Below are 72089 nucleotides of genomic sequence, written 5' to 3' on the forward strand. Positions count from 1 at the left end.
CATACAAGCATGATTCCGCCTTTAATTGTTAATTGCATGCTATTGATGTTGCTTAAATGAACATGTTTTTTCACAAATTTTCCTTCAGTCAAGCCATGTGAACGCAGCCAGTTACCATGTGAAGAATTCAATCATCATTTCAAGACACCATGTGAAGCATTTAGACATTATTCGCGTAGTAAAAGTAAGGAATCAATAAGTCAACATGAATCACTCAACACGTTCTATAGTAAAAGCAACAATTATTCCAACAAGTTCACTATTCATCAACAGTAAAAACAAGTCATCTTCCATCCCGTGCTTCAACAGTATAGAACTCAATCATTCAAGTCTCCTTTTCTAAGTCTATAAGAGGAAGACTCCGAAGACAATATATAGTTTCCATTGATTAGTTTTGACGAATGCTTTTATACCATGCCACGCTTTTACTTATGATTATAAGTATTTATTGAGGCTGTTGAGATTTATGGGACTATTATGGCATGGTTATACATATTTTTATCTGTTCATCATTCATGCTTACACCAGTGATTATAGTACTCGTCCGAGCCAAGGTCAGCTTCACGTGTATGTTTATATTGCATCGTTACGCTCATTATGGATCATTGAAGGTGCTAGCCTGTACTAGTTTGCAATAGGCAACTAGGACTCATATGTGATGTGCTTAGTGCCAACTTTATATGTATGTAATACTTAAGCGTAGATTATTACACCTAGTCTGATCCATGTAGCTACGTTCTGCATCACGTTGTGTGTCTATATAATTGTGATGAGCATGCTATTTTATATAGTTGAGATGTTATGGTTTACTATACATTTAAAAATTGAAATTTTATGATAATTGATTTTCATACTATTACACATTATGACATGAGCCGAGCATATTATTTTATATTACTGAGGTATTGTGGTTTACCGTATACTTGGAGTTAATTGTTTTATACGGTATTTGATTTTTATACTTATATGTATTATGATTTTGGAAACTATGTGGGTTTTACAGCGAAGAGATATTGTGTTAAGAAAAACAAGGTTTTATTAAACCCTTATTTTGCCCACTCACACTTTCTATTTTGCATCCCTCTAAGAGTTCGTAGCTGGATTTATATGGTCAGCAAGGGTTCATTGGTGGTTCTGACATCCAAGCCAATAAGTGTAGGAAGTTTTAATTCTTGTAGTTGTGTAATATCCATCTTACCAGGATGAGAATATTCTTACTTTTACTCCACTATTGCTATTCTTTGATGATTACATAATTTGTAATATAGGTATATCTGCAATGTGCACTCCCAGATATTGGCCATCACACCTTGATTTTGGTGTCCACCTAGATATCTAAATTGAGTTGTGTCAATTTTTCCTTTAATAAAAATGAAGTGTGAACATTGATAAGTCAAGTTATAGGTAACATGGATTCACTTTTCAAAAGAAGAAGCATTCTACAAATGGATAAAAAAAAAAAAAAAAAAAACGTACTTTGCGGGGAGTGAACTAAAAGGAATTCAGAAATCATTTCCTTTCAAAATAAGCTAGTTACTTGGTAAAGATTTACATATAGGTACAAATACAATACAGTTGAAAATTTTGGGACATTTCATCCCTAAGCTGGATTTTTACAATAAAAATGCATATTTGTTTCTTAATTATCTCCCCCTTTCCTTATGACCTCTTTGTTTGTGATATTTACCGGATCACCCAAATCAAATGTTCTAAGGACTATGGCCAGACTCCTCTGGTTTCACCACAGCCCATAATGGAGGAAGGCAATTTTCCCACCTTATCTATGCCTGATTCAAACACCACACCCATTCCCATGTAGAAATGAGACTCTATGTGGCAATGAAACGCCCACGCCCCTGGATTGTCTGCCTTGAACCTCAATGCTGTCCATCCGTAAAGATGAACCGGCACCGTGTTCTTCATGATAGGATTCACCAAATTGTACTTTTTTGGGTCATTGAACATGTCAAACTTTCCCTCTCCGTGTCCGAGCACCCAAAAATCATGCCCGTGAAGATGCCATGGATGCGTCTCGCTGTTGTTTGGGTTCCTGGTGTTTGCATTTTGCAGTATTATGTCCACTGTTGTATTGAACTTGAGCCTGTAAATTCCATTGCTTGTGGTTCCATTTGTGTTATTTTGTACTTTGTAAATGTCGTAATTTACAAAGTCATACCCATCGGGTGGAGGTGTTTGATCAAATGCGTCGGTTAAATTCTCTTTGAGGGCAATCAGATAAGGCGTGTGAGGGTGATTAAAGGACACATTGTTCACCGACCACCGGACAATGCCGTTGACGGTGTTTTGTGTGTTGAGAAGCACAATCACTCTGTCTGAAGTTGCAGGAGGCGTGTGGATGAAGCCTTGGCGTGCCTTAATGGCAAGACTTTGATCCAGTCGAGCGCGAACGTTGTTCCAAGCAGGGCCTGCTGGTGGTACGGATGGAGGAGACCTCCGAGGATGGTTTGGATAGTAATTGAAAATGCCCAAACCTGGTGGCGTGGTGGCATTGCGGCTAACCACATTGGTTGTGATCCAATAGTTTCTTGAAGGGTCTTGGTCTGCTTTTACTAGCACAGAGTATGTCTCACCGGAATATAAGAAGAGGTTCTTTACGACGAATGGCTCAACGTTATGCCCGTCCGCTTCCACCACCGTCATGTTATGGCCCTGCATTATGGAGAAGAGAATTAAAGTTAATTTAGTACATGCTAGTAATTAAGGCCACAATTAATTCACGTACTTATATGTATCAAGGTTGATTAAACTACCTCTATTTCGAAACTGAGGGCTGATAGAGCAGTCAAGCTAGCAATTCTGAGTCGGTAAGTTTTGCCGGGGACCATTGTCATTGCATAAGGAGAGCATTCGGGGTTGGTTGCGTTACAAACACTGGGATCCAAGCTTGGAGTGGTCAGGGAAGAGCAGTTGAATCTTCCTTTACCTTGTATCAGAAGCGACTGAAATTTTATACAGATCGAAAAGGAAAAATCATTAGCGTTTGTTACCAAAATAAAAGTGAATGTATATGGTTGTAGAGGAATGCAGTAACGTAATTACCTGAGGTTCCCCAACAAAGGCAAACTTAGGGATGGGCGCGGACAGCCCAACGGCATGTTCGTAAGTGCTTTTGTGGTACCAGTCGTTGAGTATGATGCTTCGATCATAATCGTAAGCAAAGGGCTCGGATTCTCCATCTCGAAGTGCTACGCGGATTGAACCGTATATGCCAGCTTCTCTTTGCATTCCGTAATGGGCATGGTACAGGTATGTCCCAGGCTGCAAATTAATTGAAATTTATTAGTTATATATGTGAATCAGTCATTATTATATTCAAGTATAATATTTAATCCAATTCAAGAACAAGAAGCAACATTCTATGGATAATAGCTAATATAATTAACTTTTATTTACCCTATCAACCACAAACTGATATTTGAAGGTATCTCCAGGCAGTATTGGACACTGAGTCACCCCTTCGGCTCCATCATACCACGGTGTTCCAATCTGCAACATAAAACACAAATATACACAAACCAGTCACGTTGTTTTCTATTTCTTTCAAACGACACCTCGACGTCACGAGAGAAACTTAAGGAGAAGCAAAGGAATTAACACCTAGACACGAAAAATCAAACAAAACCGATGATTGTGTGTGTACTAGCTAGGTACGTACCTGTCGGATTCCGTGCCAATGTATGGCGGTATTTTCTGTCCCGAGACTGTTAGTAACCTCAACGATGATTGTGTCGCCCTGCTGGGCACGTATGGTCGGTCCAGGACTTAATCCATTGACGGTTATAACCAGTTTCTTGAAGCAGTCAGGGGACTTGTACTCGTACTTGAGCTCCCATTTGTAATGCCTAATTCTACCCTCCACAACTGGAACCTCAATAATCAAGCACAGAACACATACCAACAGAGCCACCGCCGATTTAAAAACGACACCGTGATTTCTCTGTAAATGCTCAGCCATTTCTGTCTTGGAACTGCAGACTAAACTTTTGAAGTTGATGAAATGTTGGTTTTGTTTGATTGCTTTCCGCTTCAGCTTCGTTATATAGTTTCTGAGCTTTTCTTGGTCAACTGTGCTAAATAAGACATAATCAAACTCGGTTGAACAAATTAAATTACTGGGCATCTTCCTCTCTCTCTCTCTCTCTCTCTCTCTCTCTCTCTCTCTGTCCTAAAATAATTCATATATCGAGTTCTATCTACTAACAGTTTGACTTGTTCTTCATATTGGAAACAGCGTGGAAGGTAGGCAATTTTGTAGTCCTTGATCATCTCCTTGACTTTAATTTTTCAACTGCTCTTTTCTTTTTGTTTTATGAGTGATTGCACTATTGTTACATTGAAATCACCGTGAGTCATTTGTGTAGAAACTACACTTATAAGTTCAATATATTAAACTCAAAAATAAGAATCAAACTCATTTCTAATCCAGTGTAAAAGACGTGATAGAGTCCCTTCCCCTCTATATGTATATAATGCTTCGTCTCAGTTTCTAAGAAAACTGCGTGTACAATGTATAGTAGTATATAATAGTTGTGCTAATCATTGAATGTTATAAGTTCAGTCTTCCTCTTCCTTCGAGAATGTTGAAAGAGTAAGCTAGGAAGACTAAATATCTAATTTAAATTTTAGACTAACGAACGTTCAACATTGTATCATAGTTACATAACCTCCAATTTCTAATGGGTCAAATCATTTAATATTCTCCACGTTGAACTTTTCCTTTTCGACAGAGTTTGTGTTGCATTTGTATACGATATTGTGTATAATTTTTGACTGGATGTATATGATAAGTAAAAACAAATGAAAGTGCGTACAATACAAGAATGAGGTGACAATTTCTATATTGACCATAATGATGCAAACCCGTTTAATCAGATTTGTCCTCAAGGAGGAAGTATCTTCTTTTTGACAAAATCCCGTCTCTTTACATGGGCAAATACAACAAAACAAAATAAAAGACAAAATAAAAAAAATTAGAATTCAAAAGAAAAAACAAAAGGTTGGAACGAATTGGGTAAAGAGATTTAAAGACGAAAAATAAATTGTAAGAGCATCTTCAAATGAGATATCAAATTGTTCACATAAGCTATAATAGTAAAAAAAAGACAGCCACTAACTATTTCCAACCGAAATGCCAAATTCTCTGTGGCATGACATGGAATGACAGCAAAAGAACTTGTCAAATTTGACAGCAGCTTCAAATTTCTTTTTTACTAATTATTAAACTTCTTTTATTAATATTTTAATGTCATTTATTAGGGGCTTCCTCTCAACTTTCAATAAAGCCTGTCATCATCCTAGACTCCCAGAGATATCTTCCTCCTTTGTTCTCTCGTTCTCACTAACCTCTACTTCTCCATATCTGCTGGGTCCCTATAAGTCTCTCTGTAGGACCATCAAACCTAGCTGGCTTCACCATTATTAAAACTTCACCAAGCAGCAAAACCCCCATATCTCAAACCCCTCAAACCCCACTCTCTCTACTCTTTTCTCCACTTCACTCTGTCTCTCTGCTCTCTCTCTATGCTCTTCTCAACTATTTCAAGGATTACCCAGATGGCTGATACGTTAGACGACCATGCGTTTTGGCTCCCCACCAAGATTCTCAACGACGAAGACCCACCTGCCATGGAGCTCAACTCAAACACCATGAAAGGTGGGGCCGGGGGGGGGTTCGGATTAGGTTCGACGCTGATGCTTTGAAGGCTCAGAAATTAATATGACTTTTATTATGAATTATTTATATGTAAAATTTAAAGTATAAGACAGAAATTAAGAAAAAAAAATAATGTAATAAAATAATAGTTTAATTTGACGTATCGGGTGGAGAGCAAAATATGAAAATATGTCAAAATGCCACATAAGCTGTCAAATTTAAATTTTAGGTTCAAAATTTGAAATCTCCTTTGGAGATGGTCTAACACCATCTTCAAATAAGATGTTAAATTATAAGAGTCAAATTACAATAGATAGTTGATGTGGCAATCTAAAGTCTTATGTCAAATTTTGTACTTTTCCAACCGAACTGTCAAATGTTATTTTATTATTTAAATAGAACTTTAAATGGTTGTAATTATTAAAAAAATGTTGAAACAAAAGTTTTATTGGTTGAAATGTTAGTAGAATAAGGAACCCACCATTAAAATGAATTAAAAATAAATTTGACATTGACGTCAAATTTGACTCTAAATCACTCAGAGCATCTCCAAAGGAGATGCCAAAATGTACACATCAGCTATAACAGTTAAAAAAGACCACACTAATATTCTCCAACCAAAGTGTCAAATCCTATGTGGTGATGACATGGATTGGCAGCACAAAAGGTTGCTGTCAAATTTGACAGCAGCTTCAAATGTTTTTTTTTTATTAATTATTAAATGTATTTTATTAATTTTTAATTAGTTTAACCATTTATAATAATTAATGTTGAGTTGACCGATGCAATTATCCTACTTTTTTCTTCTTTTCAATTAAGGAAGGTGAATAGATTACTGATTAAACTTTAAATGTCCTTTATTAAATTTTAATTAGTTTAATAATTTATTTTATAAAATAAGAAAATAATAATTTAATTTGACATATCGGTTAGAGAAGAAAACTTTAAAAGATGTCAAAGTGCCACATAAGTTGTCAAAATTTAAATTTTATGTTCAAAATTTGACATATCATTTGCCCCAACCGAGATGTCAAAGTTGACAGGAAAAAGAAGACTAAGCTGACATGGACAAAGAGATGTCAAATTTGAAGCTGCCTTTAAATATGATTTTTGCTATTTCCAAATGCATTCTACTTACCTTACCTTAAATGCTAGCATATTTAAGTATATTTTATTATTTTTAAACCAACAACAAGCCAACTTTTATTATTTTTGTTAAAAAAAAAACATAAATGAATCAATAAATTTTGGCATATCGGGTGGAAGGAAAAAATATTGACAATATGTCAAATTGCCAAGTTAGCCATCAAATTAAAATTTGATGTTTGAATTTGACGTTTCTTTTGGAGATGCTCGAAGCCTTCAAATCCAGTAAGCAAATAACACTTCGGTTGGAGAGAGTTTTAATGTCAAATATGCACAGTGGCATTCCGCCTAGGATTTTGACATCTCCTTTGGAGATGCTCTAAGGGAACCTAATTTCCCAGAACTTCAGTGATTGACATTGACGCCCCCATCAATATTAAGTGTTGGGCTTGAAGGGGAGGAGAATCGGGGAAATTTAGGGTGTTTGGGGAACGGAAGTGATGGGCAATAGAGTCAAGGGAGGGGGTGTGGTTGGGCTTGGAGTCGGTAGGTGCCGACGTGTAGTTGTCAAAGGAGACCTAGTTGAGTATGTCATTGATTTGTAATTTTTCAAATGGGTAATGTTAGGGAGACTAAATTTTGTGAACTAAATGACATGGAAGTTGATGATTTGATTATTATTTAAGTGTTGGTTAGCGTTCTTATTTTTTATTGGTGAAATTATATGAGGAATGCTAAGGAGACTAAATTTTGTAAACTAAATGATATGAAAGTTAATAATTGAGTTATTACTTAAGCGTTGATATACGTGTTCATTTCCATTAGTGACATATTATTTAGTGTGCAAATTTAGTCTCCCTAACATTACCTTGTCAAATTAGTTTCTCACCCGCCATTTTACTTTTTAATTAATTGACAAACTATTTGCACCATTATTTATACTATCTTCCTAATAGAGATGGGACCCACATGTGTTGGTAAATTCTACTCTTATTAGAGAGATAATACAAATAATAGGACAAACTAAATTCCTAAAGTGAAAGCTTTTAACACTAAGCGATGGAACATTAAGTGAAGCATGAGCAAGAGAGCTTCTTAGACATTGGCTACATTTTTTCTTAGGGTTCATAAAGTAATTGAAACCAATCAATGAAAAACTTGCATGAATCAATTCACAAACGATTTAATCTACACTAGGGGGAGGGGGGGGATTAGGCTCACAATGGGCTAGCAATAATATGGTTCAAATTTGTCTTTGGCGAAAATCGAATCCAAGACCTCTCACTTACAAGCGAATAGGAATGCTACTAAACCGTAGTATTAAGTGGCTCATACCTTCATTGGAGGATCCAAAACTTCAAAATTAACATCCATCCGTCAAGAAGAGCTTGTTTTCCTCTAAGAAAGCATCTTATGATTTTTGTCAGAATAGAACGTAGAAGAAAGACTACACGATAGTTAGGTTTGATTATTGGGTATGGGCTTATGGATAAATACTTTTCATTGTTAATCATCTTGTTGGGTGTGGGTTTATTGATAAACATTTTTTATTGTTGGTTTCATCTTGTACTTGATGGTAATTGTAGAACAAGATAATAAAGACATTGCAAATTAAAAATTTACATTGGGTGTAGAACGAGGTTACAGGGTTTCAAATAATATTTTCATAGTATTTTTAATGGATTTCACACACATACTCCATATGGACTCCTTCAATCCAGTGCCGACCCTGGCCTAGGGCAAGCTGGGCGATCGTCCAAGGTCTCAAAAATTGGGAGCACACAAATTATTAGGTGGTATATTAATATATATATATTTACATAAGCATATATTTTTACAGAATTTGGTTAAATCATCAAGAAATTTAACTAGAAGCAATAGTTTTTGTTGTTTATGTTGTAGGTGTAATTTACTGAACAATTATGGAGGCCAAAGAGAGGGGGGTGTGGAACAGTAGAGAGAAAGAAAGAGATGTGTAATTGTGAGGTGTGTGTTATATCACCCCATTGTGCCTTTATTTATAGTAGTAGGGAAGGTAAATTCCTTACTCCAATAGGATTACAACTCTTATTTATGTTAGGATTTACACAATCACATCCTTAATCTAATAGGATTGCAACACTCCCCCTTGAGTGTGTAAATACTCAACTAAATAGCTCATCACGTCTTCAGCGATGAAGTAAGTACAGTTGATGAAGTCGTCAACACAATAAGTGAATGGGGCAATCAACAACAAGTAAACCCAAAAGGCACAAGAGTATGTATTTCTTCATTGAGAAATAAATGAAGGTGTGTAAATGCACAAAGTGGCTATCAAGGAAGGCTTTTTATATTCGCACCCCACATTAAAATTTAGTATTAAATAACTTATTTACCCTACTATGCAATGATAATTTTGACCTTATTAGGTTAAAAAAAATTATATACACCCCAAATCACTCTTAACGTATTATTTATCTTCTTCAACTATCAAAACCCATTCACCCTCCATTGTTGAATAAAACACTAACCAATGAAACTATGAACATGTTGATTGAGAAAAATTATTTTTGACGAATGAAACAGGAAATCGATGTTTTAGAAGCTTCACACGAGGTAAGACTTCATATTTTTTATTGTTTTAGTGATTTTGACGACATTGATAATTATTTAATCTTGCTTTTGATGCATTATTCAAGCTTCTATGTTCATATTCATCTTTTAGGGATCATAGGGATTACATGACGAATTAAACACCTAAAATTACCACCAAATATTAAAAATTGACGATATGGGTTTTAATGGTGGAATTGAAAACAACCCACATATGCTTTAAATCCCAGGCATCATCTTTTGTCAAAATTTCAGTCGGCATTTTTTGTCCAAATTAAAAGCTTTATAAGATTTGAGAAATGTGGGGTGTATAGAAAATATGGGGTGCATGTAGAAAATGTAAGGTGTATATTAAGAATGTGGGGTGTGAGGGTATTATGGGGAAGTAAGTGGGGTGTATTAAGTATGTGGGGTTTATTCAACAATTTGTGGGATGTTAATATAATAAGCCATCAAGGAATTCAATTGTCATCTCTTCCATTTTTTTTTTTTTTGGACAAACAAAGTAAATTTCATTTAAAGAGAAAGCTAATACAAAATAAGAAAACTCCAAAAGAGAGTCCAAAATAGCCAAGCAAAAGCCCAACTCCATAACTAAAATCTACAATGAGAAGGGCCCAAAATGAGCAGCCCCTAGTAGCAACCAAACCGAAAGACCTAGATAGCTACCTCCACCAAAACAGCCGCACCACCACCGCAAATTCGTCACCACCACCCGGATGAAAGGCCAAAGAACCAAATGGATGAACGGAAAATGGGGGTAGGCAAGCTACCTGCACTGGGAGTGCTCTCATAATCCTACCAAATAATGCAAAATGCACTTTAGATTCACGGTGAGGAGCGATGTTTGGAGAGGAACAAGGCAAAGAAAACAAATCTGAGACAAACTCAGGGAGGACTGAGACCAAGCTTAGAGCAACCTGAGACACAGAATGGTCAGACAGAAAACAAATGAAAACTAAATGCAAATACAGATAATCTAAATCTCCAACCATGGTGGCTTGGAGAGGGAAAAGCTATGGTGGAGTTGTAGGAAAAGAGAGAGATGGGAAATCGGGAGGAAAGAGAAGAAGAAAAGGGGAGAAAGTAAGGGAATAAGGGTGGAAAAAGGAGAAGAGGAAGAAGGGCAAAAAACAGGGAGAGATGGGTGATAGTGATGAAATAGAGGGTGGACGAATGAGTAAAAGAGAGGAGGGCGAGGAGGGAAGGGCTAGGCTGCCGCCGACCTCAAGCCGGAGCAAGAGGCTGATGACAGAGAAGGTTTCAGAGGTTTAGGCGCTTTACTTTCAGCAATAAATCGACGTTAAGTATTTGTCGGTTATGGAAAAGGAAAGAAAAGTAAAAGAAGGGGAAAGACAAAGAACAAAAAGAAACGGCTGGTTTTGGTTTAATATATCAATAATGAGGTTAATCATTAATGATGATTCAAGAGGGAAAAAAGGAAGAAGCAATCAGATCATTAAGGAGAATAAGAAAAAGAAGTGATGCGGCAGCAGACAAGCAAGGAGTTTTAGAGGGTTTTTTTTTTTTTTTTTTTTTTTTTTTAACTTAGTTTTTTTATTACGGGTTCAATAATATTTTCGGTTATGTTTCGGAACTAATTTCTTTGCACTAGAACTACGATGAAGCATACTATGAATTCTTAATTTCTTAGTTTAATTATTTATGAATTTTCATTCACTTTGAGTATCATTTTGTTGTGCTTACGAGCTTGATTTTAATCTTGGTGATTGTCCACCACTTTAGGTTGAGTTGAGTGTATGTGATGCGAGTTAACGCAAATGTCATGTTGCTAATTCGATTTAGCAACTTGCAAATGGTACCATGAATTCCTTGATGTAGATGCCATCCACTAGGTTTCATGTTGTCTCTTAGTTAGCTCCCAAATCGTTAATGAATTCGTATGTATTTAGTAATCTAGATGCCATAGATTGTTGGCACATATGAGTATACGTAGTAATCTAAATGTTATAGATACTATATGAATTAGAGGAACTAGACCGTCAATTTGGATGATTACTCATTAATAATTAACTGTTGGAATTGAGTTGGATTGATTATGGTGAATCGGATGCTCTAGTGTCTTTCGCAATTGATTGATAATTTGATTTCTTTGTTGTTCTCGTCACTTATTTAATCTCATTTGATTTTTGTTTACATTCACAACTTCAAAGTTCTTTCTCAAATTGTCAATCTTACAATTTCAATTCAAGTGCAATTTAAATTTAAGTTAGATAATTAGAATTATTTCAATCTTAGTTCGAACGATCTTGTGCTTGCCTACTATACTACTTTACGATTTGTACACTTGCGAGCATTAAAATTTGAACTTAATTGGGTTGATTTCGGTTAATCTAATTTTGGCAACAGAATGATACACATCTTACAATCAAACAATTTGGCAACACCTTTTACAATCGCTCAACGAGTTTGGAGGATACCAAAACAATGTTCCACACACTTCCTACACCTCTCTTGACATCTTGCAAAGTGTTTTTTTTTTGTGGATGTGGCTCTGTTTTGACAAACGATGTCCACCTTGGGTAAATGTCGTCTTCTAGATAGTATGCTCCCTCATACTTAGTTCCATTGATCCAATATGCGACTTTCAATGCTTTTCCTTGCAGCACCTCGTTGAACATTGGAGATTGGGCAAGGACATTGAGGTCATTTTGAGCTCCTAGAACATTGAAAAAAGTATGCCAAATCCATGCGTCAAATGATTCCACCGCTTCCAAAAAGATACTTTTGGCTCTTTTTCTGTCACCATAACCTCCTTGCCACGCACTTGGGCAGTTTTTTCAAGTTCAATTTATATAGTCGATGCTTCCAATCATGCCAAGAATGCCTAGTATCTCACCTTTCTTCAGAAGCTTTCCCAAGTCTATTGGCGTGGGTTTCCAAAGGTACTCATGGGTGTATATAGCTTCGATTGTGGAGCAAACCCTTATCAAGGGCTCTAGAACAGTTGATTTTCCCATTCTTATAATCTCATCCACTTGGTCTACAAATGTTCCATATGAAAGCATACACAAAGGCAGCAGTAATTTTTTGCTCAAGAAGGAGACCTATAACATGAAAAACATCCTTTTTTTTTTTTTTTTTTTTTTTTGCACACAAAGTATAGATTATAGTTGCAGAAAGCAATCACAATTTTTTTTTGAACAAACTTCGTTGTATTTTAAAACGACGCCTAAAAACATCATCAGAGAATACACTACTGGGGATAAAATAATATTCCAAGAGATCCTTACCTCGTTTTTCCATCTTTCTATCCAAGTTTGCGGAACGCCTGGCTTTGGAGATCTCATCCACAACTTGCATGACACGACGGGAATGTGAGGCTCTCTCCCTTCTAAGTTCATCATCCTCTTCCTCTTCTATTATGAACACCTCATCTGCACTATCCTTGAGATGATTGAACAATTCTTCATCTTCCTCAAACAATTTTTTCTCTAACTCATTGATTTCTAACAATCTCCTTGAAGAAGGCATTGTAAGAACTCAAGATTTATAAACTATGGAGAATGATTATGAGCTAGTTTGAGTTTGGTGTATGACTTATGATGGATGTAGGGTTTATATGGACAAAAAAGAAAGGATGATGTTATAGACAATGCCATGTGGCACGACATGATTGGTTAAAAATCTTTTCAATATCTATTGTAAGGGGTTCTAAACAGATAGTGACAAATGGTACGACGGGATTGATTCAACATCTTATCGGAAATCTATCTATAAAATTCTTATAGAATCATGACATGTGGCACAACGAAATTGGTTAAAATTCTACTTAAAATCTATCCACAAAAATTGTACTTTCGGATAATGACATGTGGCGTGACAAAATTGGTTAAAAAATCCTATCCAAAATTAAAAATAAAATTATTTTTTTATTTAACAAAAAAAATTTAATAATATTTTAATACGAATTGACTATGCTATTCAATTTAGGGGTGAAGATACACTTGGGCAGTTACTATTCATTACAGTCAATTACTATTTATTTTGGTGGATTGAATTGACTATTGCCCAAGGGTTTTTAGGGGTGGACTTGCTCTAAGTGCTATTAGTGTTCACTTCTATAGCAAAGGAAAGAATCGAGTTGTTCACCTAACTCAAGTATTGCGAGTCTATGCTGAAGAAGGTCATATGTTGTGAGTGTATACGCATTTCAACCTAAAATCTTGTTCTAATCGATACATCAGATAATTATTTTGTTGTTGTTTTATTACTTTATATGATTTACCAAGTCAACGTAAACTATAGTTTACAATATTCATCTTGTGAATTTTTGTAAGAGAAGCAGTATCTATATCACCAAATTTTTCAACAATTCATATATATGGCATGAACAGAAGCCAATGAGCAACAACAGTCAACACTTGCTTTCCACTAAATTGTAACTCCACAGATATTAAACTTGAAGCCCATTAGTATGTTTATGGTTAATTTGTTTCTTTTAACTTTTTTCTTGCTGTTGATTGTGTACTACCTCTAATTTTGTTCACTAAACTTTTGCTTTCTATTTTCATGCAGGACAAAAGATCATTCTACAAATACCTGTTCGAAAATACTCAGATATTCGCTTCCCACTTCACAATTTTATTCGCAATTTCTCAACCCCCTTTCGGTTTTTAGATTCTTCGGTCATTCATGTAATGTGTTCGATTCCAACTCCAACTATATAAAGTATTTATGTGGATTATGGTGACAGTATTGAATAAAGTTTCTATTAAATTTCAGGTAGACGGATCATGAGCCCACTCTAATAATACCGATACTGTTCCCACTTAGCCACCTGCTCAATTCCTCAAGTATGGGGTTTTAATACAAAAGGTCTTGGCATTAGTTAGAGTGGGGTAATTCATTTCAAAGGGTTTGTTATCAATTGTTATGGCCAATGGGGACCCACCCATTTACGTGGTATCTCTTGGCCTACGTAGAGCCAAATCGGGGCTCACCTATTCGCACCGGGTCAAGGGGAACCCATCCGTTCATGTGGTAGTATGGGTCCATCTCCTGACTTTGATACCATGTTAGATTTCAGGTAAACAAGTCATGGGCCCACTCCAACAACATCAATATTGTCCCCACTTGACCATCTACTCAATCTGTCAGGTGTGGGGTTTTAAGACAAAAGACCTCGGTATTAGTTAGAATGAGGTAATTCTATTTAAAGGGCTTGTTCTCAAGCCTTTTGGCCGATGTGGGACAGAGGAATTCTAATAGTTTCGACCTACATAAAACATTTTTAAGAACGTGTAGCATCCCTAATGACCAAAATAAAACAGTTAAACATAAAAAAAAAAGAGAAAAAAAAACATAAAAATTGTATATGACCAAAATAAATTTGAATTTAAAAAAAGTAACAAATTTTAATTTCAAAAGCACATTGTGTGACTAATTACAATACTTACATATACATTTAATAAAATAAAATCACTATTTGGCAGTTATATATAATTCATATGAATATATATTAATTAGGAGTCAATTTCTATCTATTGAGATGATAAATAGATTAGGGTGGTGGTATATGTTGAAAAATACAGGGTCTAATTGCTATATTAAATCACATAGAAAATTAAGAAATAATTCATGCAATTGTATATCAAAACAATGCATGCACATGAGCAGTGTTTAAAATATCGGAATCGGTGGAAATATCGATGGATATAACGAATATAGATGTCGATATTCATTGCCTTCGAGGGAAATGAAGGAAATTTGCTCAAAAACATGGAAACTTAAAATTATTTTTTATGGAATGTCATATAAAGTTACAACACACGTATGAATCAAGAATTAATGATTAGATACTGTGTAAACAATAAGTATGTGATATGTGAGAAGAAAAACTTCTTTCTAATGACATGTAATAAAATAAGGCATTTCACTAGAATGAATAAATTATACATAACTTAATTGAAATTTTCATCATGAAAATAACACAAGTTTTATTGAAGTAAATTAATACCATAATGAAAGAAATTAAATAATAAAGAATGCATAGGCTCATGGATATTTCCTACAATTTTTCTGCAAATTGTCTACAAACATTGGATATTTCTTAAAAATATCGAGGAAATTGACTGATTTTTGGAAATATCGCAGATATGGGTAAAGTTGAATTTTTGGATATTTCCATAGAAATATCGAGCATATCCATGATTTCAAATACTACACATGAGTAACCAATGTTAAATGAACATGATATAATGGATTAGAAAAACCTAGAAAATACGGTCGAGACAAGTGTTGGACACTCTATCCTTAAGACAAGTTTACACCCCACTACGGTACTTATGGTTGATCAGCGCTTGTCTCCCAAGATACAACGACCACATCTTTGTAATCGTAGCACCCCAAATCACAAGGCTCCATGAACCACGATTGTGTTGAAAACTCTCTCATATGTACTCAATGAGATTATCTAATATTTAGTCCACTATATGTATACATATATGCATGATTAAAAGTTGTTTTATGTTTATAGGGACTTCCCTATTTATAGATTTTGGGATACTTCTTTGGAAAACATGTGTTTATTCACGAAGAGTCAAAAGTTGCAACTCTTCATTTGAATAGACACATCTTTTTACCAAAAGGCTTCACTTCTAATTTTCCTTCAATTAATAAATTTAATAATATAATAATATTATTATTAATTTTCTAATAGTATTACTATTCATACACTTATTTTTATTTCCAAAATACTTTATCAATTTTCAATTATCGACTCAAATGAATTAAACAATATCAATTGATAAAAATGGGTGACTCATGGCATCCCATCTACCAATTTGCACTGATACAATCGCAACTTGCAAATCCACACACGTAACACATTTTTACCTTAAAACCCAACCTAACTTGCATATTCAACACTCAAACACTCAATTCCGTCAGTCTTCCCACCAACCCCCGCTCCATCTGTCTCTTTCGCTATTCCTTTCCATATTTGAAAAAAAAAATATGCAATTTTCCAGTTCACCAAACCCAATCGGAGGAGGAATCCAATTCCAACAACAGCACCTCCTCCCCCAGCCCCAATGGCCGCCTTTTCCCTCCAAACCTCCTCCTCCTCCTCCTCCTCGTCCTCCGGCATTGCCCGTCTCAGTTTCGAAACCCGCATCCCCGGATCCAATTTGGGTGCAGACCCGAAATCCGTTTATTTTCCTTGTCAGCCTCGTGTGCTTCCTCTTAAGCATCGCTGCAACAGTAAGAGTAAATCAAGAGGAGGAGTGGTGATGGCAGTGGCAGTGAGTGGGAATGACCAGACCCAAGTGGAAGTTGACGTTTCTCTGAGCCCACGAGTCAACTCCGTCAAGCCTTCCAAGACTGTTGCCATTACTGACCAGGCCACGGCTCTCGTGCAAGCCGGAGTGCCCGTCATTCGATTGGCTGCCGGTGAACCTGATTTCGATACCCCTTCCGTCATAGCTGAGGTACCTTCTTCTTCCACCTTTTCATTCCATATCTTTCTTTGTGTCAATTCCCAGTTGCGAATTATGGGTTGTTTTCAATATATTTACTTATATTTTTGTTTTCAAAGGCCGGTATTAATGCGATTCGTGAAGGATTCACGAGGTACACACCAAATGCAGGAACTTTGGAACTGCGCCAAGCAATTTGTCATAAGCTCAAAGGTTCAGCTTTTTCGGTTTTTCTTTCTTGTTCTCGTTCTTGAATGTTGAGATATATGTTATATGTTATATGGTTTAAGAACCGGAGTTGTAAGTGACGATTTATATTTTCTTAGAGGAGAATGGGATCACTTACACACCGGATCAGATCGTAGTTAGCAATGGAGCCAAGCAGAGCGTTGTTCAAGCTGTGCTTGCAGTTTGTTCCCCAGGAGACGAGGTTACTTTCTCTATATCTATTACTCATGAAATCAACATTAGGCTAGGTATCTTAATATGAATTCATTATATCATTTTCCACGATGTCCTTGAATTTCGATTTGGAAGTATGTTAGTGCAGAGAAACCAAGTTGGCCCAATGATTAAGGAATGGTCTTTATCTTCATTTTTCTGTTTTGGTGTATATGCTAGTGGTTATAGTTGCATTCCATTGAATACTTGTGAAGGTGACACACATTTACGGATAACTCACAGGTTATAATTCCAGCTCCATTTTATGTGAGTTACCCTGAAATGGCAAGGATGGCCGATGCAACTCCTGTGATTCTTCCAACGAGCATCTCCAATGGTTTTCTCTTGGATCCAAAACTTCTCGAATCCAAACTCACGGAGAAGTCAAGACTGTTGATTCTTTGTTCTCCATCCAACCCCACAGGGTCTGTTTACCCCAAGAGTTTGCTTCAAGAGATGGCTAAGATTGTAGCAAAGCATCCTAGGCTTTTGGTACCCTCACTCTACCTGAACTGAAAGACCTGTACTTTATTGCCTGCACCTTAACATTTGAAACCTGAAGTTTCCACTACTGTTTCATTCAGGTTATATCTGATGAAATATATGAACACATAATTTACGCACCGGCAACTCACACAAGCTTTGCATCCTTGCCAGGCATGTGGGAGAGGACTCTGACAATCAATGGGTTTTCCAAGGTAACCATATTGTTAACGCTGTGTTGATTTTATGCTCCTTTTCTGCAAAGGTGGTGTTTCCATGTTAAATCTAGATTCTAGATAACTGGTGAAAAACAAAACCCTGAGTGGTAGGTTTGATGCTGAAGGTTGACATTCATAAGGTGGTACTTTTGTAGGCTTTTGCAATGACTGGTTGGCGACTTGGATATATTGCCGGGCCTAAACACTTTGTTACAGCATGTGGAAAGCTCCAGAGTCAGGTATTTTGTACCATACATCTTCCAAATATATCTTCACGTCATTTAACATGTGATGATGGCACGTTTCTTACTAGCTGTGTTATTCAAAATTTCTTCTTTTCTTGTTAGATTTTCACATTCGTTATCAGTCATGGGGTTGGATAAATCGTAAAACACTTTGAATACACACTGAAAGGGGGAAAAAAAATCTATGATCCTTTCCACACACAGAAAAATTGATAATATCTGAGCTATACATTCATAAAAAATATTGAGGGTAATGATAATTTTTCGAACTGATTTCATGTTTGATGTGGTTAACATTGTCAGTTAAAGTTCATTCCTTGATTGGAGTTTTAAATATGGATTTAGTGGTGGAAATCTTTTGTTGAATTTTGAAATTATGATACAAGTACAACCGGTGGAATGTGTTGTAATGAGCTTAATGGGCAGACCACTTGTTTAACATTTACCATTACATGAACTTAAACTGACAGCTGAACATGTTTTTAATATTGTTGATAGTCAACCACATCAAAGTAACTAAACACCACTATAGTTGAGAGACAGTTCTTAAGAAGCAGAGAACAACATGGATATGTGGGTCGCTGCTATGGTAATAATTCTTGTCATCGGGACTTTCTTTTCAACTTCCAGCCCAACAATTTGTTTTTCTCTGTTTCAGGGGTGGTATAGTCAATAAAAGTTCCTTTATCTGAAAAAACCACTGATCGTTGTGGACATTGTGGTGAAAAATGTCCAAAGTCTTTACAATTCGAATGTTGCCGCTCAGTTCTAGTTTCAGAACGAGAGCCACCACTAGCTCATGCACTCTTCGAAATAGGACTCACCAAATGGTTGGCAGAAGTGGATCCACCATAGGATTTTTTGAATTCACTTTCCTTTCCATGCATTTACAACTGATTTATTTATTTTCATATTCAAATATTCTTTAACGGAACTCTGTTAGGTGTTCCATTTTGTACTCTCAGCCATTTGACTCGTTCATTTCTTCCTAAGTTCCTACCGCAAATGAGTTTTTGGTTTCTCTTCCATTTAGATTACCACCTAAATAATAAATCCAAGCCCTCAGCAAATTGAGGTATACTTTAAATTGTTGTCTGTTTGGTAATCATCAATATCTAATATCAAATATGTTTTTGCCCCCAATAATCTAGGTTCTTGCGAAGCGGCTGAAGATGAGAAATCAGCGTTCCTTTTTCCTACCTTCATTGTTGCTTTCTCAACATAGTAGAGTTTGAAAGCTATTTTCCATCTCATTTTTCAATCAACTGATTTCCTTCTTGTTGCCTGCACGGGCTTAGTCAAAACCTAACTCTTGACAAGAGTTATGCATTTGTAACCATTCTGCTTGAAGAAATACGAGGACTTAGGAGAAAAGAAAGGATGTATAATCGTGAGTGAGTTTTAATTCGTCCTAACCCCTCCTTTGCCACCCCTAATTTTAACTAACGCATAGTTAATTTGTATATACAGTTTATTACTTGTGGGACAGGGTTCTTGTTTCCAAGTTCCAACCCAAGTTAAGGTGATGGACGAGTAATTGTTATCATTGTTGTAGGAAAGCGGTTGTTGAAAGAAATCAGGGATAATATGACTTCACCTAATTTGGAGGTTTATATTTGGACATCCCTAAGTACTTGAATAAGCTTTTAGATGTCAATATATACGTACATATGCATATATGTTTTTGTTTTTGCAGTTTGCTACACAGCTAATCCCATTGTAATATGGCATATAGTTCACCTCAGGTGCCAGTAGTATATCACAGAAAGCAGGAGTTGCCGCCTTAGGTCTCGGTTATGCTGGTGGAGAGGCAGGTGCTACTATGGTTAAAGCATTCAGGGAGCGACGGGATTTCTTGGTCAAAAGCTTTGGCGAACTTTCAGGCGTCAGGATTTCAGAACCCAGGGTACCAACTTAATGATCTGTTTATCTCCCCAATGTTTTTCTCTGTTTCTTTTTTCCCCCTTGTCTTGGAGTATACAAGTCCTTTGACGGATTAATTTTGTGCATCTGTTAATTTCTCTTTTTATTTTCCTTGCTATCCAAATTTCTTCATTGTCTCGCTTCTCACTTTCAGGGAGCTTTCTATCTCTTCATAGATTTCAGTGCTTACTATGGAATGGAGGCTAAAGGGTTTGGTAAAATTGAGAATTCAGAGTCCTTATGCCGTTACCTACTTGACAAGGGCCAGGTATGCATCACTTCTGCTTGTCCATTGCTATTTTGGAAAATCAATATTCTAATAGCTATGCTAGTTTGAAATGTCGATGATGTAATAAAATGCTGACATGGGTTGTTCATTTACAGGTTGCGCTAGTACCAGGAGATGCGTTTGGAGATGATACGTGCATACGAATCTCCTATGCAGCATCCCTTCCCACCCTACAGGCAGCTGTGGAGAGAATTAAGAAAGCACTTGTTGAACTAAAGCCCTCAGTCGGTGTTTAACGAAAACTAAAATGTTTCCGTTACTGCCACTGTTCTACATGTTGTAACTCTGTATTCTAGTATCTGTTTCGAAGTTATGCATAAGTTGGTCACGTCGGGGACGTCTAAAATAATTCTTCCGGCGTTGTATTTAATAGTAGTAATGTAAACACAGGCGTGTTTGTTTCGTTGAATCGGATTTCAAGAATTCGAAACTCATTTTTTGACTGGGTTTTTCTTACTGGAAAAACTAATGAAATCCGACATTTTCAGTGGAATATCTGGAAATATTGGAAATAAAATGGCCAGAGTTTGAGGACTTTATCAACTTGTATTCTATATGCTTAAGTTATGCGTTTTCCTTCTTTTTTTTCCTTCTCCACATGTTGGTCGTATGCAATAGTAAAAAAGGAAAAATAAAGTTTTTATTGTTGTGAACTTGAGGATATGTGTGCAATAGAATATAAAGTAAATAAAATACTATTTTTGAGGTTCGGCAAGTATGCATATGTCCTCAGGACAGCAGTAGGACTTTCTCTTATTATTTGAAATAATGGGAGTAAAATATAACGCTCACTATTTTCTCTCCTCTCTAGCTTGACTCATTGGTATTTTCTCGTGCATCTCTTCTTTCTTTTCTCTCTTTGTTTACTTTCTTCCATATGTTTTTCTCTTCTTTTGTGTTGTTTTCTTCAACGCAAATGCCTCTTTATATAGAGGTTTGCATTCTTCCTTGGTCATATCTAGTTGACTATGTTTATCAACTTAACAATCTTACCAGAACTTTTTTTTTTACAACATTGTAAAGCTACGATCATATTTGGTTGCCTATTACTAAGGACATAAAAACCTTCATTTACAACATTTGTTTATTCTTTTATCCTTGACGTTCACACAACTTGATGATCTATTCCTAGCATTAGGATGAAGGAACCATTCTTCCTTTAATGTCGACGTGGCATCAATTTACTATACAAATCTCATGGCGAAACTATTCCCTTTTTTTTATTTTTTACTTTTATCACAATCTAAAGATCATCACTAAAAAAGTTTAGTCAATTTGAACACCGTTTAGACATTAATCAATTTGAAGATCGTTTAGACATCTATATGTGTTAAACAAATTAACTTTCTATCTTGAGGATGTTACTTGTTATTATTAGTTAGTCTCCAAATTGCATGAATTTTTTTTAAAGGTGATCTTTATATGATAAAGACTTCGAATATGACATTTGTAAAATGAAATGATGTCATGCCGTTATGGAATGAGGAGTGGCTCCAAGCATTGTTCACTATTATAAACTATTTTTGTTTACTAGAGGTGGATTATAACTTGAGTGCAAGGAATAGATACAATGCTTTGATCAACTCACCTAATCACGTTTGCGTAAACTAGAACTTTTCTTATTCACATTCACAGGATGCATCTTGTGGAAAATATGGAAGAGAATGTTTTTTCTCATTATATTTCTCTACAAGATTACAAGGATATATATACATGAAACACTTAAGGGATACAAGTGTGTAGCTTGGACAAGGTAGGACGGCTTGGACAAGGTAGGAGACAAGGTAGGACGGCTAGGAGACAAGGTAGGACGGCTTGTTGTGTAGCTTAGACAAGGTAGGACGGCTTGGACAATGTAGGACGGCTTGGACAAGGTAGGAGACAAGGTAGGACGGCTAGGAGACAAGGTAGGAGACAAGGTAGGACGGCTTGTGACAAGCTAGGACGGCTTGGACTTCCAATACTCCCCCTCAAGCTGGATCAAGGAGGTTAATTGATCCAAGCTTGGAGAGCAGACTTTGAAACTGAGGAGAAGCAAGAGACTTCGTGAAAATATCAGCAAGTTGATCTTGGCTTCGAGTGAATGTGGTTTGAATTACCTTGGACTGGACTTGTTCCCGAACGTAGTGACAGTCAACTTCAATGTGTTTGGTGCGTTCATGGAACACCGGATTAGAGGCAATATGCATAGCTGCTTAATTGTCACAGAAAAGAGACATAGGTGTGTTGATTGAGAACCCTAAGTCCGAGAGAAGGCCCTTGAGCCAAATGAGTTCACATGCAGTGGAAGCCATGGCTCTATACTCAGCTTCGGCACTTGAGCGAGCAATTACATTTTGTTTTTTTGCTCTTCCATGTCACGAGGTTTCCTCCAACCAACGTGCAGTAGCCAGTAGTGGATTTTCTATCAATAGCATTCCCTGCCCAGTCAGCATCGGTGTAGGCAATGATTTGAGTATGACCATTGTTTTTCATGACGATTCCCCGACCAATGGAGCCTTTGAAGTATCTGAGAATTCTTTTAACAACATTTAAATGAGCTTCAGTGGGTGCATGCATGAATTGGCTTACAAGACTGACGGCGTAAGTTATATCCGGTCTGGTGATGGTGAGATATATAAGCATACCCACCAATCGTTGGTAGTAACTGATATCACTGAGAGGTTCTCCTGTCAAGTCCAACTTCAATTTGCTATCAAGAGGAGTACGAGTTGGTTTGCAATCCATCATCTTCACTTCTTGAAGTAAGTCAATCACATATTTCCTTTGACTCAAAAAAAGTCCCTTAGGGGAAGTGGCCAGTTCAATCCCAAGGAAGTATTTTAAAACTCCTAAGTCTTTAATGGCAAATTGTTAATGAAGAGAATGTTTAAGAGTGTGAATCTCATCAATGTTATCACCTGTGATGATGATATCATCAACATAGATTAGTACAACTAATTTGCCAACTGATCCTATTCGAACAAACAGGGAGGAATCAGCATGACTTCTCTTGAACCCAAAATTTTCAAGTACCGAGCTCAGTTTGGCATACCAGGCACGAGGAGATTGTTTCAAGCCATAGATTGACTTATGAAGCTTGCAAGTCATACCTGAATTCTGTGCTTGTGGATGACCCGGGGGTAGTTGCATGTAGACTTCCTCTTCGAGGTCTCCATGTAAAAAAGCATTTTTTACATCCATTTGGTACAATGGCCATTCATGGTTCACTGCAACAGATAACAAAACCCTTATTGTGCTCATCTTAGCCACGGGAGCAAATGTCTCCTTATAGTCTACTCCAAAAGTTTGAGTAAAACCGCGAGCCACCAATCTTGCCTTGTATCGTTCAATTGAGCCATCAGAATTAAACTTGATTTTATAGACCCACCGACTGCCTACCACCTTGTTGCCTTTGGGAAGTTGAACTACACTCCAGGTTTTATTTTCATTCAAGGCTTTGAGTTCTTCTTCCATGGCTAGCCTCCACACAACTTGACGATTGGCTTCTTGAAAGTTCCTTGGTTCACTTTCATAGGACAGTTTACTGAGGAAGGCTGCATGAGAGTGAGAGACTTTGGAGTAATTTACAAACTTGTGAATAGGGTACCTTGCATGGTAAGTTTCATAGACTTGCAGCCTTGATGGTGGATGTCGATCTCGAGTCGGATTCCTGCGGGGTTGAGCTGGGATCACAATAGGTTTAGCTCCACTCTCTTGTATAGATGTTGTGTTATGGTCATGGGGAACTACTTGTGCTTCTGAGGCTTCAGTGTCGTCTCCAATAAGCAGGTTGTCATTAAGGATTGCATGAGAGTCCCGGTTGTGAGGTAGTGAATGGACACAGTCACTTGATTCGACTGGATTTGGCAATGGGAAGAGATCTAGGAAGTGCTCCCCCTGACGATTTTGATCTGATGATTTGTTGAAATATGGTTGGTTTTCATCAAACCGTACATCTCTTGAGACAAACATCTTCCTGGAGCATGGATTGTAGCATTTGTACCCTTTTTGGGTAGAGGAGTATCCCATGAAAACACACTTGACAGCTTTGGGATCAAGCTTGTCTCGGTGATGGGATTGAATATGAACATAACAGGTACATCCAAAGATTCTCAGATGGGAAAGATTAATTTTTTTGTTTTGCATAACCTCAGATGGTGATTTTGTATCCAGAACACGACTAGGCAGTCTGTTGATAAGGTAGGTGGCTGCAAGAACTCTTTGAGACCAAAACCTCTTAGGCACATTCATTTGCAACATTAGCGCCCTGGTTTTTTCAAGTAGGTCCCTATTCTTCCTTTCGGCAATTCCATTTTGCTGAGGAGTACCTACACAACTTGTTTGATGTATAATTCCATGGGTACTCAAATAGTTAGTCATATTTTTGGATGTATATTCAGTGCCATTATCAGACCTTAGTATGTGGATTTGGGACGAAAAATGGTTCATGACAAGATTATGAAAGTCCTTGAAAGCATCCATAACTTCACTTTTGAATTTTAGGAGGTACAACCAAGTGGCTCTTGAGAAATCATCAACAAAGATAACGTAGTACCTATAACCATCAAAAGACTCTAGAGGGGCAGGTCCCCAAACATCGGAGTGCACCATCTCAAAAAACTTGCTAGTCCTAAACATGGAAGAATTGAATGGGAGTCTAGTAGATTTTGACAAATGACAAATTTCACATACAAGGGAGGATTTGCACAAACTAGGGAACAATGTAGACAACACATATTCTGAGGGATGGGCTAGGCGTTGATGCCACAACCGATGTTCTAGGTTTGAGCTGACTTGGAACCCCTTTGGAACATTGAGGTCCTCTGAGAAATAGTACAGCCCATTTAGGTAGTGACCTTCACCAATCAGCTTCTTGGTGGCTAGATCCTGAAAAACAACATTGTGGGGGGGGGGGGGGGGGGAATTGCACGACAGTTTAGAGAGTTTGTAATCCTTCCTACGGACAATAATTGAAAAGGAAAGGATGGAACATATAACGCTGTGGACTCAACAGTTTCTGAGATCAGTTTAACTTTCCCTCTACCTAGAACTGGCACACCTCTATCATTTGCTACAGAAGCTAGTGATGGTTTAGTGTAGCTTTCAAAATTGTATAGCTTTGAATATTGATTTGTCATGTGATATGTGGCACCTGAGTCTATAATCCAAAAATCATGAGAGTGACTAACATTTAGAGCAGTTGAAAGAGCACACATGATACCTGGAATGTCTCCTTGAGGTACATGACCAGATTCAGCTAAGAACCCTGCAAACTGTCCAAGAAGAGCAGTTTGACTTTCCTTAGTCGACGTTTCACCTGTGCTTCCTTTTCTGGTTTGAAGGTAGGTTGAGAACTCATTCAACAAGTCAGCCGGATTGGCTGTAAAGTTCATCGACCCACCAATGGATGTAGCAGCAGCAGCATGGTACTTGTTTGTATGTGGTCTAGCGTGTGAGCCCTTATGATCTCTTAAAGGCTTGTTCTCAAACCTTGGCTTCAACTTAGGGTGCAATATCCAGCATCGATCTATTAGATGTCCAACATTATTACAATGTAGACACTTCAGATCTAGCCTTTTTCCCTTGTATACTTTATCTCCAAATGACTTGTGATTTGTCACAAAAGCTCTAGCCTCAGACACACTAGGTTTTACGTCAACATTCATGACTTTTCTGCGTACTTCTTCTCGCTGGATAGTAGTGCAAACACTTGCAAATGATGGAAGTTCGGGATTTATTAGAATATGGCTTCTAAGATCTTCATATTCAGAACCCAAACTTGCAAGCAAATGAAAGATTTTGTCTTCCTCGGACCTTTTTAACAGTACGGCAGCATCGATAGTGTGTGGTCGATACATATCTAGTTCGTTCCACATGTTTTTCATGCAACCGAGATGATGAACAAAGGATTTATCACCTTGTTGAAGACTTGCGAGATTCCTCTTAAGCTGGAACACTCGAGCAGCATTGTTTTGATTTCCATACATGTCCTTGACTGCCTTCCAAAGAGCACCAGAGGATTCTGAAAAACTGAAAATTTCAGACAGCTTAGGATCCATGGAGTTGAGGAGCCACGACATGACCAGCTGGTCTTTGCACAGCCATGCTTCATACTCCGGCGATCCGACGTCAGGTGCTTCAATACTTCCATTGACGAATCCAAGTTTGGATCTTCCTCCAAGGGCAAGAGATATTGATCTGGACCATGGAAGATAGTTAAACTCATTTAACAACACAGAACACAAACGTTGGTTTGGGTTGACTTCAGCTTCTGGAAAACTAGGGCGAGGAGCTGTGAAGCTTTCAGCTTCTGAGCCAAAAAGATTATCTTCTGCCATTATCGAAACGAATGTGCAGAAGAAGAGAAGGGACAACAATGGAGTCAGGCCGGTTAAGGTTCCAGCTCTGATACCATGTGGAAAATATGGAAGAGAATGTGTTTTCTCATTATATTTCTCTACAAGATTACAAGGATATATATACATGAAACACTTAAGGGATACAAGTGTGTATCTTGGACAAGGTAGGACGGCTTGGACAAGGTAGGAGACAAGGTAGGACGGCTAGGAGACAAGGTAGGACGGCTTGTTGTGTAGCTTGGACAAGGTAGGACGGCTTGGACAAGGTAGGAGACAAGGTAGGACGGCTAGGAGACAAGGTAGGACGGCTTGTGACAAGCTAGGACGGCTTGGACTTCCAATACATCTTGTAGACATATTCCTGTCCTCCTAGTAGACTATGCTTCAAATACTCCAACATAATCAGCAAGGCCTTCAATTGTAATGGGTTAAGATTACTTGTCCAAAGGAAGGCTCCCCCAAAAGGTTACCGTTTCAAAAGCAATACAATAACCGGAGGAAAAGAAATTCCCCGGAAGTGCTTTTGTGCATGACATCTTCAGGAAGCTAAGGACTAAAGGACCCCCTCATCCAAAGCCAAAGCCAAAGCCTAAGCTCTTGACTTGCACCACAAGTAAAGCAATCTCAAATAGGAGGAATACTCTTTCTTCAACTCTGGCCTTTCTCATTTCTTTTCGTTATATATAACCTGCACATACGATGACAAAAACTACCAAAATCCAATTTGGAGGAGGAATCCAATTCCAACAACACCACCTCCTCCCCAAGCCCCAATGGCCGCCTTTTCCCTCCAAACCTCCTCCTCCTCCTCCTCCGGCATTGCCCGTCTCAGTTTCGAAACCCGCATCCCCGGATCCAATTTGGGTGCAGACCCGAAATCCGTTTATTTTCCTTGTCAGCCTCGTGTGCTTCCTCTTAAGCATCGCTGCAACAGTCAGAGTAAATCAAGAGGAGGAGTGGTGATGGCAGCGGCAGCGAGTGGGAATGACCAGAGCCAAGTGGAAGTTGACGTTTCTCTGAGCCCACGAGTCAACTCCGTCAAGCCTTCCAAGACTGTTGCCATTACTGACCAGGCCACGGCTCTCGTGCAAGCCGGAGTGCCCGTCATTCGATTGGCTGCCGGTGAACCTGATTTCGATACCCCTTCCGTCATAGCTGAGGTACCTTCTTCTTCCACCTTTTCATTCCATATCTTTCTTTGTGTCAATTCCCAGTTGCGAATTATGGGTTGTTTTCAATATATTTACTTATATTTTTGTTTTCAAAGGCCGGTATTAATGCGATTCGTGAAGGATTCACGAGGTACACACCAAATGCAGGAACTTTGGAGCTGCGCCAAGCAATTTGTCATAAGCTCAAAGGTTCGGCTTTTTCGGTTTTTCTTTCTTGTTCTCGTTCTTGAATGTTGAGATATATGTTATATGTTATATGGTTTGAGAACCGGAGTTGTAAGTAGTGACGATTTATATTTTCTTAGAGGAGAATGGGATAACTTACACACCGGATCAGATCCTAGTTAGCAATGGAGCCAAGCAGAGCATCGTTCAAGCTGTGCTTGCAGTTTGTTCCCCAGGAGACGAGGTTACTTTCTCTATATCTATTACTCATGAAATCAACATTAGGCTAGGTATCTTAATATGAATTCATTATCTCATTTTCCATGATGTCCTTGAATTTCGATTTGGAAGTATGTTAGTGCAGAGAAACCAAGTTGGCCCGATGATTAAGGAATGGTCTTTATCTTCATTTTTCTGTTTTGGTGTATATGCTAGTGGTTATAGTTGCATTCCATTGAATACTTGTGAAGGTGACACACATTTACGGATAACTCACAGGTTATAATTCCAGCTCCATTTTGGGTGAGTTACACTGAAATGGCAGGGCTGGCTGATGCAACTCCTGTGATTCTTCCAACGAGCATCTCCAATGATTTTCTCTTGGATCCAAAACTTCTCGAATCCAAACTCACGGAGAAGTCAAGACTGTTGATTCTTTGTTCTCCATCCAACCCCACAGGGTCTGTTTACCCCAAGAGTTTGCTTCAAGAGATTGCTAAGATTGTAGCAAAGCATCCCAGGCTTTTGGTACCCTCACTCTACCTGAACTGAAAGACCTGTACTTTATTGCCTGCACCTTAACATTTGAAACCTGAGGTTTCCACTACTGTTTCATTCAGGTTATTTCTGATGAAACATATGAACACATAATTTTCGCACCGGCAACTCACACAAGCTTTGCATCCTTGCCAGGCATGTGGGAGAGGACTCTGACAGTCAATGGCTTTTCCAAGGTAACCATATTGTTAACACTGCGTTGATTTTATGCTCCTTTTCTGCAAAGGTGGTGTTTCCATGTTAAATCTAGATTCTAGACTGGTGAAAAATAAAACCCTGAGTGGTAGGTCTGATGCTGAAGGTTGACATTCATAAGGTGGTACTTTTCTAGGCTTTTGCAATGACTGGTTGGCGACTTGGATATATTGCCGGGCCTAAACACTTTGTTACGGCATGTGGAACGCTCCAGAGTCAGGTATTTTGTACCATACATCTTCCAAATATATCTTCACGTCATTTAACATGTGATGATGGCACGTTTCTTACTAGCTGTGGTATTCAAAATTTCTTCTTTCCATGCATTTACAACTGATTTACAACTGATTTTTTGAATTCACTTTCCTTTCCATGCATTTACAACTGATTTATTTATTTTCATATTCAAATATTCTTTAACGGAACTCTGTTAGGTGTTCCATTTTGTACTCTCAGCCATTTGACTAGTTCATTTCTTCTTAAGTTCCTACTGCAAATGAGTTTTTGGTTTCTCTTCCATTTGACTAGTTAATTTGTATATACAGTTTATTACTTGTGGGACAGGGTTCTTGTTTCCAAGTTCCAACCCAAGTTAAGGTGATGGACGAGTAATTGTTATCATTGTTTTAGGAAAGCGGTTATTGAAAGAAATCAGGGATAATATGATTTCACCTACTTTGGAGGTTTATATTTGGACATCCCTAAGTACTTGAATAAGCTTTTAGATGTCAATATATATGTACATATGCATATGTGTTTTTGTTTTTGCAGTTTGCTACACAGCTAATCCCAGTGTAATATGGCATATAGTTCACCTCAGGTGCCAGTAGTATATCACAGAAAGCAGGAGTTGCCGCCTTAGGTCTCGGTTATGCTGGTGGAGAGGCAGTTGCTACTATGGTTAAAGCATTCAGGGAGCGACGGGATTTCATGGTCAAAAGCTTTGGCGAACTTTCAGGCGTCAGGATTTCAGAACCCAGGGTACCAACTTAATGATCTGTTTATTTCCCCAATGTTTTTCTCTGTTTCTTTTTTCCCCCTTGTCTTGGAGTATACAAGTCCTTTGACGGATTAATTTTGTGCATCTGTTAATTTCTCTTTTTATTTTCCTTGCTATCCAAATTTCTTCATTGTCTCGCTTCTCACTTTCAGGGAGCTTTCTATCTCTTCATAAATTTCAGTGCTTACTATGGAATGGAGGCTAAAGGATTTGGTAAAATTGAGAATTCAGAGTCCTTATGCCGTTACCTACTTGACAAGGGCCAGGTATGCATCACTTCTGCTTGTCGACTGCTATTTTGGAAAATCAATATTCTAATAGCTATGCTAGTTTGAAATGTCGATGATGTAATAAAATGCTGACATGGGTTGTTCATTTACAGGTTGCGCTAGTACCAGGAGATGCGTTTGGAGATGATACGTGCATACGAATCTCCTATGCAGCATCCCTTCCCACCCTACAGGCAGCTGTGGAGAGAATTAAGAAAGCACTTGTTGAACTAAAGCCCTCAGTCGGTGTTTAACGAAAACTAAAATGTTTCCGGTATTGCCACTGTTCTACATGTTGTAACTCTGTATTCTACTATCTGTTTCGAAGTTATGCATAAGTTGGTCACGTCGGGGACGTCTAAAATAATTCTTCCGGCGTTGTATTTAATAGTAATGTAAACACAGGCGTGTTTGTTTCGTTGAATGGGATTTCAAGAATTCGAAACTCATTTTTTGACTGGGTTTTTCTTACTGGAAAAACTAATGAAATCCGACATTTTCAGTGGAATATCTGGAAATATTGGAAATAAAATGGCCACAGTTTGAGAACTTTATCAACTTGTATTCTATATGCTTAAGTTATGCGTTTTCCTTCTCCACATGTTGGTCGTATGCAATGGTAAAAAAGGAAAAATAAAGTTTTTATTGTTGTCAACTTGAGGATATGTGTGCAATAGAATATAAAGTAAATAAAATACTATTTTTGAGGTTCGGCAAGTGTGCATATGTCCTCAGGACAGCAGTAGGATTTTCTTTATTATTTGAAATAATGGGAGTAAAATATAACGCTCACTATTTTCTCTCCTCTCTCGCTTGACTCATTGGTATTTTCTCGTGCATCTCTTCTTTCTTTTCTCTCTTTGTTTACTTTCTTCCATATGTTTTTCTCTTCTTTTGTGTTGTTTTCTTCAACGCAAATGCCTCTTTATATAGAGGTTTGCATTCTTCCTTGGTCATATATCTAGTTGACCATGTTTATCAACTTAACAATCTTACCAGAACTTTTTTTTTTTGACAACATTGTAAAGCTACGATCATATTTGGTTGCCTATTACTATGGACATACAAACCTTCATTTACAACATTTGTTTATTCTTTTATCCTAACGTTCACACAACTTGATGATCTATTCCTAGCATTTGGATGAAGGAACCATTCTTCCTTTAATGTCGACGTGGCATCAATTTACTATACAAATCTCATGGCGGAACTATTCCCTTTTTTTTATTTTTTATTTTTATCACAATCTAAAGATCATCACTAAAAAAGTTTAATCAATTTGAACACCGTTTAGACATTAATCAATTTGAAGATCGTTTAGACATCTATATGTGTTAAACAAATTAACTTTCTATCTTGAGGATGTTACTTGTTATTATTAGTTAGTCTCCAAATTGCATGAATTTTTTTTAAAGGTGATCTTTATATGATAAAGACTTCGAATATGACATTTGTAAAATGAAATGATGTCATGCCGTTATGGAATGAGGAGTGGCTCCAAGCATTGTTCACTATTATAAACTATTTTTGTTTACTAGAGGTGGATTATAACTTGAGTGCAAGGAATAGATACAATGCTTTGATCAACTCACCTAATCACGTTTGCGTAAACTAGAACTTTTCTTATTCACATTCACAACATGCATCTTGTAGACATATTCCTGTCCTCCTAGTAGACTATCACTACTACAATATAGGCTATCACCGGCGCAGTAAAAAGCGACAAGAAATCCAATTTTTGTAGGAACTATGGCAAAAATCTGACATAAAACAATGTAATGTCAGATTATAATAGCGATGCTAATGCTACCGTCACGAAAGGGCTTCAATGTCGGTTTGTTCGCTTAATCCGCCACTACACAACGTCGGTTAAAAGCGACACTAATGTTGACGTCGGTTTAAAGTGACGTATACTTCAACATTGCGTCAGTTTAAAGCGACGCATACTTCAACATTACGTCGGTTTAAAGCGACGTGTACTAGTAATTCAACTATAAAATATTCAACCTACTGTCGGTTTTAACCAACATCGTGATAAAATTAAACAAATAAAATATCCCTTAACCGACGTCAGATAACAATTAAATAAATAAAATATGCAAACTAGTATCGGTTTTAACCGACACCACCTTTGTTAAGAGTAATAAAAATATTTGGAAATCTGTCTCTGCATTCGTTTTCAATTAATTGTACCTAAAAAAAATTATATAACCAAAATAATAAATTTCAATTAATTTATTCAAGAATTCAACTGAGGTCTTTGGGTGTAGAATTTCTTGTTAAATGCATTCTATTTCATATAAACAAGTAAGTACAAAGCTATTAGAGAACCGGTTACAAGATGAAGATAAAAAAACTAACAATTACATATAATACTAATCAGAGCTCCATGCTTGCGTATAATACTAGCAGCTGCCATGATGCGTTCTCGTGCTTGCCTTTGTCGAAGACCACAGATTCTTTAGCTCCATGCTGCCATATATAATACTAGTAGCTCCATGCAACCATGCTTGCCATCAGATCAATGCTCAAATACTTTACTACTTCAACATTAGGGCTCTAATCTCTATAGATTAAATTCAGGTTTTATACCTTTCAAAAATTATGGATCTGAAATTTCCAGTGTCCTTGATCTTCAGATCCAAAATGAACATGCATGAATTTTTATATGGATTTTCGAACTGTTGATCTTACTGAACAAGAACATAAAAGAGGAGCTCAGTGGAGATTATAGCTTTAGTGAGTCATGCATTAGACTGCTTAGCATTCACATATTAATAGCTACATGGAAGATTATGAATACATCAAAAGTTCCACTTATTCTTCCTACCTTTTCACCACGAAATCATCCAATTAGAATAGATTTTGTTGTTTTACCTTTAAATGACGGATCTAGAACGGAGACAATTCTCTGGTGGTTTTTCCTTGAGATGCGATTTGGGGCTGTACCAGTGGTGCATCGTCTTTTTTTTTTTTTTTTTTTTTTGTACAGATCTCGGGTCCCTGCAAAAGAAACAACACAAGCATGAGGAGTTGAAGATTTTTTTCTTGTATGGTATATTTCAATCCGTGAACCTGAGTGCATGAATCGGCAAAGGAGGGTGAGAAGTTTACCTGAGTGTGTCGGCACCAAGATCGGTGTTGCTACCCTTCTGGTGATGCAATAAATCCATGGTTGCAAGGTCTTAGGGGTTGATGATGGAAGATTAAGGTTTGGTTTGCAGAAAAGGAGGTTAGGATATGAGAAAATGTGGAGAGAGAAGCTGTAGTTTTAGGGTGTGCTTGGAAGAAGGGAGAGATAAATGAGGGAGGTGAGCCTCTTGAAATAAGGAGACTGATATCCTCTTTTTCGTTTAAAAAATGGAGGGGAAATATCCCGCCCAAAAGAGAAGAAAATGGAGGGATGGGAAATGGAGAAGTCGAGGAAAAAGAGAGAGAATAGGAATGAGAGAGAGAAGGATGAAAGAAGCTTGAGTGTGGGTACAGAGAGACATTATGGAGACGGAAAAGAGGGTGAAGAAGAACCAGTTAAAAAAAAATAATGTGAGAGAAATGAGGCATGTGTGTCAGAGAAAGATAAAGAACCCATGTGAGGAACCGACCAAAGAGAAAGAAAATAAAAAATGATGTGACTCTGATGTGTGTGTAAAAGAGAGAGAGTCACGTGAAGTCTGACATTCTTTATTGGAAATCACAGCGTCGGTTTAAATTAATGTTGGTGTCGGTCTAAACCGACACTAACTTCTGACACACTTTTTAAAATTCACGTAGCGTCGGTTTAATGAAACTCGCGTCGAATTAAAAATGATAGCGTCGCTTAAAACCGACACCAACATTTTAAGATTTTAACAAATAAAATACTTAATAAAAAAACAGAAATATAATTTTATTATAAAATATCGTCACATTCTAATTGAAACATAGTCTAATTAATACTTAAAATACATAAAATTAATTAATATATTTTAACTCTGATTTTGATTATTTTTTATAGCTACACTTATTGATCCTATATGAATATAATAAATGAATTCAATCTTCATTTTAAAATATTTATACTAGTGGATACCACAAAATCTTATGTTATACTCAATGAAAGTATAAATAAACTCTAAGTGTTAGTGAATCTATCGTTTTGATGGGATACACATATTACGAAACTAATTTCAACGATCCAATTGTCAAACTTGTTTGTATATGCTTCGAGATCGCATACACCAAAAATCGCAAAAAACAAACATTCAGAGATCAAGTAACGGTACAAAACTTTTCGACAGTTATAAACGAAAAATCACGATTTAACGGTTATTTTAATTTCGATTTTGATGATTTTTTACAGTTACACTCCTTCATCCTATATGAATACAATGAACTAATTTGATCGTCAATTTAAAATATTTACAGAAGTGGATACCACAAAATCTTATGTTATACTTGATGAAAGTATAAATAAACTCTAAGTGTTAGTGAATCTATCGTTTTGATGGGATACGCATCCTTCGAAACTAATTTCTACGATCCAACCATCAAAATTGTTTATATATGCTTCGAGATCGTATACTCCAAAAATCACAAAAAACAAACATTCAGAGATCAAGTAACGGGACAAAACTTTTCGATGGTTATAAACAAAAAATCACGATTTAACGGTTATTTTAACTCCGATTTTGATTATTTTTTATAACTACACTCCTTGATCCTATATGAATACAATGGATGAATTCGATCTTCAATTTAAAATATTTACACTAGTAGATACCGCAAAATCTTATGTTATACTTAACAAAAGTATAAATAAACTCTAAGTGTTAGTGAATCTATCGTTTTGATGGGATACGCATATTACGAAACTAATTTCAACGATCCAACCGACAAACTTGTTTGTATATGCTTCAAGATCGCATACGCCAAAAATGGCAAAAAATAAACATTCAGATATCAAGTAACGGTACAAAACTTTTCGACGGTTATAAATGAAAAATCACGATTTAACAGTTATTTTAACTCCAATTTTGATGATTTTTTACAGCTACACTCCTTAACCCTATATGAATACAATGAATGAATTCGATCTTCAATTTAAAATATTTACACTAGTGGATACCACAAAATCTTATGTTATATTTAATGAAAGTATAAATAAATTGTAAGTGTTAGTGAATCAATCGTTTTGATGGGATACGAATTCTACGAAACTAATTTCAACGATCCAACCATCAAACTTGTTTATATATGCTTCCAGAGCACATACATCAAAAATGGCAAAAAACAAACATTCAGAGATCAAGTAACGGGATAAAACTTTTCGACGGTTATAAACGAAAAATCACTATTTAACGGTTATTTTAACTCCGATTTAGATGATTTTTTACAGCTACACTCCTTGACCCTATATGAACACAATGAATGAATTCGATCTTCAATTTAAAATATTTACACTAGTGGATACCACAAAATCTTATGTTATACTTAATGAAAGTATAAATAAATTCTAAGTGTTAGTGAATCTATCGTTTTGATAGGATACACATTCTACAAAACTAATTTCAATGATCCAACCATCAAACTTGTTTATATATGCTTCGAGATTGCATACGCCAAAAATCGAAAAAAAAACAAATATTCAGAGATCAAGTAACGGGACAAAACTTTTCGACAGTTATCAACGAAAAACCACAATTTAACAGTGATTTTAACTCCGATTTTGATGATTTTTTATAGCTGCATTCCTTGACCCTATATGAATACAATGAATGAACTCGATCTTCAATTTAAAATATTTACATTAGTGGATACCACAAAATCTTATGTTATACTTAATGAAAGTACGAATAAACACTTAAGTGTTAGTTAATCTATTGTTTTGATGGGAAACACATTCTACTAAACTAGTTTCAACAATCGAACCGTCAAATATGTTTGTATATACTTCGAGATCGTATACGCCAAAAATTGCAAAAAACAAACATTCAGAGATCACGATTTAACGGTTATTTAAAAAAAAACTAAAAAGAAAAATTGGAAGAACGAATAAGAAAAATGCAAGAGATGAAGATGAAAACACGGGGGAGAGTACATAAAAACCATCAATTTGTCGCTTACAACCCACACCAGGTTTCAAAATATTTAAAAAAAACTAAAAACTATGTTGCTCAGAACCGACACAGGCTTTAAAATATTTAAAAACAATACTTTATGTCCCTTAAGCGACACCCATACTTTGTGTCGCTTAAAAGCGACACTGTTTTGTTTAAAGTGACGCCAATATTTAAAAATTATTAAAACATATGTCGGTTATAAGCGACATTAAATGTTTACGTCGGTTTAAAAGCGACGTAGACATTTTATGACGCTTATAAGCGACAATAAATCCGACATCATGTTTAGTTAGTGTCGCAACTGTCTTGTCCGCCACTATATTATATTAAACCGACACCACCTACTGACACTATAAGGCCCTTTTGTAGTAGTGTATGCTTCAAATACTCCAACATAATCAGCAAGGCCTTCAATTGTAATGGGTTAAGATTACTTGTCCAGAGGAAGGCTCCCCCAAAAGGTTACCGTTTCAAAAGCAATACAATAACCGGAGGAAAAAGAAAATCCCCGGAAGTGCTTTTGTGCATGACATCTTCAGGAAGCTAAGGACTAAAGGACCCCCTCATCCAAAGCCAAAGCCAAAGCCTAAGCTCTTGACTTACACCACAAGTAAATCAATCTCAAATAGGAGGAATACTCTTTCTTCAACTCTGGCCTTTCTCATTTCTTTTCGTTATATATAACCTGCACATACGATGACAAAAACTACCAAAATCCGGAAACCCGAAAGACGGAAAAAACTAGCTACACCCTGATCAAAATGGATGCTTCTACGTCATCATCCAAACAAGGCACAACAGAGATTGTGTTCTTTGACATAGAAACAAATGTACCCAATAGAGCCGGACAAAGGTTCTGGGTTTTAGAGTTTGGTGCAATTGTAGTTTGCCCTCAGAAGCTTGTTGAGCTGGAAAGTTATAGCACGCTCATTAGACCGGGGGACTTGTCTGCTGTGGCATTGAGGTCTGGCCGGTCCGAGGGGATCACACAGGAAACTGTTGTAGATGCACCCTTGTTTGAGGAAGTTGCCGATAAGATATTCAGCATGTTAAATGGCAGGGTGTGGGCGGGCCACAACATTCGAAGATTCGATTGTGTTAGGATTAAGGAGGCCTTTGCAGAGATCGGTAGGCCTGCACCTCAGCCAGTTGGGATGATTGATTCTTTAGGTGTGTTAACTGGTAAGTTTGGAAGAAGAGCTGGAAATATGAAGGTAAACGTAAATGTTAATTACAAATTGGGACCGTGAAATTTACTTACTTTTAACTTTAATAACGTTTGGCTGCAAAGCCAATCTTACTTGATCTATGCATATATGTTTAGATGGCAACATTGGCATCATACTTCAATCTTGGGCAGCAAAAGCACAGGTTGGCATGCAATACATTTTAATTTGTCGGGTGCTAAATTTTATTAAGTCAATAATGTTATGTCAGAAATTCATGTTTAATTTTATGTTTATGTAATTGTTCAAACATATATAGGAGCCTTGAAGACGTAAGGATGAACCTGGAGGTCCTCAAGAACTGTGCAACCGTGCTCTTTTTGGTACTACCACAAGAAGATACATATATATATGTATCTTTTTTAATTTCATCTAATTTTCAGTTAATGGAATGAAAATTAGCCCTTAAACTTGATTAGTAGCCTTGTGATTGATGTTTCTGTATGTTTGTATGATTGTGTGGAAATAGGAAGCGAGCCTCCCCGGTGTATTAAATGGAAACTGGCCTGGCTCTTCAACGATCACAACGCGGAGTAGAAGTAGCGGGAAATTGCCATGCAGAGAAGAAACTAGCCGCAAGTCTCCAACAACTACTGCTTCTATTGGTTCTCATAGAGCTGTTCCATATGCCTCAAGGGGGGGCTTGGCAAAGGTTTTAATTACTATAATCTAATATCTTTAACTAAAATTCTTAATAAAAGTGAGATTAATTGAACATTAATTTTGAATTTTGAAAGCAGATGACTGAAAGGGTAAAGAATCTGTTGTGTAGAGCCCAAGGAAATCAGCCTCTTAACAACATCCTCAAGCATTCTCATTCCCTACTACGGTGAGACCGCGAAGGATGTCCATTTCAACAAGTTGCAGATGACCTCTTGGTAAACTGCCTGCCATCAAAATCACAGAAAGGGGAATTAAGAAGCTTTTGTTAAAGATGTTTGCCTTTCAGAACTTAGGGAGGAAAATAAATTAGCAAACAATAACAACAGCTTAACCTTCGATTAATTGATTCAACCTTTTTTTTATTTTTTATTTTTTATTTTTTAAATGAAGACCATAGTCACCCTATTCTGCCCTTTTAAGGCTGTTTTTCTTTTTGCCTCTTTCCGTCTTATTTCTTTGTACATAACTTGATTCGACTTAGTGGGTTTTAGTTTACATTAGTTAAAACAAACACGAATATTGAAGGAAGTTGATGTTGCACCATCAAAGTAATTGGTAATAAAAAAGAGCAACCCAAATTTTCGATATGATGAGATAATTCTTCACATCACATCATCGACTAGCTCACACGAATTATAAATGAGCAATGAGTTTTCATCATGTAACTCGGTTCTAGCACATACTATACATAAAACCAGTTTAATAAGTATCCTGTGAAGAAAACAATGAAGTTTATTTGTGTTTGATCCATTTTGACACAGATAGTTAACTAGTATTTTATATATAGAACCACAAATTGATACAAAGCGGACACAACCTGTTAACTACGTACCATATGTAGGAGCCTCCCAATTATATTATCCCTTGAGTTGGGCACTTCGTACGGTTGGTTTCAATGGTTGACGATATTTCAATGGTGGTTTGAGCCAACCAATCATAGTGGCAGGGACACAAATAATATATGGAAATTAACTTTACCCAGTCTTCACTGTTGGTCCTCTCAACATAACTACCCATCATTACATCCGCAGATTTAGCAAAATACATATGATTCGAAACACAGATCACTACATTACATGTACGAAACATTACTTAGAACAAAGTTTTTATTGCATTAATATGTCACACACATCCCTTACAATTGTATCACAAATCCACAACAATATAACCTAGCGCCAGTGGCAGATCAAGTTGCAACAATAAAGCCAAACATTTATTGTCTAGCTATTTGTGAACGAGGAGAGAGCGAGAAGATTGAAATCATCTTCTCATTATTCATACGTGTCCCATCTACATATCTATGTACATAAGTGGGATGGGAGCTAGCACACATGACAAGCGACAAACATGAGACCTAAATGAGAAAGACCGAGCGTTTATCCAAAAGCTGTAGGTATAGCTACTTGCATTAGCAAGTGATGGCCATTTTTTCACTGGATCTCGCGTCCACTGCTTCTCCGACCGTCAAGAAGACAATTCCTCCAATTGTTTCCCCAAAGTTGGACAGCTTTAATTTGTGAATGACTTGCCACCTAGGGTTTTGCAATGGCTAACTGAGATACAGAGCGACAGGTCACAAGTTTAAAAACGCAAAGGACACTGTAAACACAAATAATATAAACATGTAGGGCGTGTGCGCGCGCTTATACCAGAAGGGAGAAAAATCGATGTCTTACCTCAATTCCTTCGGAGATCAAATTCTCATGCAGCTCCTCTAGAGTAGCTATTCCCGATGTATCAATGTTAATCAAATCTGTCATATAGAAAGGGGGAAAATCAAAGGAGAGGAGGTTATAAATCTCTTGAACTGCATATGTGCACAATTATGTGCATGTTTATATATGTATATATGTGTGTGTGTACACACACATATACATATATGCATATACACTGTATATGTACAGTCAATGGCACATATATGCTAAATGGAATAGCTGTCCTTATACTGAAATTTGTAATGACTAATAATAGTGCATTAAAGAAAATAATGTCATAGGCCTACAAACAAATTTTAAATAATTGTGTTTTCAAAATTGAAATTTGTACTTTCCTAATAGAAATCCATTTGTCCGAATGAGGATCCTTTCCGGATCCTTTTTGTGAGGATCCTAGAGATCATCCAATCACATCCGTTTATCATATATTGTGCAGCCAGTTTTCGTCAGATACTATTTATATTCAATTTTAAATAAAAAAATTTACAATAATTTTTTACCACACGATGTACAACGAACGAACGTAATTGGAGGATCCCCGGGATCCTCACAAAGAGAATCCGGAAAGGATCCTCTTGGCATTCGTCCATAATTCTTATGTCAGCCAAATACTTTGTATTTATGCTCTTTTACCATTGAACACAACTATATATGGGACCGAGCACTTATGTACATGTCTATGAGCAAATAGTAAAAACATTTGTGTCCATACTAAACTAAATGATGTGTCACCAATACGAAATAAACATGTTAATCAACACGTAAATAACAATCTAATCATCAACTTTTTCATGTCATTTAGTTTACAAAATTTAGTTTACAAATTTAGTCTTTTGGGATATGTATAAGGGTTAATCATTTTGGGTTTAGAATTGGAAAGTACTATTTACACACTTAATTTTTTATCTTCCACACACCGTTGTTAATTTTTTGCCATTGATATTTTATAATTCATTCAATCTGACGGCCGAAAATTAAGAGCGAATGAGTGTGTGAATAGCACTACTCTTAGAATTTAGTGAGATTAGAGTATTTTTCTATAAGAATAAATATAATTAAATGGACATAGAGAATGACTATAGTTTTAGTATCTAAGACTCTAAAGAAATTGTCTCTAATTTTTTTCGTTTAGCCACTTACTAGAATGTCAAGAATTACGAGTTGAATGGGCTCTTTGGTATGTCCCTTGGTGTCCTCCCCTTTCTTTGCAGTTATCCACCTTACAATCCTTGCATTTACAATACAATACAAACACGTGTTAATCTTCGTATATATGTTTTTAAGATTTATTAAATCTTATTCACAAAAAAAAAATAAAAAAAAGAAGAAAAAAAAAAAAGAGAGAAGATTCATACTATATATATATATATATTTCTACAATTAAATAAATACCTTTCTCTAACCAAATTGGCATTTGCAAAACAAAACATGGTAGACTTGACACGTATTATTATGACTCCAGGAATTTTAATAGCCATGGGATATTGTGCAATGTTGCAAAACGTTTCAGTTCCAGGAAGTTTTCCAAGAGTTTCTCTGCCCGATCGAATTGAGATGATAATAATCTTTGTGAATGATATGGTCACCTGATCAAAACATACAATTAACTGTTAGAGACATCTTTTGTGCATAAACATCGTTAAAGAGATGCCTACCAAACATATATAGATGCATATATATTTTGTCAGTGGTAAAAAGTATCAGAATCAGATAGTAAAAGTATGCTTAGCATTACTTCTATGAGACTAAATAACTTAAAATGATTCTCATAATGTTTAACATAAAAAATGTTTTAAAATATTAAAAGTTATAAACAATTTTTCGAAGAAATTAAGGTCATCATAAAACCAATTGGCAATATAAAGAGTAGCTTGATAGTTATAAGTACATACAATGTCCTTTCTTTCCTCGATGTAGGATTTATAATCTTAACACTTTAGTGCTATTCCAAGAAACATGTCATTTTTTTGATAAAATTTTCAATGTTCTCCCAAGTAATGAAAATGTTTATAAAAAAATGCTTTTGGAGATTGTTGTATTTGAATAAAAGAGATTATCAATTGAAATATTCTTTTGGTCACCTGGACCTATGAATGTTTCCTATTAGGAATTGAATATATTAAGAATAAGAATAATTAATGTACTTTTAAATGTTTTAATCTCAACTCTTGATATCAAATTTAGCAAAAAGTGACTATATATGTTTCTTGATTAGTAGGTGACAACAGAGCTGGATGCATTAAGGGGCGGAGGGGGGGGGGTGTGTCAGGTGACCCCCAGAACTTCAGTGAATGTCCAAGGATAACTTGAGTGCTGACCCTCCGAACTTCGGTGAATGTTCATGGATAATTTGGGTGGTGCTCCTTTAAAGATTGGAGTTGGCTTCATATATGCCCTCCAACTGTAAGAGTGGCTCTTCTTTTTTTTTTTTTTTTATTTATTTATTTATTTTTATTTATAATAAATATTACTTTGTCAAAACGACATAGTTTTGGACCCTTAGTTTAATAAAAAACATAAACACCAAGAGCCAAAAAAATAAACACATGGATGATGGATAAGTTACTCGAGGGAGATCACGGCGTAGAGCTTAAATAATCACAAACATCCATCATTATCATGTGGAGCTCTTTGTTGCTATTGTTGATAAGCAAGTTGTGGAATTAAATAGTTGCTTGATGAGGTAAATATAGAGTTGCTTCTTTGTTTAGCAAGTTTGAGCCCGATGATTCATTCTCAGCTTTTGATGAAGAAAAGCTAATTTGTTTTGCTCATTTTATCCGAATGAATTTACTACTTGTCAACTCTTGGCACTTGAAGATCAACTTGGGCATTATATTCTTGATATGTGTTCAGGTAGTGAATTTTCTCAATTGAAAGGAATTGGTAGCCTTGCAAAAAAAAAAAAAAAAAAAAAAAAAAAAAAAAAAACCGTGGAGACGGGGAGGATCAGAGTATATAATCATGTGTACTTGCTAATTACATTGCCTTTGGTTCTACTAGTTGCTACTGTTTCAATGGAGAGAGCTTTCTTCTGCTATGAATATTATGAAGATTCCAATGCGTAAACAAATGAGAGATCAATGGTTGAGTGATAGCATGGTGGTTTATATCGAGAGTAATGTTTTTTCTTCGATTGACAATGAAGCTATAATGCAACGTTTACAAAATATGAAATCACGTCAGGGACTATTGTAACTTGTATTGTTATTTGTTATATAAGTTATAAATGATGAAACTATGGTTTAATTTTAAGGTTATTATATGTCTAAAAAAATTTTGTAAACTTTTACATGTGACCCCTGAAATATTTTTCCTTGATCCGCCACTGGGTGACAAAAAAAAAAAAAGATGAAATGCTATTGACATGTGAAACACGGTTCATGGAAGAGGTGCCTAGAAATATTTACCAAAAAAAGAGATGCCTTCAATTCAATTAATTTAATCATATGCTTCCATCTCCTAGGAACATGATAAATTATTCTATGAATGGTAATATGAAATGATATCGTACCAAACTGGCTACGTGTGATAAAAGAATTTATAGTTTGCGTTCCACCTCAAAATTATTTGCTCCTACTCATCTACTTTTTAGTTATTTTTGGGCATTGTTATTTTTTATTTTTTATTTTTACTTATTTTACAAGAGTAATGTTGCACAAAATGATACATTTGACACTATTATTTGGTGTGAGATTCACTTACGTAGATATCTATCTTATGTGTCCTTTTTTTTTTTTTGGTCGAAAATGAAGCTTCATTAATGAAAGGAAGATACAATTTGTGCTAGAAATGTCTAAACCTAAATAGAGCACAAAGCCCTACACAACAAAGTAAACATAAGATAGAGGACAAGACCAAACAAGGAGAGCTACAAATTCAACTACAAAGAGAGGCCCACACTGATTTAGGCCAGTAGGCTAGGGCTAGGTTGGTTTGAAACGGTTCGGTTTTTTGCCAAAACTAAAACCGAACCAAAATTTAGGTTCAGTTCGGTTCGGTTCAATTTTTTTTTGTTTTGGTTTTTTTTTCAATTCAGTTTTGATTTATTTTCGGTTTTTTCCATGAATTTTTTTTAATCTACAAGAAATCTGCAACGATTGAGCAGTGAAGATGCAGGAACTTCTGCATCAAGTGAATACGAACTGGGACGATTGACCATGGATCTAACATTATTGGATGTCGGTGCGTCTTTCTTGTTGTGGATTCGAGAGCTCTTGCAAAGAAAACGCATGCATGTGTTAAATCTTTTGATTTTTCCATGAAAATAAACCCAATAGAACTAAATAGCAGCCAGGAGAGATTTTTACCTTGGGGGTTTATCTTTAGTCCCAAACCTCTTGTCAGCCATGGCAACACTTATGCATCTGTTGCCAAATTGGAAGATTATAATATGCAAAACCCCAACAAAATAATTAAAAGAAAAACCCATTTTAATTCAGAAAATCACAATATAAATCATATTCGCTTTGATTCGAAAATTACCTGTGAGAGATCAGAAAACCCAGATTAGAATCTCCCAATTCTGAGGGGTTCCGATTCGAAAGGGGGGGGGGAGGGAAAATCATGGTTTGGAAGAAGGAATCCGCAAGGAAGACAGGAGAAGACTGGAGAGAGTGATTTGGAGGAAGAGAGGAAGGGGAAAGAGAGAGAGATTGAGGAAGCAAAGGCAAAGACACAAGGAGGAAGCAGTGGAGGGGAGAGAGAGAGTTTGAGAAAAGGTGAAAAACTGAAATGGGAGTGTGAGTGATGGCTAGGGTTTGTAACTTAAAATTTTTTATAAAGCGTTAAATATTAGAAACCTATAAATAAATTACTGGTACAATTATAACAACACAAAGCTTACAGTCAAGTTGCCTTGAAGCAACTACCCAACTTGGAGGTTAGGGGTTCAAACCCTGATGCTAACATGTTTTTGATTATTTATATATGATTTTTTTTATTCGGTTCGGTCCGGTTCGATTTTCGGACCTCAAAAACCGAAATCAAAACTGAACTGGCCAGATTCGATTCGGTTTGGTTTTGGCAGTTTTTGTTCGGTTTTTTTCGGCTTTGGTTTCGTGCGGTTTTCGATTTTTTTTAGTTTTCGGTTTTTTGAAACCATAGACTACAAAAGACACAATAAACAATGAAACCTTCAAATCCTAAAGCCAAAAACCAGTCACCACCTCCACAATCGCCGTTACCTCCGCGAAGAAAGACATCGCACCAAACAGAAAAATGCACCCGAACCAAGATCCAGATCTGAGAGCATTGCACGAATCAATCCACCAAGAGCCAAAGCCACCATAGCCACACCTGCAAGAAAAGTCACCAAACGTAATAGGGGGAGGGGGAGGGTGAAGGGTGTGTGTGTAAAACACCCTTGTTCCGTCGTGAATCGTTCCACACTTCACCCAATTTTTCTGGTAAGCCAGATCAACAGTGGGCTGTGCGGGTTGGGTCTTGATTCAAGATAAAGCCCAATACTCGTAGATCTAAATCATGGTTCAGAGTTGGGAAAGATGAAGGGCAGCAGGAGGGAGGTAGGAGAACAAGGTGTGATGGGGAGGGATGGGGGAGTTGACGGTGAGTGACCGATGATTGAGGTGAGGGAACAAAACAATACTTTGTGAGATGAAGAGAAAGTCATCAAGCACTATACAAGCCAGGAAAGTCTACCCTATCAACCTTCCAAAGTAGTGGTGCTTTTTTCTTTCTTTTTTTCTGGAAAGTTGGTAAACATATGGCTAAGGGTTGTGATTAATTAAAATGTGTTCTATTTGCTGACCCAAAAAATAATAATTAAAAATAATTGGGTCCTGTCCTGTCATACTTTTATACATGGATTATATATGCAAACATATGCATCGATCTACTGTTGCACACATAAAGTAATTAAGAGAGCTATATGTTACCGCAACTAGAAGGCCAATCTCCACGGACGCAAATACGACCCCAAAGAAGGCTCCAATGCAAGCCAAGAAGTCTAGCCTATCAACCTTCCAAATTTTGTAGACTTCACTCAGGTTAATAAGTCCGGGCAGTGCAGAGAGAATAATTGAAGCAAGGATTGCTGTTAGTGTGTAATACAAGAGCTTTGTCAAAAACTGCAGTGATATGATCACAGTAATGGCCATGACCACGTTTGACACTGGAGTTTCACAACTGGCACTGAAGTTTACGGCAGTACTCGAGAATGAACCTGTTCATGATCATGATATAAACGAAAAGGAACTGAATTATTATTGATGAAGTATCATTCTTATTGATGAAGTTATTTGTACCATCACAAGTGACCATGTGGTACTGTCTGACAGTGCAATTAAAAATCGTTTTAAGATGAGAAAAAATGCTTTCCGCAGTTTTGCGAAAAAATTGTTTTACTAAGAATAAAAGTGCTTTTAGCAAAAACAGTGATAATTAAGAAAATGTGTGTCCTAGAGAAGCACGGTCAAATGAGCTGTAAATAGAAGCAATTTGTGTTAGAAGGATGGTACAACTGTTAGTTCGGTGAGAATATTGCACATAGTCAGTACTCTTCTATCCATGCTTACCGGCTGCAACATAGCAAGAAGTACAGGATCCCACTATGTTCATGAATCCCATTGATATCATTTCTTTGTTACCATCTTTGTGGTACCCTTTCATGGATGAGAAGGATCTTCTAACTGCAATTGCTTCCTGTATTTTGACAAAATATAAAAATTAGTAAACCATTCATTAATTTGTTGTTCAGTAATATGTATGATACAAACCGTGAGTGCAACAAGGGCGACTATGAGCCCAACTTTAGCCACATCCCCAACATGGGGGCTGTTCAGCTGTAACAGATTCATCGAGCTAGGGTTCAAGCCATCTTTGATGTGTTTAACAATTTTAATTCCATGTTTATCTCCTCGTGTTAGATAAACAATCAGAGTCGATAGTATAACGGATAGGAGAGGAGCAACGGTTGGCAACCAGAAAAGTGTCTTCTTCCTTTTATTACCCTGCAAGTGTACGTTCATTGAAATTTGGTGCGTAAAATGAATAAATAGTTACCCCATTAATTAATTAGAGCAACAGCTTGCAAAACAATAATAGCTAACACGTTCGAAGTGTTATTCACCAGAAATCTAGAGATTAGGATGAAACACAGGAATGAGCAGCCAATGATAAAATCATGAGGACTCCACTTCAATTGAAGTTAAAAGAAAATGAATGATTGGATAACTTTTATATGATTATTATTTTAATATAAGGAATCATTTCTTTTCCTTGGAGAAAAGTAAAAGATACAGGGTGATGGAAAGATGCCCAAACAGCTTCCATAACCGATATAATATCAGTATTGGTTGGAAAGTGAGTGATCCCAAGTAATCCTTTTAGTTGTTGAAGACCGATTCTGATGGCTGCTCTGCCCACGAACCCTACTATTGGAGCGTGAGAAAGAAAATCCACAAGAAACCCCAATCCAGTACAGTCGAATACCCTGAAGAGTCCGAATGCAGCTTGAAAAATACCAGTGAAGAAAGTTGCAGTGAGGACGAGCTTGGTGTAAGCAATAGGATCACCCCCGGGGTCTTGTAACTTCTGGATCATTGAGGGAAAAAGAAGTGAAACAACAGCCACGGGTCCAATTGCTATCTCTCTTGAAGTCCCCATTACAGCATAAATAAGAGGTGGCACAACACTTGTATCTACAATTAATTAATGTATATATCGAACCAGAAAATTAATTACAGACTAGAATATAATTAATTCCATTGCCATCTATATAAATCCATGCGACTAAATGCTACGGAAACATTATATTCCCAAATATTGGGAAAAAAGAAAATAAGAAAACACTAGAACACCAGTATATAAGTTAACTAGTTGACTTACAAAGGCCGAACTGAGGGTTAAGCTTTGCTAAAGTTGCATATCCAATACTCTGCATTAAACTCATATTAAGCTCGTAACATGGCAAAATAAATATTAAGTTTATAGTAATTATGCTGTACGAATTATAATAGTAATTAGGGTTGTTTCTGAAGAGAAAGTTACTGAAGAGCTGTCAACAGTTAGTTAGGAAAGTTACCCTTTTTGTTAGTTTGTTGTATTTTAACTTTCCTATAAATAATCTTTGTAACTTAATCATTAAATGATGAAATGAAATAATTTCTCAATATGGTATCACGAGGAATTCTGTCTTCTGACTCCTGATCTTCTGGGAAAATTTTCTTGCATTTTCTTACCTACCAAACAGATCACTTCCATTCTTCTTCGTGTTCATCCATGGCGGCCAATTCCTCTCACTCTTCTTCTCCAGTAATTGAACCTTGTCATCACTCTCCAGTGCACACTACTTGCCCACCGCCTGCCAATCCTTCCTCTTCTCAGATGAACACAAACCTTAATTCTTCCATTCAATCATCGATCAATTCGATCACAATCAACAATATTGGTAGCATGATTCAAACCAAGCTAAAGCGCCACAACTACCTTGTGTGGAGGTCTCTTTTTGAACCAATCTTTCGCCATTACAAACTCACCGGCATCGTTGATGGATCTAAACCTCCACCTCCTCGTTTTCTTATTGATATTTCTGGAAATCTCATTCTGATTCCGAATTCGGAGTTTGATCTCCAATACGAAAAGGATCAAAACATCATCATATGGATCAATTCCACACTTTTTGAAGATCTAATTCCATTTACAATTGGTGTTCAATCTGCGCGTGATCTCTAGCTTAAACTTGAGAAACAATTTGGCAGTGTCTCTCGTTCTCACATCCATCAGCTGCGCACGAATCTTCAATCTGCAACCAAAGGTTCATCCTCAATTTCTGAGTACTTGCAGGGCATCAAGGAGGTTACTGATGCTCTTGCTGCGGCTAGTGCTCTAGTTGAAGATCATATCTACTTCTCATCATTCTCAATGGCCTTCCTGATGAATATGACTCTTTTGTGGACTTGGTTCAGTTTCGATTGGCTGATACTTGTGTTGATGATCTTCATGGCTTCTTGCTTAGCAAAGAAATGGCACTTGCTCGCAAGAAACAATCTCAAGGATCTTCCCCTGCTGACTCCTATCAAGCTCTCAATTCTGCTCAAGCACCTTCAAATCTCCCTCCCTTGCTTCCTACACCTCAAGCATACACTACTCAACACAACAATCCTTCTCATTCCACCAGAGGCAATTTTCAACACCATAACAATTCTTCCAATTGTGGTGGAAATCGATATCGATCCAATCGCTACAACAATAATTCTTACGATCAAAGAGGCAATCGTGTTGGTTTTCATCAATTCAACAATAATTTCAAAGTCAATCTTGCCAATCTCTACTTCTCTTCATACACCCACTGCCACGTTTCATTTAAACAATGTGTTGCATGTTCCACAATTAAAGCATGATCTACTTTCTACAAATATGTTTCTTCGAGACAATTGGTGTTCATTGACTCTAAATTCTTTTGACTTCATTGTCAAGGATCTTACTACGGGGAGGATGCTTTTTAGAGCTCGTGTTCGACGAGATCTCTATCCTTTCTATGCATATTCTCAATCTTCAACATCATATCATGCTAATACTGCAATAAAAGCCTCTCCTACTACCTGGCATCAACGTTTGGGGCATCCAATGTTCAAGACTTTGCAATCTGTGCTATCAAATTCTACCTTGCCTACCTTTAATTCCATTAAATAGTTTTTTTCTATTTGAATTGTGTTCTAGGCAAATGTGCCAAGTTACCATTTCAGAATTCAATCTGTAATACATCTAGACCTTTAGAGTTGGTTTATGTTGATGTTTGGGGACCAGCTCCATTGCTTTCTGTAAGTGGCTATCAGTTTTATGTCATCTTTGTTGATGATTTTACAAAGTATACTTGGTTGTATCCACCTAAGTATAAATCAGATGTATTTCAGACTTTTACTGAATTTCAAAAACTTGTTGAAGACTTGTCTGGTTATAAAATTGGAACCCTGAGATCTGATTCAGGGGGGTGAGTTTCATAGTTTTGCTTTCAAGAATCATCTGTTTGTGTAGAAAGAAAACACAAACATATTGTCGAAACTACCAGGACATTTCTCATTACTTCTAAGGTTCCTCATCATTTCTGGGTAGAACCTTTCCTTACTACAGTCTATTTGATTAATAGACTCCCTCCAGTGTCCAAGTCTTCACCTTGGGAACAACGCTTAAAAAAATGTCCAGATTATTCACATCTTAGAATTTTTTATTACAACTGTTTCCCTTGGCTTAAACCTTACACTCAGTCAAAACTAGACCCTAAGAGCAAGCCTTGTGTCTTCATTGGTTACAGCCTTTCTCATAAGGGTTATAGATGCTTGGATCCAACTACAAATCGCATCTATATTTCCAGACATGTTCACTTTGATGAAGCCACATTTCCCTTTCACAATCCTAACCTTCTACAGGTTCACTCCCAACATTCTACAGGCTCCTCATCACCTTATTCCTCCCCATTTTCCTTCACCTTTCCCAATCTTTACTCTTCGTCTCAGTATTTTCCCATTTCCCAATCTACACATATCTCTCCAATTCCTACAGTTGTCCCAAGTTCAACTTCAAATACAAACCCTGCACCAATTCCTCCTACCCTACCAAAATCTCAATCACCCCTTACACACTTTGCACCGACTTCTTTTGCCCTACCAGATCCTGCACCTACCACTGCCTCTATTCACCCTATGCAAATTTGATCAAAATCAGAGATCTTCAAACCTAAAGCATTTACAGCCACTAAACATCTACTCCTACCTCACCTTGACACTGAGTTTATCCTATCTACATATATTCAGGCATCCAAGTCTTCCCATTGGAGAACTGCAATGCAGGATGAATTTAATGCCCTGCAAACCACTGGAACCTGGAAACTTGTGCCTCCTGACTCTACCTACATTATTGTTGGTTGTAAGTGGGTTTTTAGAATCAAAAGAAAACCTGATGGTTCTATGGACAGATACAAAGCTAAACTTGTTGCTAAAAGGTATAATCCACAAGAGGGTATTAATTACAGTGACACCTTTAGCCTAGTGGCTAAACCAGTGACCATTTGAATATTTTTCACTCTTGCAGTTCAATCAAACTGGTTCCTGCATAAATTGGATGTCAGCAATGCATTCTTGCATGGTTTTTTGAAAAAAAATGTCTACATGACTCAACCTCCTAGCTTCATTGATCAAGACCATCCCAATCATGTTTGTCATTTACAAAAGTCCCTCTATGGTCTAAAGCAAGCACCACAAGCCTGGTTTGAGAACCTTCAATGTGCATTATTGACTATGGGGTTTCAAGCTTCTCAATCTGATCACAGTTTATTTGTCATCAAACAGCCTATCTTGGTTTTGGTATTAGTCTATGTAGATGACATTATAGTCACATGACCCTCCTTTACTACATGTGCTAATGTGATTACTCAACGTAGTGCTCAGTTTCCAGTTAAGGATTTAGGGGATTTGCACTATTTTCTTGGCTTTGAAGTTATCAGATCTTCAAAAGGCATTTTTCTTCATCAATCCAAATATATTTTGGTTCTTCTCAAAAGAACAAAAATGGATGGCGCAAAACCTTGTCTTACACCTCTTGGTTTTGCTAAATTGGATCTCACAGGATCTCTATTACACAATCCTGAAGAATATAGATCCATAGTAGGAGCACTTCAGTATCTTACTTGGACCCGTCCTGATCTATCCTTTGTAGTCAACCTAATGTGTCAGTTTATGCACTCTCCTCGAGAACCACACTTTCAGGCAATTAAACGCATCATTCGATATCTAAAAGCAACTCTTGGCTATGGCTTATGGTTTCCCAAATCAACTTCACCTCTTCCAATTAGAGCATATTATGATGCTGATTGGGCCAGATGTCCTTGGGATCAACGTTCTATTGGTGGTTTTTGTATTTTTCTCAGTTCATCTATCATTAGTTGGAGTGCCAAGAAATAGAATATTGTTGCTCGTTCCTCCACAGAGGCCGAGTATAGATTCGTTGCTTATACTGCTGCAGAATTGACATGGATATGCAAACTATTCACAGATATTAGGTTTCAGTTGCATTCTGCACCTCAGATTTGGTATGACAATATTTCAACTATTGCATTGGCTTCCAACCCAATGTTTCATGCTCTTACCAAGCATGTCGAGATCGATTATCACTACATCAGAGAACTCGTTCTTGCCAAACTTCTCTTAGTTCAGTTTGTGTGCAACAAGGATCAAATTGTTGACATTCACACCAAAGCTCTTCCCAGGTAGCGATTTCTTCATCTTCGTACCAAGCTTTCACTTCAACCTTCTTCGTTTAGCTTAAGGGGGTGTGAAGAGAAAGTTACTAAAGAGCTGTCAACAGTTAGTTAGGAAAGTTACCCTTTTTTAATTTACCTTATTCTGTTAGTTTGTTGTATTTTAACTTTCCTACAAATACTCTTTGTAACTTAATCATTAAATGATGAAATGAAATCATTTCTCAATAGTTTCATGCATGCATGTTCGATAACTTATTTCGTTACCCAAGGAACGCAGAGACTTGTTATAATTAGACCTGCCATTAAACCATTCTTGAATTTTGAAATGTTGTAGCTTCTACCCTATACAAGAATAGGAAATATCTCCTGCAGCACAAAGACTACATTTTTGAGTGTTGGTTGATTCTTGAGAGATAAGTACTTTTTTCGACAAAACGAAACAGTTTCCTTTACAGAATCCATGAGCTGATGCCATAGACCTGGGGGTTCAGGACTATTCAGCACCCACTGAGACCTCTTAACTGGGCCACTGTTTTTCTCAAGGTCAAGGTCGACGTCAAGCCTTTCCTCAACAATATATGAGGCAATGCTTGAATTTTTGAAGTGTTTGGGGGAACCTGGAACTGGATGGGTATCTTTGGGACTCATTTTCAGATAAGGCTACTTATCAGAATATGGAAGATTTAGGCACCGAGGTATACAAAGTTTTATGCTTAAGTGCATGTCCAATCTTGATTGAAGGATCTTATAAACCCATCAAAAAAGGTGAATTTAATGGTTGAGAGAACTTTTTTAAGCAAAAATCTATTACAGGTCCACATAAATTAGATTTAGTGTGGAGACTAGAGAAAAGACTTAGTGGAATGCATACTTTTTCAAAACAACATATTAGGTATCTTTAACGTGGCCATGGTGGCATTTCAGAGACCAAACCTGAGATAAATTATGTGAAGTTGTTTGCCTATACTCATTTTGTTTATATATACTGATCAGTCAATTTAGAACTTTCTTGTGGCATTTTAGAGACCAAACGTGAGATAAATTATATGAAGTTGTTTGCATATAATTGAAAGTGAAGCACCTTATTATTTGTCAGGTGACTAAAGCGTAATTGTTAAAATTGATTTAAAACCATATATAGCCATCCCATGCTTGTTTGAATATAAGATTTGATGAAATCTTAATATGGCATCTTTTGGACTTGGATTAGTCCTAACTCCTGAGGTAATAATTAATAATATAGGTTTGGATGTGGACTAGCACTCCTTATGAATAAAAATTATGAAGCAGTTGGTATCGCAGCTGGCATTAAAACTCTTCGAAAGAAATGTATATATGCGTATATGCATTCTATAATAATTAAAGATGTCCGTAACTTTCTTAGTACCGTACCCTACCCCAGACCATCAGCTTTCATGCATGGCAAGACCTCATTTGTCCCTTTCATTTCTCCATTTCACCCCCCTTCTTTCTAAGTTACATCTATTCTATTGTTGGTGTAACGATTTAATGATCAAATCCCAGTTCAATTTTTGAGCTCTCAAATAAGGATTACTTAACAAGGTCTTGGAGTTGAGAAAATCCTTGGAGATGTAGTATACCGGAGACTGCCAGGTAGTATAAGTATTCCTAATATGCTGTTTAGATAGTAATGGTGGTGAAGGGAGGTAATCCTTCAAATTTTGAAAAGCTTCTCACACTTGTCGTTCTACTTGACTTGTTACCCCCTTCTTTTTTAAAGCCTTGAAAGAGCTTACATTTGTCTGTTGAATGTGATAGCAAAATGGTTGAGGGCCGCAACTTTGCTGGTGAGGCTTTATATTTCCTTGGTCACTGACGAAGACTTTGAAGGAAGATTTGTGAAAAACATGTTCATTTAAGCAACATCAATAGCATGCAATTAACAATTAAAGGCGGAATCATGCTTGTATGCACTTAAAAACAAAACATTTACCCATGAAATTCAAAGCCTAGTAGATAGGTGAACCAAGACTCAACTCAAAACAAAGTGAGTTGAGAAATCAATACCTTTGTAGATTCCTCTTTGCATAAGCAAAGGCTAATCACCCAAAGAGAGGGCCTTCATTCCTTGCATCTTAGATCCATGGATTTGGATGGATGAAAAGGTTTCTCCAAGTTCCCAAAATTGAGAACCTCTAATGATTCATCACCAAGGCATAATGAAGAAGAAATGAGTGACCTTGGAGGAGTTTGATTGCTAGATGATCCCTCCAAGGTGGCCGAAATTTTAGAGAGAAAGGAGAGCTTGTGTTCTCATCCTTTCCCCAAAAATAACCCTTAGTAAATTTTAGGCTATAAAGTCCTTTATATAGTCCCTTCAAATAAGTGACCTAATGGACCAAAAGCCCTATTCTTTTACACATGGCCGGCCTATAGGTTTATTGGGCTTTCAAGCCCTTTGTTTATTCAAGTTGTCATACAACTTGAGTTAATGGGCTTGACATTCAAATCCCATTGGGCCTTACGGCCCAAAACTAACCCGAGGTCTTTAACGAACTTATTCGTTTGATTAATTAACATATTAATTAATCCTAGCCTTAGATAAATAATTAAACCATTTAATTATTCTTACTCATCTCCGTTGTTTCTTCAAACTCTACCTTACTCGGTGAACGATCCATTAGGTTCCTTTTAGCGAGGCAGTGGGCGATTAAAACTCTTTCTAATCGATTGTGAATTGAAACTTACTTTCAATTCTCCTGTTAGTGATAATACACTTTTAGGGCTTCCACAAACCATGGTTGACGCCTAGCAGCATGTCATGGTTACCCAAGCTAATCAGAAGAGGTGGAGAACCTATTCAGTTTTAGGATTACAAATGCAATACGGTCTTTCTCTAATACAATACTCTTGACCACATTGTTTGGTTTGATAGTTTATTCATGTCTACTATCCAATGTGAGTCTTGTGCTTATATGATTACCTTGAATGTGATTTGGAACACATTCCTAAATCTCATTCATACTTTGGCCAAAGATTCTCAATCATATCATAGAGTATTCTCCCTCAAACAGTTTGAAGGTTAGAGATCCCTTGTTGCGCATTCACTTGCCTCCATGGCTAAGTGGCTTAACCCCAACGATGCCATGGACACCCTCCTGATGGAGTGACTTTGACATAATCAAAGATTAAGGACCTAACCACAAGACAACTGTGATGCCTCAGGTCAAAAGACTAATTTGCATTATCCCAACCATGAGTTCTCATGTGACATGAATATGAGAACTCTTCGTTAATCGTGTTCAGTGAACTCATTCTCTATTGAGCACCTACGTACTTGTCTTGATGTCACACACACCAATGACTCGAGACTAGTCACTCTCCCTGAGAGAAGACACAGCACGTACTGATCTTAACGGACTGTCAATGCCCAATTGACAATCCTATGATCAGGAACGTTTAGGATGTGTCAACGAAAGAATGGTCTCATGAATCTAACTTCTTTAGATCGCATTCTTCCAATCACATATTCCTTGGACTTATCGTTTAAGCATATAACATTTATATGAGACGGCTCAAACAATAATCTTTGCCCTTTACATTTAAACTACATTAGTTTGAAATGTCCGTAAAGTATCATCATATGATTGGTTTTAGGGCACATTTCCAACAATCTCCCACTTGCACTAGAGCCAATCAGCTTGTTCATCAGTGATGATACCTCTTCTGTAATTCATTTCATAAATGGCTGAGTAGTAGGCCTAAACAATGGATATCTATATGTTATCCATAGAAGCAACCTTGAGAATAACGACGTCACCATTATACATGATTCTCAATCATGTGGTTCAGTCTCTCATTTGAGTTCGGACCTTGATGAGACCTTGATTCCCTGGCTTGAGCTATCGCCCCATTAGTGTCATACACTTTCTGGTTGGAACCGAATGGAGAGTTCATAAATGAACTTTCCCATCCAAACAACAATGTTGTAAGCTTCTATATGGCAATATATTTTGCATACATGATGGAACACATTAAAGTCATTACTTTTAACGTTTCCACCCAAATATCTCTTTAGTCATAATAAAGAGATATCTCATTATCACTTCATTCATAATGAAGAGATATTCTATGATGGATTAGATTCATAATCTAATACATTTACGCTTCCATTACGTTACTCTAATTCTTCCTCATTCTTGAGGAATCCATCCTTAGTATTTCTTAAATACCTAAAGATTCACTTGACAGTTGCCATGGTTCTGATCCTGGGCTTGCACTGATATCATCTTGTACCATTCTAGGTACAACTTATATCAATGTTTTCATACAATATGAAATACATAAATCACCTTTCTGCGTATGCATAAAGGATTCTATTTACGCATTATTTCTTTGGGAGTCAAAGGGTACATTCCCTTTGAGAAGAACAACTTCCTAGTCTCACTAGAATTGTCATTCTAATTGAAGTTTATCATCATATGAGAAACTTCCTAGCATCTCATTGTCTATTTTAGGGATTGATATAATCCAATTATGTCTTGAAATCTATCATTATAGATTTCCATCCCATGTATATAGACTATGTCTCCCATATACATTCTATCATTAGAGAATGTTTAAAGTCATAACTTTAACGATGAAGAATTCCTTTCATTTTCAAAATTAATATATATCATGTATATATATTCAAATTTAGGAATATGATCAACTCCCACTAATCTTTTGTAAACCTAGTAAACAAAAGATTCATTTACATCTTTATGAGAAATCGAACAATTGATCTTTTCTCATAAGACGCTTATAGCTCCCACTAGCTTGCTAAGATCCATGATGGATGGATCTCTACAACTAACCTGTCTTGTGATTTATTGTTTTAGACATATATTATCAAGACTATCTTAATAATGGTTTCGGAAACCCATATTATGTCCAAACCATTCAACTTAGACGGTTTATAAATCCTTCTGGACTACCTTGGAGCTTGTGGTATAGGAACTAGGTTGTCTTAGAAGTATATATCATATATATATGGGTAATTGATAATGTCCAACGAACTAAATCTTATTCATGTTCATTCTTCTCCTAATGGAGAAATTCATTATCTTACGATGCTACTTTCCTTGATATTTTTCAAGGAAATTAATCTAAAGTGTTACTTTTTCCTTGGATCAAATCTAAGGAGGTAAATACTTTAGACGTCTTACTCATCTACTTACATTTCTTGAATTCTTTGAAACCTTTTGCAAAGTATTCGGACTTGTGTTTATTCAAAATAAACTATAGTCCAACCGAGAGTGATCTTCGGTGAATGTCATACAACATGAGTAGTATTATGTTGTGGACAAGTGCCACTAACATCTAAGTGAATTAACCTCAACAACTTTGTGATTCTTTCTTCTTTCCAAAAGAATAAAGATTCGAACATTTCACCTCTATACAATTTTAACAAGAAGGTATTGGATCCGGATCTAACGATCCAAAGAATCCATCTATGACCAACTCGTAACTTATGTTTTAGAGGTATCACAACTCAGTTGGGATTAGTCACTACCTTGCAACCTTTTGGGTTTTAAGCATCGTTATATTCTTAAACAGTTAACACTACCACATCATCTCTACTACAGAGACAATTAATTAGATTACCATAATCTAATCATTCATTAATAAAGAACAATGCTTTGTCAAACAAAACATTCATCCATCTCTACAACTGTGACGGAATTATGTTCCTTTAAAATTGGGACGTAAAGACAATCTTTGGTTTTTCCAATTTCTTTGGTAGTTCATATGAGGAAGTAAGTACAATCCGCTTTCGCAGAGATCTATATTCGATTCACGTTTGGAATGTGAAGTACTTTCTCTTCTCTCATTAATCTTCTACTTCTTATTAGCACATTTTTACAACAATTGTAAAACATAGTTACTAATACGGAATCAAGTATTCAAGTAGAAGAACCAACTGTTTTGAATTATTCAAGAACATTTTACTACACCTTCGAAAGGTGTGTTCTTTGACACTTGCAAGACATTTCTTGCAAATACCCCTTCCAATGTCCATCCTTTCATAAAGAAAGTTTGTTCCCTTGGAGTTATTTTGCCTTCTTCATTTGACTTCCCTTTTGACTACAATAGTCATGGTCCCTAAACTCCCACTATCTCTCTTGAAACTTATTTCAAATGTGTTATACACATCAAACGATTTGGAGAGCGTGCGGTTATTGTTCACTATATAGTTTACAATAAACTTAGTGAACCATTAGGATAGGGACACAAAGGTGAAGTCCTTGCCTAGTTTCCGTCTCGTTAAGTGGTTTAACACTTCAACACTCAATGATTCAAAATCATCATAAGTCCATGTTGATGGACTATTTTTGTCAACCAACCATTATGTTCTAAACATAATTACAAACTTTCAAGAGTTGTTCAAGGCAACTCTCATTTCTTCATACAACAATTTGTAAGTGAAGAATCATGGCACATAAAGCGTCCATGCCCTTGTGCTTACTTCAAAAGTTCCTTGTTTATGTAACAAAGAAACAAGCACTAAAGTTTGTGTTGATTAAGGGTTGTTCAAAGCAACTCTTATTTCTTCATACAACAATTTGTATTTGAAGAATTATGACATTAAAAGTGTTGTCCTTCTCATGTTAGACTTATCTAACATATTCTTCCAATGATACATTATCAATAGGAAGATTGTGAGGATGAGACTACTTAGTTACATCTACAAGCCATTAAAGACAATCTATGGGATTGTAGAACTAAGTCCGGAAATTAAAGCATTTGGCTTTTCTTTGTCAAGTTTTGGATAGCGTTTGCAAATATATTGGTAAATAAATACATAACGAATATAAATTGATTGATTTTAAGCCATTTGATTCGGGTCTTTAAATCAAATAGCACCACCCACTATTTTTAGCAAATTCCATATCCCTCATCGGAATTCGAGAGTTTTGGAGGAAACTCTTAGTAGGGTATGGGAGGCTCACTATTACCAAGCCCACCTCACGATGATACGATATCGGCTAGCATTAATAATAATGAGAGAGTACGCTTACTCATTTGCATCTCTTGCAAGTACCCATCTTATTTGGCCTCTAGAGAATGTTGCCTCACAATGATATGATATCGGCGCCATTGCACTTAGTTAAGTTATTCCCACCATGCTTAGTTCATGAAGGGGTTCAAGAATAGCCTCACAATGATATGATGTTGGCCATCCTTGTTGCCTACACTCACCTCATCATATGCGTATAGACTCCTCCTGAGTGTAAGCATGCACTTTGTACTCCCCCATGATAGGGTGAAGCCGGTGTACAAGTCACAAACGATTGGAGCCTACCACGGTGGAAGGCCACGAAGAGATATTCAAAGCATCTCTCGCTTATCAACTTAATAATGGTTTGGTTGAGGGTTTTAGGTCTCATCACATAAATATTCATTTTAATCTAATTAAAACAATTTTGGTCCTATTACAACTATTGGTCCATTTGATTGATTTAGTTGTATATAATACTCCCACTAAGCTTTTAAAACAGTTTTTAAAGCAAGAGTATATGATACTACTAACATAAGGTTTGCATTCATTGATGGACTATATAGTTGCCTTAGGGCCTTAGGATGACTATGAACCTTTGATTCGATTCAACACGAGCCTAGTGTTGAATCTTGGTCTAGGGATGGTGATTGATTTTAGTTACGCGTTTAATCACATTAAGGCGTGTTGTCTTATTGGGTGTTGGACCCAACTACTCCAATTTCATGCATATCGAATAAAACAAGAAAGGAGTACTTCAAAGTAAATAAGAGCTTATGCTCTTTTACAACAATTGATCAAATCAAATTACTTTAAAGTAAAGAAGAGCTTATGCTCTTTTACAACAATTGATCATATCAAATTACAACCAAAATTTAATCTACTCATTCCCATGGTTCAAACAAATTTGAAACGGCCATTCACATAGCTCAATTATTGTAGGCTAAGGTTCATAATCACCCTTTCTTTAATTAATTAACGCTTTAACTAATTAAACTTGAATGCAACATTTTCATTTGGTTTTTGTATCCATAGAATTGATTTAAATGGAGCTAAATGAAATGAAAATCCAATTCTCATTTAAAGAGACAAAACAATTTTGTTCTCTACCTAATTTGGGCCAAAATGCTATGACCTCAACTTTTGGGCCATTTTGCAAAACTTAAACTTTTGGGGTCACTTTGTAAAAACACAAAAGTCCACTACTTCATGTAATTACAACTAGAACCCAAAAAATTTCCACAAAAGCTAAAACTTCATTAAAGGAGCAAAACAATTTGTCCTTTTAGTGATTTTGGACCTTTACGTAAAAACGTAAACTTTTGGGTCAAAGTACAAATACACAAAAGTATCAAAACTTTATGTAATTGCATGAAAGCCCCACAAAGACCCTAATTGAGTAGGGTGGCCGGCCATTGAAGCAAAGTATTAAAAAAAATTTCAAAGTTTTTGTAAGTGGGGTGTGTGAAATGGAATAAATCATTACACACCTACCCACTAAAATTTCTTTAATTTTTCAAAATAAATATCTAATATATTTAAACATAAGAAATATTTCAAAACAAAAACTTTATGAAATAAATCAAAACTTTGAATCAAAACACCAAACCTTTTGTTCTTGGCAAGAACATATCAAGAACAATGAAGAACATCCATGAAAACCCATAAGAGCTCCATGAACATTCTTCACCCAAAAACATACAAAAACCACTCAAACTTAAGGGAAATAACATACAACCATACTAGGGTACATAGGGGTTCCAAAAGTCACTTTAAAACACTTTTAACAAGTCAAACAAGAACCCAAAAATCCACCCTTTGCATTTGGCCGAATTTCCCCAAAAACATGGCACCAAATTTTAGCTCCAAAATTCATGCTCATATGAACTACATCTACAACATTTGAGATGGCAAATTTTCTAACAAAATTTACATTCAAAGAAGCAAGAATAAAGCTTGTAACAATTACAACATTCAAATCACAAACTATGAACTACAAAACCCAAAAGGATTCACCAACTACTAGACTTAGGCTCTTGATACCACTTGAAGGAAGATTTGTGAAAAACATGTTCATTTAAGCAACATCAAGAGCATGCAATTAACAATTAAAGGCGGAATCATGCTTGTATGCACTTAAAAACAAAACATTTACCCATGAAATTCAAAGCCTAGTAGATAGGTGAACCAAGACTCAACTCAAAACAAAGTGAGTTGAGAAATCAATACCTTTGTAGATTCCTCTTTGCATAAGCAAAGGCTAATCACCCAAAGAGAGGGCCTTCATTCCTTGCATCTTAGATCCATGGATTTGGATGGATGAAAAGGTTTCTCCAAGTTCCCAAAATTGAGAACCTCTAATGATTCATCACCAAGGCATAATGAAGAAGAAATGAGTGACCTTGGAGGAGTTTGATTGCTAGATGATCCCTCCAAGGTGGCCGAAATTTTAGAGAGAAAGGAGAGCTTGTGTTCTCATCCTTTCCCCAAAAATAACCCTTAGTAAATTTTAGGCTATAAAGTCCTTTATATAGTCCCTTCAAATAAGTGACCTAATGGACCAAAAGCCCTATTCTTTTACATATGGCCGGCCTATAGGTTTATTGGGCTTTCAAGCCCTTTGTTTATTCAAGTTGTCATACAACTTGAGTTAATGGGCTTGACATTCAAATCCCATTAGGCCTTGCGGCCCAAAACTAACCCGAGGTCTTTAACGAACTTATTCGTTTGATTAATTAACATATTAATTAATCCTAGCCTTAGATAAATAATTAAACCATTTAATTATTCTTACTCACCTCCGTTGTTTCTTCAAACTCTACCTTACTTGGTGAACGATCCATTAGGTTCCTTTTAGCGAGGCAGTGGGCGATTAAAACTCTTTCTAATCGATTGTGAATTGAAACTTACTTTCAATTCTCCCGTTAGTGATAATACACTTTTAGGGCTTCCACAAACCATGGTTGACGCCTAGCAGCATGTCATGGTTACCCAAGCTAATCAGAAGAGGTGGAGAACCTATTCAGTTTTAGGATTACAAATGCAATACGGTCTTCTCTAATACAATACTCTTGACCACATTGTTTGGTTTGATAGTTTATTCATGTCTACTATCCAATGTGAGTCTTGTGCTTATATGATTACCTTGAATGTGATTTGGAACACATTCCTAAATCTCATTCATACTTTGGCCAAAGATTCTCAATCATATCATAGAGTATTCTCCCTCAAACAGTTTGAAGGTTAAAGATCCCTTGTTGCGCATTCACTTGCCTCCATGGCTAAGTGGCTTAACCCCAACGATGCCATGGACACCCTCCTGATGGAGTGACTTTGACATAATCAAAGATTAAGGACCTAACCACAAGACAACTGTGATGCCTCAGGCCAAAAGACTAATTTGCATTATCCCAACCATGAGTTCTCATGTGACATGAATATGAGAACTCTTCGTTGATCGTGTTCAGTGAACTCATTCTCTATTGAGCACCTATGTACTTGTCTTGATGTCACACACACCAATGACTCGAGACTAGTCACTCTCCCTGAGAGAAGACATAGCACGTACTGATCTTTACGGACTGTCAATGCCCAATTGACAATCCTATGATCAGGAACGTTTAGGATGTGTCAACGAAAGAATGGTCTCATGAATCTAACTTCTTTAGATCGCATTCTTCCAATCACATATTCCTTGGACTTATCGTTTAAGCATATAACATTTATATGAGACGGCTCAAACAATAATCTTTGCCCTTTACATTTAAACTACATTAGTTTGACATGTCCGTAAAGTATCATCATATGATTGGTTTTAGGGCACATTTCCAACAGACTTCATGTCTGGCATGGCCTTTTTTTTCCTCGGATGGGCTTCGATTCCTCGCCGACTCACAAAGTACCCTAAGAATCGACCCGAGGAGACGCTAAATGTGTACTCGGTTTGATTCCAACTTCATCCTATACTTTTACAAAATATCGACAGCTTTGGCCAAGTTGGTGATATAATCTTCATGCTTTGAGCCCTTGACCATGATGTCATCCATGTAAACTTTTATGGATTCACTGATGAGGTCGTTGAACATCTTGTTGACTAGCCGTTTGTTGGAAATGTGCCCTAAAACCAATCATATGATGATACTTTACGGATATTTCAAACTAATGTAGTTTAAATGTAAAGGGCAAAGATTATTGTTTGAACCGTCTCATATAAATGTTATATGCTCAAACGATAAGTCCAAGGAATATGTGATTGGAAGAATGCGATCTAAAGAAGTTAGATTCATGAGACCATTCTTTCGTTGACACATCCTAAACGTTCCTGATCATAGGATTGTCAATTGGGCATTGACAGTCCGTAAAGATCAGTACGTGCTATGTCTTCTCTCAGGGAGAGTGACTAGTCTCGAGTCATTGGTGTGTGTGACATCAAGACAAGTACGTAGGTGCTCAATAGAGAATGAGTTCACTGAACACGATCAACGAAGAGTTCTCATATTCATGTCACATGAGAACTCATGGTTGGGATAATGCAAATTAGTCTTTTGGCCTGAGGCATCACAGTTGTCTTGTGGTTAGGTCCTTAATCTTTGATTATGTCAAAGTCACTCCATCAGGAGGGTGTCCATGGCATCGTTGGGGTTAAGCCACTTAGCCATGGAGGCAAGTGAATGCGCAACAAGGGATCTTTAACCTTCAAACTGTTTGAGGGAGAATACTCTATGATATGATTGAGAATCTTTGGCCAAAGTATGAATGAGATTTAGGAATGTGTTCCAAATCACATTCAAGGTAATCATATAAGCACAAGACTCACATTGGATAGTAGACATGAATAAACTATCAAACCAAACAATGTGGTCAAGAGTATTGTATTAGAGAAAGATCGTATTGCATTTGTAATCCTAAAACTGAATAGGTTCTCCACCTCTTCTGATTAGCTTGGGTAACCATGACATGCTGCTAGGCGTCAACCATGGTTTGTGGAAGCCCTAAAAGTGTATTATCACTAACGGGAGAATTGAAAGTAAGTTTCAATTCACAATCGATTAGAAAGAGTTTTAATCGCCCACTGCCTCGCTAAAAGGAACCTAATGGATCGTTCACCGAGTAAGGTAGAGTTTGAAGAAACAACGGAGATGAGTAAGAATAATTAAATGGTTTAATTATTTATCTAAGGCTAGGATTAATTAATATGTTAATTAATCAAACGAATAAGTTCGTTAAAGACCTCGGGTTAGTTTTGGGCCGCAAGGCCTAATGGGATTTGAATGTCAAGCCCATTAACTCAAGTTGTATGACAACTTGAATAAACAAAGGGCTTGAAAGCCCAATAAACCTATAGGCCGGCCATGTGTAAAAGAATAGGGCTTTTGGTCCATTAGGTCACTTATTTGAAGGGACTATATAAAGGACTTTATAGCCTAAAATTTACTAAGGGTTATTTTTTGGGAAAGGATGAGAACACAAGCTCTCCTTTCTCTCTAAAATTTCGGCCACCTTGGAGGGATCATCTAGCAATCAGACTCCTCCAAGGTCACTCATTTCTTCTTCATTATGCCTTGGTGATGAATCATTAGAGGTTCTCAATTTTGGGAACTTGGAGAAACCTTTTCATCCATCCAAATCCATGGATCTAAGATGCAAGGAATGAAGGCCCTCTCTTTGGGTGATTAGCCTTTGCTTATGCAAAGAGGAATCTACAAAGGTATTGATTTCTCAACTCACTTAGTTTTGAGTTGAGTCTTGGTTCACCTATCTACTAGGCTTTGAAGTTCATGGGTTAAGTTTTGTTTTTGAGTGCATATAAACATGATTCCGCCTTTTAATTGTTAATTGCATGTTGTTGATGTTGCTCAAATGAACTTGTTTTTCACAAATATTCCTTCAAGTGGTATCAGAGCCTAAGTCTAGTAGTTGGTGAATCCTTTTGGGTTTTGTAGTTCATAGTTTGTAATTTGAATGTTGTAATTGTTACAAGCTTTATTCTTGCTTCTTTGAATGTAAATTTTGTTTGAAAATTTGCCATCTCAAATGTTGTAGATGTAGTTCATATGAGCATGAATTTTGGAGCTAAAATTTGGTGCCATGTTTTTGGGGAAATTCGGCCAAATCCAAAGGGTGGATTTTTGGGTTCTTGTTTGACTTGTTAAAAGTGTTTTAAAGTGACTTTTAGAACCCCTATGTACCCTAGTATGGTTGTATGTTATTTCCCTTAAGTTTGAGTGGTTTTGGTATGTTTTTGGGTGAAGAATGTTCATGGAGCTCTTATGGGTTTTCATGGATGTTCTTCATTGTTCTTGATATGTTCTTGCCAAGAACAAAAGGTTTGGTGTTTTGATTCAAAGTTTTGATTTATTTCATAAAGTTTTTGTTTTGAAATATTTCTTATGTTTAAATATATTAGATATTTGTTTTGAAAAATTAAAGAAATTTTAGTGGGTAGGTGTGTAATGATTTATTCCATTACACACACCCCACTTACAAAAACTTTGAAATTTTTTTTTATTACTTTGCTTCAAAACCGGCCACCCTACTCAATTAGGGTCCTTGTGGGGCTTTTATGCAATTACATAAAGTTTTGATACTTTTGTGTATTTGTACTTTGACCCAAAAGTTTACGTTTTTACGTAAAGGTCCAAAATCACTAAAAGGACAAATTGTTTTGCTCCTTTAATGAAGTTTTAGCTTTTGTGGAAAATTTTTGGGTTCTAGTTGTAATTACATGAAGTAGTGGACTTTTGTGTTTTTACAAAGTGACCCCAAAAGTTTAAGTTTTGCAAAATGGCCCAAAAGTTGAGGTCATAGGATTTTGGCCCAAATTAGGTAGAGAACAAAATTGTTTTGTCTCTTTAAATGAGAATTGGATTTTCATTTCATTTAGCTCCATTTAAATCAATTCTATGGATACAAAAACCAAATGAAAATGTTGCATTCAAGTTTAATTAGTTAAAGCGTTAATTAATTAAAGAAAGGGTGATTATGAACCTTAGCCTACGATAATTGAGCTATGTGAATGGCTGTTTCAAATTTGTTTGAACCATGGGAATGTGTAGATTAAATTTTGGTTGTAATTTGATATGATCAATTGTTGTAAAAGAGCATAAGCTCTTCTTTACTTTAAAGTAATTTGATTTGATCAATTGTTGTAAAAGAGCATAAGCTCTTATTTACTTTGAAGTACTCCTTTCTTGTTTTATTCGATATGCATGAAATTGGAGTAGTTGGGTCCAACGCCCAATAAGACAACACGCCTTAATGTGATTAAACGCGTAACTAAAATCAATCACCATCCCTAGACCGAGATTCAACACTAGGCTCGTGTTGAATCGAATCAAAGGTTCATAGTCATCCTAAGGCCCTAAGGCAACTATATAGTCCATCAATGAATGCAAATCTTATGTTAGTAGTACCATATAGTCTTGCTTTAAAAACCGTTTTAAAAGCATAATGGGAGTATTATATACTACTAAATCAATCATATGGACCAATAGTTGTAATAGGACCAAAATGTTTTACTTGGATTAAAATGTATGTTTATATGTGATGAGACCTAAAACCCTCAACAAACCATTATTAAGTTGATAAGCGAGAGATGCTTTGAATATCTCTTCGTAGGCCTTCCACCGTGGTGGGCTCCAATCGTTTGTGACTCATGCACCGGCTTCACCCTATAATGGGGAAGTACAAAGTATGTGCTTACATCCAGGAGGAGTCCATAAACATATGATGAGGTGAGTGTAGACAACGAGTATGACCAACATGATATAATTCTGAGGTTGTGCTTGAACCTCTACATAAACTAAGCATGGTGGGAATAACTTAACTAAGTGCAATGGTGCCAACATGATATAATTCTGAGGCATTCATTCTCTAGAGGCCAAACTAGATGGGTAATTACAAGAGTTGTAAATGACTAAAATGTTATTCTCTCATCATTATTTTTGCTAACCAAAATGATATAATTCTGAGGTGGGCTTGGTAATGGTGAGTCTCCCATACCCTGCTAAGAGTTCAACAAAACTCTCGAATTCCGATGAGGGATATGGAATTTGCCAAAAATAGTGGGTGGTGCTATTTGATTTAAAGACCCGAATCAAATGGCTTAAAATCAATCAATTTATATTCGTTATGTATTTGTTTACCAATATATTTGCAAACGCTATCCAAAACTTGACAAAGAAAAACCGAACGCTTTAGTTTCCGAACTTGGTACCACAATCCCATAGATTGTCTTGAATGGATTGTAAAAGTACCTAAGTAGTCTCATCCTCACAATCTTCCTATTGATAATGTATCAATGGAAGAACATGTTAGATAAGTCTACCATGAAGAGGACAATGCAAACTCTAGTGCTTGTCTCTTTGTTACACGAACAAGGAACTTGAGAAGTAAGCACAAGGGCATGGACACTTTATGTGCCATGATTCTTCACTTACAAAATGTTGTATGAAGAAATGAGAGTTGCCTTGAACAACTCTTGAAAGTTTGTTATTATGTTTAGAACATAATGGTTGGTTGACAAAAATAGTCCATTTATATGGACTTATGATGATTTTGAATCATTGAGTGTTGAAGTGTTAAACCACTTAACGAGACGGAAACTAGGCAAGGACTTCACCTTTGTGTCCCTATCCTAATGGTTCACTAAGTTTATTGTAAACTATGTAGTGAACAATAACCGCACGCTCTCCAAATCGTTTGATGTGTATAACACATTTGAAATGAGTTTCAAGAGAGATAGTGGGAGTTTAGGGACCATGACTATTGTAGTCAAAAGGGAAGTCAAATGAAGAAGGCAAAATAACTCCAAGGGAACAAACTTTCTTTATGAAAGGATGGACATTGGAAGGGGTATTTGTAAGAAATGTCTTGCAAGTGTCAAGAACACACCTTTCGAAGGTGTTGTAAAATGTTCTTGAATAATTCAAAACAGTTGGTTCTTCTACTTGAATACATGATTCTGTATTAGCAACTATGTTTTACAATCGTTGTAAAAGTGTGGCTAATAAGAAGTAGAAGATAAATGAGAGAAGAGAAAGTACTTCACATTCGAAACATGAATCAAATATAGATCTCTACGAAAGCGGATTGTACTTACTTCCTCATATGAACTACCAAAGAAATTGGAAAAACCAAAGATTGTCTTTACATCCCAATTTTAAGGAACTTAAATCCGTCACTATAGTAGAGATGGATGAATGTTTTGTTTGACAAAACATTGTTCTTTATTAATCAATAATTAGATTATTGTAATTTAATTGGTTGTCTCTATAGTCGAGATGATGTGGTAGTTTTACTGTTTAAAATACGGTGATGCTTAAAACCCAAAAGGTTGCAAGGTAGTGACTAATCCCAACTGAGTTGTGATACCTCTAAAACATAAGTTACGAGTTGGTCATAGATGGATGCTTTGGATCGTTAGATCCGGATCCAATGCCTTCTTGTTAAAATTGTATAGAGGCGAAATGTTCGAATCTTTAATCTTTTGGAAAGAAGAAAGAATCACAAAGTTGTTGAGATTAATTCACTTAGATGTTAGTGGCTCTAATCCACAACATAATACTACTCATGTTGTATGACATTCACCGAAGATCACTCTCGGTTGGACTATAGTTTATTTTGAATAAACACAAGTCCGAATACTTTGCAAAAGGTTTCAAAGAATTCAAGAAATGTGAGTTGATGAGTAAGACGTCTAAAGTATTTACCTCCTTGGATTTGATCCAAGGAAAAATAACACTTTAGATGAGTTTCCTTAAAAAAAAAAAATATCAAGGAAAGTAGCATCGTAAGATAATGAATTTCTCCATTAGGAGAAGAATGAACATGAATAAGATTTAGTTCGTTGGTCATTATCAATTACCCATATATATATGATATATACTTATAAGACAACCTAGTTCCTATACCACAAGCTCCAAGGTAGTCCAGAAGGATTTATAAACCGTCTCAGTTGAATGGTTTGGACATAATATGGGTTTCCGAAACCATTATTAAGATAGTCTTGATAATATATGTCTAAAACTATAAATCACAAGACAGGTTAGTTGTAGAGATCCATCCATCATGGATCTTAGCAAGCTAGTGGGAGCTATAAGCGTCTTATGAGAAAAGATCAATTGTTTGATTTCTCATAAAGATGTAAATGAATCTTTTGTTTACTAGGTTTACAAAAGATTAGTGGGAGTTGATCATATTCCTAAATTTGAATATATATACATGATATATATTAATTTTGAAAATGAAAGAAATTCTTCATCGTTAAAGTTATGACTTTAAACATTCTATAATGATAGAATGTATATGGGAGACATAGTCTATATACATGGGATGGAAATCTATAATGATAGATTTCAAGATATAATTGGATTATATCAATCCCTAAAATAGACAATAAGATGCTAGGAAGTTTCTCATATGATGATAAACTTCAATTAGAATGACAATTCTAGTGAGACTAGGAAGTTGTTCTTCTCAAAGGGAATGTACCCTTTGACTCCCAAAGAAATAATGCGTAAATAGAATCCTTTATGCATACGTTGAAAGGTGATTTATGTATTACATATTGTATGAAAACATTGATATAAGTTGTACCTAGAACGGTACAAGATGATATCAGTGCAAGCCCAGGATCAGAACCATGGCAACTGTCAAGTGAATCCTTAGGTATTTAAGAAATACTAAGGATGGATTCCTCAAGAATGAGGAAGAATTAGAGTAACGTAATGGAAGCGTAAATGTATTAGATTATGAATCTAATCCATCATAGAATATCTCTTCATTATGAATGAAGTGATAATGAGATATCTCTTTATTATGACTAAAGAGATATTTGGGTGGAAACGTTAAAAGTAAATGACTTTAATGTGTTCCATCATGTATGCAAAATATATTGCCATATAGAAGCTTACAACATTGTTGTTTGGATGGGAAAGTTCATTCATGAACTCTCCATTCGGTCCCAACCAGAAAGTGTATGACACTAATGGGGCGATAGCTCAAGCCAGGGAATCAAGGTCTCATCAAGGTCCGAACTCAAATGAGAGACTGAACCACATGATTGAGAATGATGTATAATGGTGACGTCGTTATTCTCAAGGTTGCTTCTATGGATAACATATAGATATCCATTGTTTAGGCCTACTACTCAGCCATTTATGAAATGAATTACAGAAGAGGTATCATCACTGATGAACAAGCTGATTGGCTCTAGTGCAAGTGGGAGATTGTTGGAAATGTGCCCTAAAACCAATCATATGATGATACTTTACGGACATTTCAAACTAATGTAGTTTAAATGTAAAGGGCAAAGATTATTGTTTGAGCCGTCTCATATAAATGTTATATGCTTAAACGATAAGTCCAAGGAATATGTGATTGGAAGAATGCGATCTAAAGAAGTTAGATTCATGAGACCATTCTTTCGTTGGCACATCCTAAACGTTCCTGATCATAGGATTGTCAATTGGGCATTGACAGTCCGTAAAGATCAGTACGTGCTATGTCTTCTCTCAGGGAGAGTGACTAGTCTCGAGTCATTGGTGTGTGTGACATCAAGACAAGTACGTAGGTGCTCAATAGAGAATGAGTTCACTGAACACGATCAACGAAGAGTTCTCATATTCATGTCACATGAGAACTCATGGTTGGGATAATGCAAATTAGTCTTTTGACCTGAGGCATCACAGTTGTCTTGTGGTTAGGTCCTTAATCTTTGATTATGTCAAAGTCACTCCATCAGGAGGGTGTCCATGGCATCGTTGGGGTTAAGCCACTTAGCCATGGAGGCAAGTGAATGCGCAACAAGGGATCTCTAACCTTCAAACTGTTTGAGGGAGAATACTCTATGATATGATTGAGAATCTTTGGCCAAAGTATGAATGAGATTTAGGAATGTGTTCCAAATCACATTCAAGGTAATCATATAAGCACAAGACTCACATTGGATAGTATTGTATTAGAGAAAGACCGTATTGCATTTGTAATCCTAAAACTGAATAGGTTCTCCACCTCTTCTGATTAGCTTGGGTAACCATGACATGCTGCTAGGCGTCAACCATGGTTTGTGGAAGCCCTAAAAGTGTATTATCACTAACGGGAGAATTGAAAGTAAGTTTCAATTCACAATCGATTAGAAAGAGTTTTAATCGCCCACTGCCTCGCTAAAAGGAACCTAATGGATCGTTCACCGAGTAAGGTAGAGTTTGAAGAAACAACGGAGATGAGTAAGAATAATTAAATGGTTTAATTATTTATCTAAGGCTAGGATTAATTAATATGTTAATTAATCAAACGAATAAGTTCGTTAAAGACCTCGGGTTAGTTTTGGGCCGCAAGGCCCAATGGGATTTGAATGTCAAGCCCATTAACTCAAGTTGTATGACAACTTGAATAAACAAAGGGCTTGAAAGCCCAATAAACCTATAGGCCGGCCATGTGTAAAAGAATAGGGCTTTTGGTCCATTAGGTCACTTATTTGAAGGGACTATATAAAGGACTTTATAGCCTAAAATTTACTAAGGGTTATTTTTGGGGAAAGGATGAGAACACAAGCTCTCCTTTCTCTCTAAAATTTCGGCCACCTTGGAGGGATCATCTAGCAATCAAACTCCTCCAAGGTCACTCATTTCTTCTTCATTATGCCTTGGTGATGAATCATTAGAGGTTCTCAATTTTGGGAACTTGGAGAAACCTTTTCATCCATCCAAATCCATGGATCTAAGATGCAAGGAATGAAGGCCCTCTCTTTGGGTGATTAGCCTGTGCTTATGCAAAGAGGAATCTACAAAGGTATTGATTTCTCAACTCACTTTGTTTTGAGTTGAGTCTTGGTTCACCTATCTACTAGGCTTTGAAGTT

General features: G+C 36.5%; 4 protein-coding genes, 1 long non-coding RNA gene and 1 pseudogene across 5 annotated transcripts; 3 read left to right on the plus strand and 3 right to left on the minus strand.

The window, feature by feature from the left end:
- Positions 1-1501: 1501 nt before the first annotated feature.
- LOC103959275 (L-ascorbate oxidase) lies at positions 1502-4153 on the minus strand. Its single transcript, XM_009371625.3, has 5 exons — positions 3677-4153; positions 3415-3507; positions 3061-3279; positions 2772-2960; positions 1502-2670 (listed from the first exon to the last, which is right to left on the minus strand). The coding sequence occupies exons 1-5, from the start codon at positions 4139-4141 to the stop codon at positions 1717-1719; spliced, it is 1920 nt and encodes a 639-aa protein (XP_009369900.2). The 5' UTR covers positions 4142-4153; the 3' UTR covers positions 1502-1716.
- A 12350-nt stretch (positions 4154-16503) lies between these two features.
- Positions 16504-20929, plus strand: LOC103959277 (bifunctional aspartate aminotransferase and glutamate/aspartate-prephenate aminotransferase). The gene is made up of 9 exons (XM_009371626.3): positions 16504-16803; positions 16911-17004; positions 17118-17221; positions 17476-17724; positions 17817-17930; positions 18089-18172; positions 19914-20084; positions 20256-20369; positions 20486-20929. The coding sequence occupies exons 1-9, from the start codon at positions 16606-16608 to the stop codon at positions 20624-20626; spliced, it is 1269 nt and encodes a 422-aa protein (XP_009369901.2). The 5' UTR covers positions 16504-16605; the 3' UTR covers positions 20627-20929.
- A 6500-nt stretch (positions 20930-27429) lies between these two features.
- On the plus strand, positions 27430-30758 carry LOC103959279 (bifunctional aspartate aminotransferase and glutamate/aspartate-prephenate aminotransferase-like). Its single transcript, XM_009371629.3, has 9 exons — positions 27430-27891; positions 27999-28092; positions 28209-28312; positions 28567-28815; positions 28908-29021; positions 29177-29260; positions 29851-30021; positions 30193-30306; positions 30423-30758. The coding sequence occupies exons 1-9, from the start codon at positions 27505-27507 to the stop codon at positions 30561-30563; spliced, it is 1458 nt and encodes a 485-aa protein (XP_009369904.1). The 5' UTR covers positions 27430-27504; the 3' UTR covers positions 30564-30758.
- Positions 30759-32581: 1823 nt separating this feature from the next.
- LOC108868081 lies at positions 32582-34018 on the minus strand. Its single transcript, XR_007257547.1, has 2 exons — positions 33424-34018; positions 32582-33312 (listed from the first exon to the last, which is right to left on the minus strand). It is a non-coding gene; the product is annotated as an uncharacterized LOC108868081 (long non-coding RNA).
- Positions 34019-37131: 3113 nt separating this feature from the next.
- On the plus strand, positions 37132-38713 carry LOC103959278 (protein NEN4-like). Its single transcript, XM_009371628.3, has 5 exons — positions 37132-37621; positions 37732-37778; positions 37893-37956; positions 38103-38285; positions 38374-38713. The coding sequence occupies exons 1-5, from the start codon at positions 37169-37171 to the stop codon at positions 38464-38466; spliced, it is 840 nt and encodes a 279-aa protein (XP_009369903.1). The 5' UTR covers positions 37132-37168; the 3' UTR covers positions 38467-38713.
- Positions 38714-39704: 991 nt separating this feature from the next.
- Positions 39705-52876, minus strand: LOC103959300 (annotated as a pseudogene).
- Between the last annotated feature and the right edge of the window lie 19213 nt (positions 52877-72089).

This window comes from the organism of the source record quoted next, unplaced genomic scaffold, assembly GCF_019419815.1.
Source record: "Pyrus x bretschneideri cultivar Hongxiangsu unplaced genomic scaffold, Pyrus_bretschneideri_v1 Contig18, whole genome shotgun sequence".
Lineage (NCBI taxonomy): Eukaryota > Viridiplantae > Streptophyta > Magnoliopsida > Rosales > Rosaceae > Pyrus > Pyrus x bretschneideri.

Excerpts from the sequence above, each read along its gene's own strand:
- LOC103959275 (XM_009371625.3), bottom strand. The coding sequence starts at position 4,141 with ATGCCCAGTAATTTAATTTGTTCAACCGAGTTTGATTATGTCTTATTT. Across the intron at positions 3,280-3,414 it reads ATCAGTTTGTGGTTGATAGG|CCTGGGACATACCTGTACCA; the intron begins GTAAATAAAAGT and ends ATTAATTTGCAG. Across the intron at positions 2,961-3,060 it reads CCTTTGTTGGGGAACCTCAG|TCGCTTCTGATACAAGGTAA; the intron begins GTAATTACGTTA and ends ATAAAATTTCAG.
- LOC103959277 (XM_009371626.3), top strand. The coding sequence starts at position 16,606 with ATGGCAGTGGCAGTGAGTGGGAATGACCAGACCCAAGTGGAAGTTGAC. Across the intron at positions 17,222-17,475 it reads TTTGTTCCCCAGGAGACGAG|GTTATAATTCCAGCTCCATT; the intron begins GTTACTTTCTCT and ends GATAACTCACAG. Across the intron at positions 20,085-20,255 it reads TCAGGATTTCAGAACCCAGG|GGAGCTTTCTATCTCTTCAT; the intron begins GTACCAACTTAA and ends TCTCACTTTCAG.
- LOC103959279 (XM_009371629.3), top strand. The coding sequence starts at position 27,505 with ATGGCCGCCTTTTCCCTCCAAACCTCCTCCTCCTCCTCCTCCGGCATT. Across the intron at positions 28,093-28,208 it reads AATTTGTCATAAGCTCAAAG|AGGAGAATGGGATAACTTAC; the intron begins GTTCGGCTTTTT and ends ATATTTTCTTAG. Across the intron at positions 30,307-30,422 it reads ACCTACTTGACAAGGGCCAG|GTTGCGCTAGTACCAGGAGA; the intron begins GTATGCATCACT and ends GTTCATTTACAG.
- LOC103959278 (XM_009371628.3), top strand. The coding sequence starts at position 37,169 with ATGGATGCTTCTACGTCATCATCCAAACAAGGCACAACAGAGATTGTG. Across the intron at positions 37,779-37,892 it reads CTTGGGCAGCAAAAGCACAG|GAGCCTTGAAGACGTAAGGA; the intron begins GTTGGCATGCAA and ends AAACATATATAG. Across the intron at positions 38,286-38,373 it reads CAAGGGGGGGCTTGGCAAAG|ATGACTGAAAGGGTAAAGAA; the intron begins GTTTTAATTACT and ends TTTTGAAAGCAG.